The sequence below is a fragment of the Syngnathus typhle genome, linkage group LG1, assembly GCF_033458585.1.
Source record: "Syngnathus typhle isolate RoL2023-S1 ecotype Sweden linkage group LG1, RoL_Styp_1.0, whole genome shotgun sequence".
Lineage (NCBI taxonomy): Eukaryota > Metazoa > Chordata > Actinopteri > Syngnathiformes > Syngnathidae > Syngnathus > Syngnathus typhle.
Window position 1 is genome coordinate 29,292,024 of NC_083738.1, and position 72,089 is coordinate 29,364,112.

The 72,089-nt window shown below is 38.2% G+C and overlaps 3 protein-coding genes across 5 annotated transcripts in view; 2 read left to right on the forward strand and 1 right to left on the reverse strand.

The window, feature by feature from the left end:
- Window positions 1-15,710: 15,710 nt before the first annotated feature.
- On the reverse strand, window positions 15,711-44,013 carry LOC133159775 (platelet-derived growth factor C-like). 2 transcript variants are annotated; one of them, XM_061287130.1, is made up of 7 exons: window positions 43,457-44,013; window positions 33,095-33,202; window positions 26,112-26,304; window positions 23,721-23,901; window positions 18,340-18,523; window positions 17,963-18,183; window positions 15,711-17,060 (listed from the first exon to the last, which is right to left on the reverse strand). In XM_061287130.1, the coding sequence occupies exons 1-7, from the start codon at window positions 43,569-43,571 to the stop codon at window positions 16,917-16,919; spliced, it is 1,146 nt and encodes a 381-aa protein (XP_061143114.1). In that variant the 5' UTR covers window positions 43,572-44,013; the 3' UTR covers window positions 15,711-16,916. The 2 variants fall into 2 exon arrangements, with proteins under 2 accessions (XP_061143114.1, XP_061143122.1); XM_061287138.1 differs by lacking the exon at window positions 33,095-33,202.
- Window positions 44,014-46,615: 2,602 nt separating this feature from the next.
- On the forward strand, window positions 46,616-62,335 carry LOC133156575 (glycine receptor subunit beta-like). The gene is made up of 10 exons (XM_061282393.1): window positions 46,616-47,283; window positions 50,215-50,358; window positions 52,118-52,224; window positions 53,288-53,355; window positions 55,790-56,016; window positions 56,553-56,635; window positions 56,711-56,851; window positions 57,537-57,689; window positions 59,779-60,080; window positions 61,154-62,335. The coding sequence occupies exons 2-10, from the start codon at window positions 50,234-50,236 to the stop codon at window positions 61,445-61,447; spliced, it is 1,500 nt and encodes a 499-aa protein (XP_061138377.1). The 5' UTR covers window positions 46,616-47,283; window positions 50,215-50,233; the 3' UTR covers window positions 61,448-62,335.
- Window positions 62,336-65,136: 2,801 nt separating this feature from the next.
- Window positions 65,137-72,089, forward strand: part of LOC133160972 (glutamate receptor 2) — a 27,557-nt gene continuing 20,604 nt past the window's right edge. For both annotated transcript variants that reach the window (XM_061289116.1, XM_061289108.1), the window contains exons 1-2: window positions 65,137-65,268; window positions 65,368-65,508. In XM_061289116.1, the coding sequence (XP_061145100.1) occupies window positions 65,166-65,268; window positions 65,368-65,508 (244 nt within the window). In that variant the 5' untranslated portion in view covers window positions 65,137-65,165. The remainder of the gene's footprint in view (window positions 65,269-65,367; window positions 65,509-72,089) is intronic.

Sequence of the window (72,089 nt, forward strand, 5' to 3'; positions counted from 1 at the left end):
GGTTGATTTATAGACCAGAAATAGACGTCTAAAATAGGTTGAATTTTAGATCTAAAATAGGTTATATATACCTAAAATAGACGCCTAAATTAGGTTCATTTATAGACCCTTAGGTTGATTTATAGACCTAAAGTAGACGTTTTAAATAGGTTTAATTATAGATCTCAAATAGACCAGAAATAGACGTCTAAAATAGGTTGATTTTTAGATCTAAAATAGGTTGATATATAGACCTAAAATAGACGTTTTATAGACCAGAAATAGACGTCTAAAATAGGTTGATTTTTAGATCTAAAATAGGTTGATATATAGACCTAAAATAGACTCCTAAATTAGGTTGATTTATAGACCCTTAGGTTCATTTATAGACCTAAAGTAGACGTTTAAAATAGGTTTATTTTTAGATCTAAAATAGGTTGATATATAGACCTAAAATAGACGATTTATAGACCAGAAATAGACGTCTAAAATAGGTTGATTTTTAGATCTAAAATAGGTTGATATATAGACCTAAAATAGACGCCTAAATTAGGTTGATTTATAGACCCTTAGGTTGATTTATAGACCTAAAGTAGACTTTTAAAATAGGTTTATTTATAGATCTAAAATAGACCAGAAATAGACATCTAAAATAGGTTGATTTTTAGATCTAAAATAGGTTGATATATAGACCTAAAATAGACACCTAAATTAGGTTGATTTATAGACCCTTAGGTTGATTTATAGACCTAAAGTAGACGTTTAAAATAGATCTAAAATAGGTTGATTTATAGACCAGAAATAGACGTCTAAAATAGGTTGATTTTTAGATCTAAAATAGGTTGATATATAGACCTAAAATAGACATCTAAATTAGGTTGATTTATAGACCCTTAGGTTGATTTATAGACCTAAAGTAGACGTTTAAAATAGGTTTATTTATAGATCTAAAATAGACCAGAAATAGACGTCTAAAATAGGTTGATTTTTAGATCTAAAATAGGTTCATATATAGACCTAAAATAGACGCCTAAATTAGGTTGATTTATAGACCCTTAGGTTGATTTATAGACCTAAAGTAGACGTTTAAAATAGGTTTATTTATAAATCTAAAATAGACCAGAAATAGACGTCTAAAATAGGTTGATTTTTAGATCTAAAATAGGTTGATATATAGACATAAAATAGACGCCTAAATTAGGTTGATTTATAGACCCTTAGGTTGATTTATAGACCTAAAGTAGACGTTTAAAATAGATCTAAAATAGGTTGATATATAGACCAGAAATAGACGTCTACAATAGGTTGATTTTTAGATCTAAAATAGGTTGATATATAGACCTAAAATAGACGCCTAAATTAGGTTGATTTATAGACCCTTAGGTTGATTTATAGACCTAAAGTAGACGTCTAAAATAGGTTGATTTTTAGATCTAAAATAGGTTGATATATAGACCTAAAGTAGACGATTTATAGACCAGAAATAGACGTCTAAAATAGGTTGATTTTTAGATCTAAAATAGGTTGATATATAGACCTAAAATAGACACCTAAATTAGGTTGATTTATAGACCCTTAGGTTGATTTATAGACCTAAAGTAGACGTTTAAAATAGGTTCATTTATAGATCTAAAATAGGTTGATTTATAGACCAGAAATAGACGTCTAAAATAGGTTGATTTTTTAGATCTAAAAGAGGTTGATATATAGACCTAAAATAGACGCCTAGATTAGGTTGATGTATAGACCCTTAGGTTGATTTATAGACCTAACGTAGACGTTTAAAATAGGTTTATTTATAGATCTAAAATAGGTTGATTTATAGACCAGAAATAGACGTCTAAAATAGGTTGATTTTTAGATCTAAAATAGGTTGATATATAGACCTAAAATAGACGTCTAAATTAGGTTGATTTATAGACCCTTAGGTTGATTTATAGACCTAAAGTAGACGTTTAAAATAGGTTTATTTATAAATCTAAAATAGACCAGAAATAGACGTCTAAAATAGGTTGATTTTTCGATCTAAAATAGGTTGATATATAGACCTCAAATAATAGCCTAAATTAGGTTGATTTATAGACCTAAAGTAGACGTTTAAAATAGATCTAAAATAGGTTGATATATAGACCAGAAATAGACGTCTAAAATAGGTTGATTTTTAGATCTAAAATAGGTTGATATATAGACCTAAAGTAGACGATTTATAGACCAGAAATAGAGGTCTAAAATAGGTTGATTTTTAGATCTAAAATAGGTTGATATATAGACCTAAAATAGACACCTAAATTAGGTTGATTTATAGACCCTTAGGTTGATTTATAGACCTAAAGTAGACGTTTAAAATAGGTTTATTTATAGATCTAAAATAGGTTGATTTATAGACCAGAAATAGACGTCTAAAATAGGTTGGTTTTTTAGATCTAAAAGAGGTTGATATATAGACCTAAAATAGACGCCTAGATTAGGTTGATGTATAGACCCTTAGGTTGATTTATAGACCTAACGTAGACGTTTAAAATAGGTTTATTTATAGATCTAAAATAGGTTGATATATAGACCTAAAATAGACGATTTATAGACCAGAAATAGACGTCTAAAATAGGTTGATTTTTAGATCTAAAATAGGTTGATATATAGACCTAAAATAGACGCCTAAATTAGGTTGATTTATAGACCCTTAGGTTGATTTATAGACCTAAAGTAGACTTTTAAAATAGGTTTATTTATAGATCTAAAATAGACCAGAAATAGACGTCTAAAATAGGTTGATTTTTAGATCTAAAATAGGTTGATATATAGACCTAAAATAGACACCTAAATTAGGTTGATTTATAGACCCTTAGGTTGATTTATAGACCTAAAGTAGACGTTTAAAATAGATCTAAAATAGGTTGATTTATAGACCAGAAATAGACGTCTAAAATAGGTTGATTTTTAGATCTAAAATAGGTTGATATATAGACCTAAAATAGACATCTAAATTAGGTTGATTTATAGACCCTTAGGTTGATTTATAGACCTAAAGTAGACGTTTAAAATAGGTTTATTTATAGATCTAAAATAGGTGGATTTATAGACCTAAAATAGGTTGATTTATAGACCTAAAATAGTCAAAACTAAACTGTCGAGGTAGGGTCATTCAACAAAGTTTCCCAACCCTTTTTAACTTGCAAAATCTTGATCTTGGCTCAATTTACTAGACGTCTAAATTAAAAACATTAAATATGATCATATTTTGGAATTTTGAAGTCTGAACAAGCCGTAAGTTGTATAAATAATGCACAGAAGTTGTTTGGGTTTAACAAGCATATTGAGCCGTACATGTGAATTGGTTATTCCTGTACCACTGATAAAGATAAAATTAAGTTGATTTTCAGACCAAAAATAAACGTTTAAAAAAGGTTGATTTTTAAACCAAAAATTGACTAAACAAGGTTGATTTTTAAACCAAACATAGATGTATTAAATAGGTTGAATTTTAAACCAAAAATAGACGTCTAAAATAGGTTGATTTTTAAACCAAAAATAGACGTCTAAAAAAGGTTGATTTTTAAACCAAAAATAGACGTCTAAAATAGGTTGATTTTTAGATCTAAAATAGGTTGATATATAGACCTAAAATAGACACCTAAATTAGGTTGATTTATAGACCCTTAGGTTGATTTATAGACCTAAAGTAGACGTTTAAAATAGGTTTATTTATAGATCTAAAATAGGTTGATTTATAGACCAGAAATAGACGTCTAAAATAGGTTGATTTTTTAGATCTAAAATAGGTTGATATATAGACCTAAAATAGACGCCTAAATTAGGTTGATTTATAGACCCTTAGGTTGATTTATAGACCTAACGTAGATGTTTAAAATAGGTTTATTTATAGATCTAAAATAGGTTGATTTATAGACCACAAATAGACGTCTAAAATAGGTTGATTTTTAGATCTAAAATAGGTTGATATATAGACCTAAAAAAGACGCCTAAATTAGGTTGATTTATAGACCCTTAGTTTGATTTATAGACCTAAAGTAGACGTTTAAAATAGGTTTATTTATAGATCTAAAATAGACCAGAAATAGACGTCTAAAATAGGTTGATCTTTAGATCTAAAATAGGTTGATATATAGACCTAAAATAGACGCCTAAATTAGGTTGATTTATAGACCCTTAGGTTGATTTATAGACCTAAAGTAGACGTTTAAAATAGATCTAAAATAGGTTGATATATAGACCAGAAATAGACGTCTAAAATAGGTTGATTTTTAGATCTAAAATAGGTTGATATATAGACCTAAAATAGACGATTTATAGACCAGAAATAGACGTCTAAAATAGGTTGATTTTTAGATCTAAAATAGGTTGATATATAGACTTAAAATAGACGCCTAAATTAGGTTGATTTATAGACCCTTAGGTTGATTTATAGACCTAAAGTAGACGTTTAAAATAGGTTTATTTATAGATCTAAAATAGACCAGAAATAGACGTCTAAAATAGGTTAATTTTTAGATCTAAAATAGGTTGATATATACACCTATAATAGACACCTAAATTAGGTTGATTTATAGACCCTTAGGTTGATTTATAGACCTAAAGTAGACGTTTAAAATAGATCTAAAATAGGTTGATTTATAGACCAGAAATAGACGTCTAAAATAGGTTGATTTTTAGATCTAAAATAGGTTGATATATAGACCTAAAATAGACACCTAAATTAGGTTGATTTATAGACCCTTAGGTTGATTTATAGACCTAAAGTAGACGTTTAAAATAGATCTAAAATAGGTTGATTTATAGACCAGAAATAGACGTCTAAAATAGGTTGATTTTTAGATCTAAAATAGGTTGATATATAGACCTAAAATAGACATCTAAATTAGGTTGATTTATAGACCCTTAGGTTGATTTATAGACCTAAAGTAGACGTTTAAAATAGGTTTATTTATAGATCTAAAATAGACCAGAAATAGACGTCTAAAATAGGTTGATTTTTAGATCTAAAATAGGTTGATATATAGACCTAAAATAGACGCCTAAATTAGGTTGATTTATAGACCCTTAGGTTGATTTATAGACCTAAAGTAGACGTTTAAAATAGGTTTATTTATAAATCTAAAATAGACCAGAAATAGACGTCTAAAATAGGTTGATTTTTAGATCTAAAATAGGTTGATATATAGACATAAAATAGACGCCTAAATTAGGTTGATTTATAGACCCTTAGGTTGATTTATAGACCTAAAGTAGACGTTTAAAATAGATCTAAAATAGGTTGATATATAGACCAGAAATAGACGTCTACAATAGGTTGATTTTTAGATCTAAAATAGGTTGATATATAGACCTAAAATAGACGCCTAAATTAGGTTGATTTATAGACCCTTAGGTTGATTTATAGACCTAAAGTAGACGTCTAAAATAGGTTGATTTTTAGATCTAAAATAGGTTGATATATAGACCTAAAGTAGACGATTTATAGACCAGAAATAGACGTCTAAAATAGGTTGATTTTTAGATCTAAAATAGGTTGATATATAGACCTAAAATAGACACCTAAATTAGGTTGATTTATAGACCCTTAGGTTGATTTATAGACCTAAAGTAGACGTTTAAAATAGGTTCATTTATAGATCTAAAATAGGTTGATTTATAGACCAGAAATAGACGTCTAAAATAGGTTGATTTTTTAGATCTAAAAGAGGTTGATATATAGACCTAAAATAGACGCCTAGATTAGGTTGATGTATAGACCCTTAGGTTGATTTATAGACCTAACGTAGACGTTTAAAATAGGTTTATTTATAGATCTAAAATAGGTTGATTTATAGACCAGAAATAGACGTCTAAAATAGGTTTATTTTTAGATCTAAAATAGGTTGATATATAGACCTAAAATAGACGTCTAAATTAGGTTGATTTATAGACCCTTAGGTTGATTTATAGACCTAAAGTAGACGTTTAAAATAGGTTTATTTATAAATCTAAAATAGACCAGAAATAGACGTCTAAAATAGGTTGATTTTTCGATCTAAAATAGGTTGATATATAGACCTCAAATAATAGCCTAAATTAGGTTGATTTATAGACCCTTAGGTTGATTTATAGACCTAAAGTAGACGTTTAAAATAGATCTAAAATAGGTTGATATATAGACCAGAAATAGACGTCTAAAATAGGTTGATTTTTAGATCTAAAATAGGTTGATATATAGACCTAAAGTAGACGATTTATAGACCAGAAATAGAGGTCTAAAATAGGTTGATTTTTAGATCTAAAATAGGTTGATATATAGACCTAAAATAGACACCTAAATTAGGTTGATTTATAGACCCTTAGGTTGATTTATAGACCTAAAGTAGACGTTTAAAATAGGTTTATTTATAGATCTAAAATAGGTTGATTTATAGACCAGAAATAGACGTCTAAAATAGGTTGGTTTTTTAGATCTAAAAGAGGTTGATATATAGACCTAAAATAGACGCCTAGATTAGGTTGATGTATAGACCCTTAGGTTGATTTATAGACCTAACGTAGACGTTTAAAATAGGTTTATTTATAGATCTAAAATAGGTTGATATATAGACCTAAAATAGACGATTTATAGACCAGAAATAGACGTCTAAAATAGGTTGATTTTTAGATCTAAAATAGGTTGATATATAGACCTAAAATAGACGCCTAAATTAGGTTGATTTATAGACCCTTAGGTTGATTTATAGACCTAAAGTAGACTTTTAAAATAGGTTTATTTATAGATCTAAAATAGACCAGAAATAGACGTCTAAAATAGGTTGATTTTTAGATCTAAAATAGGTTGATATATAGACCTAAAATAGACACCTAAATTAGGTTAGTTTATAGACCCTTAGGTTGATTTATAGACCTAAAGTAGACGTTTAAAATAGATCTAAAATAGGTTGATTTATAGACCAGAAATAGACGTCTAAAATAGGTTGATTTTTAGATCTAAAATAGGTTGATATATAGACCTAAAATAGACATCTAAATTAGGTTGATTTATAGACCCTTAGGTTGATTTATAGACCTAAAGTAGACGTTTAAAATAGGTTTATTTATAGATCTAAAATAGGTGGATTTATAGACCTAAAATAGGTTGATTTATAGACCTAAAATAGTCAAAACTAAACTTTCGAGGTAGGGTCATTCAACAAAGTTTCCCAACCCTTTTTAACTTGCAAAATCCTAATCTTGGCTCAATTTACTAGACGTCTAAATTAAAAACATTAAATATGATCATATTTTGGAATTTTGAAGTCTGAACAAGCCGTAAGTTGTATAAATAATGCACAGAAGTTGTTTGGGTTTAACAAGCATATTGAGCCGTACATGTGAATTGGTTATTCCTGTACCACTGATAAAGATAAAATTAAGTTGATTTTCAGACCAAAAATAAACGTTTAAAAAAGGTTGATTTTTAAACCAAAAATTGACTAAACAAGGTTGATTTTTAAACCAAACATAGATGTATTAAATAGGTTGAATTTTAAACCAAAAATAGACGTCTAAAATAGGTTGATTTTTAAACCAAAAATAGACGTCTAAAAAAGGTTGATTTTTAAACCAAAAATAGACGTCTAAAATAGGTTGATTTTTAGATCTAAAATAGGTTGATATATAGACCTAAAATAGACACCTAAATTAGGTTGATTTATAGACCCTTAGGTTGATTTATAGACCTAAAGTAGACGTTTAAAATAGGTTTATTTATAGATCTAAAATAGGTTGATTTATAGACCAGAAATAGACGTCTAAAATAGGTTGATTTTTTAGATCTAAAATAGGTTGATATATAGACCTAAAATAGACGCCTAAATTAGGTTGATTTATAGACCCTTAGGTTGATTTATAGACCTAACGTAGATGTTTAAAATAGGTTTATTTATAGATCTAAAATAGGTTGATTTATAGACCACAAATAGACGTCTAAAATAGGTTGATTTTTAGATCTAAAATAGGTTGATATATAGACCTAAAAAAGACGCCTAAATTAGGTTGATTTATAGACCCTTAGTTTGATTTATAGACCTAAAGTAGACGTTTAAAATAGGTTTATTTATAGATCTAAAATAGACCAGAAATAGACGTCTAAAATAGGTTGATCTTTAGATCTAAAATAGGTTGATATATAGACCTAAAATAGACGCCTAAATTAGGTTGATTTATAGACCCTTAGGTTGATTTATAGACCTAAAGTAGACGTTTAAAATAGATCTAAAATAGGTTGATATATAGACCAGAAATAGACGTCTAAAATAGGTTGATTTTTAGATCTAAAATAGGTTGATATATAGACCTAAAATAGACGATTTATAGACCAGAAATAGACGTCTAAAATAGGTTGATTTTTAGATCTAAAATAGGTTGATATATAGACTTAAAATAGACGCCTAAATTAGGTTGATTTATAGACCCTTAGGTTGATTTATAGACCTAAAGTAGACGTTTAAAATAGGTTTATTTATAGATCTAAAATAGACCAGAAATAGACGTCTAAAATAGGTTAATTTTTAGATCTAAAATAGGTTGATATATACACCTATAATAGACACCTAAATTAGGTTGATTTATAGACCCTTAGGTTGATTTATAGACCTAAAGTAGACGTTTAAAATAGATCTAAAATAGGTTGATTTATAGACCAGAAATAGACGTCTAAAATAGGTTGATTTTTAGATCTAAAATAGGTTGATATATAGACCTAAAATAGACACCTAAATTAGGTTGATTTATAGACCCTTAGGTTGATTTATAGACCTAAAGTAGACGTTTAAAATAGATCTAAAATAGGTTGATTTATAGACCAGAAATAGACGTCTAAAATAGGTTGATTTTTAGATCTAAAATAGGTTGATATATAGACCTAAAATAGACATCTAAATTAGGTTGATTTATAGACCCTTAGGTTGATTTATAGACCTAAAGTAGACGTTTAAAATAGGTTTATTTATAGATCTAAAATAGACCAGAAATAGACGTCTAAAATAGGTTGATTTTTAGATCTAAAATAGGTTGATATATAGACCTAAAATAGACGCCTAAATTAGGTTGATTTATAGACCCTTAGGTTGATTTATAGACCTAAAGTAGACGTTTAAAATAGGTTTATTTATAAATCTAAAATAGACCAGAAATAGACGTCTAAAATAGGTTGATTTTTAGATCTAAAATAGGTTGATATATAGACATAAAATAGACGCCTAAATTAGGTTGATTTATAGACCCTTAGGTTGATTTATAGACCTAAAGTAGACGTTTAAAATAGATCTAAAATAGGTTGATATATAGACCAGAAATAGACGTCTACAATAGGTTGATTTTTAGATCTAAAATAGGTTGATATATAGACCTAAAATAGACGCCTAAATTAGGTTGATTTATAGACCCTTAGGTTGATTTATAGACCTAAAGTAGACGTCTAAAATAGGTTGATTTTTAGATCTAAAATAGGTTGATATATAGACCTAAAGTAGACGATTTATAGACCAGAAATAGACGTCTAAAATAGGTTGATTTTTAGATCTAAAATAGGTTGATATATAGACCTAAAATAATAGCCTAAATTAGGTTGATTTATAGACCCTTAGGTTGATTTATAGACCTAAAGTAGACGTTTAAAATAGATCTAAAATAGGTTGATATATAGACCAGAAATAGACGTCTAAAATAGGTTGATTTTTAGATCTAAAATAGGTTGATATATAGACCTAAAATAGACGCCTAAATTAGGTTGATTTATAGACCCTTAGGTTGATTTATAGACCTAAAGTAGACGTTTAAAATAGGTTTATTTTTAGATCTAAAATAGGTTGATATATAGACCTAAAAAAGACGCCTAAATTAGGTTGATTTATAGACCCTTAGTTTGATTTATAGACCTAAAGTAGACGTTTAAAATAGGTTTATTTATAGATCTAAAATAGACCAGAAATAGACGTCTAAAATAGGTTGATCTTTAGATCTAAAATAGGTTGATATATAGACCTAAAATAGACGCCTAAATTAGGTTGATTTATAGACACTTAGGTTGATTTATAGACCTAAAGTAGACGTTTAAAATAGGTTTATTTGTAGATCTAAAATAGACCAGAAATAGACGTCTAAAATAGGTTGATATATAGACCTAAAGTAGACGATTTATAGACCAGAAATAGAGGTCTAAAATAGGTTGATTTTTAGATCTAAAATAGGTTGATATATAGACCTAAAAAAGACGCCTAAATTAGGTTGATTTATAGACCCTTAGTTTGATTTATAGACCTAAAGTAGACGTTTAAAATAGGTTTATTTATAGATCTAAAATAGGTTGATTTATAGACCAGAAATAGACGTCTAAAATAGGTTGGTTTTTTAGATCTAAAAGAGGTTGATATATAGACCTAAAATAGACGCCTAGATTAGGTTGATGTATAGACCCTTAGGTTGATTTATAGACCTAACGTAGACGTTTAAAATAGGTTTATTTATAGATCTAAAATAGGTTGATTTATAGACCAGAAATAGACGTCTAAAATAGGTTGATTTTTAGATCTAAAATAGGTTGATATATAGACCTAAAATAGACGCCTAAATTAGGTTGATTTATAGACCCTTAGGTTGATTTATAGACCTAAAGTAGACGTTTAAAATAGGTTTATTTATAAATCTAAAATAGACCAGAAATAGACGTCTAAAATAGGTTGATTTTTAGATCTAGAATAGGTTGATATATAGACATAAAATAGACGCCTAAATTAGGTTGATTTATAGACCCTTAGGTTGATTTATAGACCTAAAGTAGACGTTTAAAATAGATCTAAAATAGGTTGATATATAGACCAGAAATAGACGTCTACAATAGGTTGATTTTTAGATCTAAAATAGGTTGATATATAGACCTAAAATAGACGCCTAAATTAGGTTGATTTATAGACCCTTAGGTTGATTTATAGACCTAAAGTAGACGTCTAAAATAGGTTGATTTTTAGATCTAAAATAGGTTGATATATAGACCTAAAGTAGACGATTTATAGACCAGAAATAGACGTCTAAAATAGGTTGATTTTTAGATCTAAAATAGGTTGATATATAGACCTAAAATAGACACCTAAATTAGGTTGATTTATAGACCCTTAGGTTGATTTATAGACCTAAAGTAGACGTTTAAAATAGGTTCATTTATAGATCTAAAATAGGTTGATTTATAGACCAGAAATAGACGTCTAAAATAGGTTGATTTTTAGATCTAAAATAGGTTGATATATAGACCTAAAATAGACGCCTAAATTAGGTTGATCTATAGACCCTTAGGTTGATTTATAGACCTAAAGTAGACGTTTAAAATAGGTTTATTTATAGATCTAAAATAGGTTGATTTATAGACCTAAAATAGGTTGATTTATAGACCTAAAATACTCAAAACTAAACTGTCGAGGTAGGGTCATTCAACAAAGTTTCCCAACCCTTATTAACTTGCAAAATCTTGATCTTGGCTCAATTTACTAGACATCTAAATTAAAAACATTAAATATGATCATATTTTGGAATTTTGAAGTCTGAACAAGCCGTAAGTTGTATAAATAATGCACAGAAGTTGTTTGGGTTTAACAAGCATATTGATCCGTACATGTGAATTGGTTATTCCTGTACCACTGATAAAGATAAAATTAAGTGTATTTTCAGACCAAAAATAAAAGTTTAAAAAAGGTTGATTTTTAAACCAAAAATTGACTAAACAAGGTTGATTTTTAAACCAAACATAGATGTATTAAATAGGTTGAATTTTAAACCAAAAATAGACGTCTAAAAAAGGTTGATTTTTAAACCAGAAATAGACGTCTAAAATAGGTTGATTTTTAGATCTAAAATAGGTTGATATATAGACCTAAATTAGGTTGATTTATAGACCCTTAGGTTGATTTATAGACCTAAAGTAGACGTTTAAAATAGGTTTATTTTTAGATCTAAAATAGGTTGATATATAGACCTAAAAAAGACGCCTAAATTAGGTTGATTTATAGACCCTTAGTTTGATTTATAGACCTAAAGTAGACGTTTAAAATAGGTTTATTTATAGATCTAAAATAGACCAGAAATAGACGTCTAAAATAGGTTGATCTTTAGATCTAAAATAGGTTGATATATAGACCTAAAATAGACGCCTAAATTAGGTTGATTTATAGACACTTAGGTTGATTTATAGACCTAAAGTAGACGTTTAAAATAGGTTTATTTGTAGATCTAAAATAGACCAGAAATAGACGTCTAAAATAAGTTGATTTTTAGATCTAAAATAGGTTGATATATAGACCTAAAGTAGACGATTTATAGACCAGAAATAGAGGTCTAAAATAGGTTGATTTTTAGATCTAAAATAGGTTGATATATAGACCTAAAATAGACACCTAAATTAGGTTGATTTATAGACCCTTAGGTTGATTTATAGACCTAAAGTAGACGTTTAAAATAGGTTTATTTATAGATCTAAAATAGGTTGATTTATAGACCAGAAATAGACGTCTAAAATAGGTTGTTTTTTTAGATCTAAAAGAGGTTGATATATAGACCTAAAATAGACGCCTAGATTAGGTTGATGTATAGACCCTTAGGTTGATTTATAGACCTAACGTAGACGTTTAAAATAGGTTTATTTATAGATCTAAAATAGGTTGATTTATAGACCAGAAATAGACGTCTAAAATAGGTTGATTTTTAGATCTAAAATAGGTTGATATATAGACCTAAAATAGACGTCTAAATTAGGTTGATTTATAGACCCTTAGGTTGATTTATAGACCTAAAGTAGACGTTTAAAATAGGTTAATTTATAAATCTAAAATAGACCAGAAATAGACGTCTAAAATAGGTTGATTTTTAGATCTAAAATAGGTTGATATATAGACCTCAAATAATAGCCTAAATTAGGTTGATTTATAGACCCTTAGGTTGATTTATAGACCTAAAGTAGACGTTTAAAATAGATCTAAAATAGGTTGATATATAGACCAGAAATAGACGTCTAAAATAGGTTGATTTTTAGATCTAAAATAGGTTGATATATAGACCTAAAATAGACGCCTAAATTAGGTTGATTTATAGACCCTTAGGTTGATTTATAGACCTAAAGTAGACGTTTAAAATAGGTTTATTTATAAATCTAAAATAGACCAGAAATAGACGTCTAAAATAGGTTGATTTTTAGATCTAAAATAGGTTGATATATAGACCTAAAATAGACGCCTAAATTAGGTTGATTTATAGACCCTTAGGTTGATTTATAGACCTAAAGTAGACGTTTAAAATAGATCTAAAATAGGTTGATATATAGACCAGAAATACACGTCTAAAATAGGTTGATTTTTAGATCTAAAATAGGTTGATATATAGACCTAAAATAGACGCCTAAATTAGGTTGATTTATAGACCCTTAGGTTGATTTATAGACCTAAAGTAGACGTTTAAAATAGGTTTATTTTTAGATCTAAAATAGGTTGATATATAGACCTAAAATAGACGATTTATAGACCAGAAATAGACGTCTAAAATAGGTTGATATATAGACCTAAAATAGACGCCTAAATTAGGTTGATTTATAGACCCTTAGGTTGATTTATAGACAGACATGGGAGTGAGCTTTTCACTTTCCTCAAATTGTAGCAGTTTACCGGATTGGCTTTGGATTCATAATATACAAGCATACATAAACAACAACGGATATGTTGATGTACGACAAGTCGGGCTCGAGGTCTTTGTGTACGCGCGTAACTCTGCCTCCAGTCTCCTCCCTTGGGTGCATGGAGATGTCTGTTGCCATGGCAACAGCATCACAGGCAAATTGAAATAGTCTGGGGGAAAATGGGCTTTTCTTGAATGAAGGAAAACACATTTAAGATGAATAATAGTCACACTAACTCTCAAAGGATGAATATTGTTGATCGGTATTTTAAAAAGTGTTGTTAGTTGGGCAATGTTATGAGAAAATATGTTTTATTATTCAAAATTAGTCATATTGCAAAATGTCATAATTGAGAAGTCAGTTACTAATATTTGAATGTATTTTGATTTTTTAAAATTCTATATTTATTCTTGCAAAATTACAAATTTTTTCAGTGTCACATTTAAGTGTAATTTAAAATAAATTGTTATAACTTTGTTGATTTAAATCACTAATTCAATTATGCATTTTAGACTCACAGTTTTTTTTCCAAGCTTCAGACTCTATTTGTATAATCTAAAATAAACTTGTAGTTTTAGAATTTATTTTACACATTTTAGTGCCCTAACCTTTTGTAGCGAAATGAATCTTACGATATAATTCATTAATAAAAACATGCCTTGGCATAAGTTTACATCAATCAGTGGCATGCTCTGGGTTCCTTAACACAGTGAGGGAGACAGGAAGTGCTGTCTCATTAAAAGAAAACACCTCTTCAGGCCCTGATGTTTTTATTGGCCGCACCACTCTTATTTTGCATGATTACGAGCTGGAAGTAGAAGTGTGTGTGTATGTGTGTATGTTCACCTTTGATTGCAAACTGAGTCCATGTGTGGGTTTGAAGAGCGTAAGTAGGAGTTTGTTGTGCATGTGTGTTTGCGTCTGTGCACGTCCACTCTAGTGTGACTCACACAGAGGCAATTGGACAAGTCCAGACATGTCGAGAGGAAAATACATCTCGAGTCTGCTAGGTAAAAAAAAAACCCGTTTTCTCTCTTTTTAAAGTTTCTGGGAACGATAAGCTGAAATGGTCCTGCTTACGTAGTTTTAATTAAATATTAACATTTTTTATATTAATGCAATATAAGTAAAACAAGATAAAAGTTGTAAGAAAATCTAAGAATATAATTCAATGGGATTACTGTGAGATGAAGGACAGCCATGTCCTTGAAGCAGCTATAAATTGTGCAGGCTTGCAATCAATGGGAAGCAGACATTTTTAACATTTGCTGCTTGGTGGGATGAATCTTGCCACCCCACAGACATGGTCTAGATGCCATCCCCTGAAAGTCAAATTACCTTTAGACAGTGCCAGACATTTTGAGAAATAATGCACATATGCATAGTAAAGAATTGTCTTTAACATTCAGATATTTTGCCATTCCCACTGTCTCTGCCATACCCATTGTCTCTCTCTCTCTATTTTTTGTTGGATAACTTCCTGGTTTAATTGTTGCTGAGCACTTGACAAAGTTACTTGTCCTTGAAACCTTGCATGCCTTTGTGTGATGGTGAAAATGGTTAAGGGGAAAGGTGTAGATTAATTGAGGTCAATTGGGCTCATTTATAGACTTTGGATGATGAAATGTTGGGGAGGAGTTGAGTGGCTTTTATATTAATCGCCCATTGTGTGTGCAAGGGGAAAAGGCTTCTAGTGGAATGGCATCACGCCACAATAGCAGAGACTCTTTCATTCTGCAGCATCTGTGGCCTACCCAAACGCCTGCCAGGGAACACATTAGACGACAAGATAAGAATTTTAGCGGGGACAAAAAAGTATTGTTCCACAAATTGAGAGCATTCTACCTTTTTTTTATTTTAAATTATTAAAAAAAAAAATCTAAAATAAATGTTAGACTAATTAGCTAGTAAAATTGTTTTTAAACATTAAAATACTGTTGAACATATACATTTTATGTTGTTATTGTATGTTGTCTGTATATTGTTTGTTGTTAGAAAATGACTTGTTCATTTCTATATCTCTCCCCAACTTTACCATTTCCATGCATGGCATCCACAATAAGAAATGAAAGACTTTATTTCAGAATTTCAGTACAATAAAATAACAGTTGTAGAGGGAGAGGAGACAGTAGATAAATAACTGAACATGAGTGAATGAAAAACACGTTAAAATAATTATACAGGCAGAAAATGGAGGCAAATCTATCTGTACAATGACATTAAATGTTAAATGTCTTTTTTGCCAAGGAAATAAATACTTGAAATGTGTAAGTGACTCAGATGAAGCAACCACAGTCTCTTTGGTAGGAAAAAAGGCACCTCAGCAAGGAAAAGAATTGCAAATGGAATATTTACACACGAAGGAGGCTTTTGGATTATCAAAACCCACCAAAAGTATTGGAACCATCGGGCTGTGTTCTTTATCCAATTCTATTTTACAATTTTTAAAAAAAATATTTACATAATAAAAGACAAATATCCAAATTGTGTTAATTTAAAATTAAAAACCTATAATACTCGACTGAGGGGAAAAAAATGTCTGCACACGTGTCCACACTCATAACAGTTGCTCCACTCAGAATTAGCTGATCACATTCAAACTCACGTTAAATGGGAGTCACTGCCACTTAAAGAACTGCTCATTGATCTCATTTAAAGTTCAGTTGTTCTAGTAGGCTTTTCCTTCACTCCATTATCAGAACGCGCCTTCTAGAACATCCAAACTTCATTCGCATTTATCAGAGGCAACAATTGTCCAATTCCAAACACAACCACATCTCCAGTTATAAGAGGTTGTGCACACATGTGCAACCACATTTTTTGTACTTCACTGCTTTTCTGGAGTCACATTATTGGTAGAAAAGGTTTTAAAATTATTTGTCTAGTTTTTAAATTTGTGTGAACAGGGGTGTGTCACCTTTTTATATCCACTCCAGTCGTGGCGTTTTCATTTATTTACTTTTTATCTAATATAAAAAAATGCTGATGTCAAATCCAATTGTCAAGGCAGTGTACGCAATAATAAAGGGGTTTCAATACTTTTGGAGGGGCAAGTGTAGCAAAAGCACTTGAACAAAAGAAGCTCCCATTTTCCATGACACTATCAGCCCCCAAAAAGGTGAAGAATAGGCAAGTCCTTATCTCAAATTGTCTTCGAACACTCCAGATAGTCGGGTGGAATTTGTAGTCTCAGTATTTATTCCACGACGTTCCGGAGATTGAACCCGTCCCCATCTTGGTTTTACTTTCCTTGTCCAATTTGGCGTTAATCGTGTCCGACGGGTGTGCTATTGTTGGCGTTATCGGCGTCCTTGCACACGCACGTGCACTCCTCATGGTGCTCCAAGGCCACGTCGGTCATGGACTTCTGCAGGCCTCGGCCTCCGCTGCGGTGCTTCAGCAGCAGAACCTGATGGAGGGGGGGGGGGGGGGGGGGTTTCACATATTTAGACATATATACATATACACAAACATTGCTGCTTGTATCCCACAGTGGGTGCTGCTGATTTGGTTAGCAATTGATTTCAAATGCTGTCGAAGTTTCGATAATTGTCATTTTGTTATATTTAGATTTCACATTTTAATTGATTGACTTACTAATTTGCAGTTGAATTTAGGATCTTTCTTATTTTCCAAATTATTTAAAGTATTTCAAATAGCCCCTTTATTTATCACATAATGATTTAGGTTGAATTTAGTGATATTTTTTTGTTTAGAAGCACTGTATTAAATTATATTTTAATTATCACAAATTATTTGTTGAACAGTCATTTTAGTAGTAGGATTTAGTAGTAGTTTGTAGAGAAACGCATCTTATTTTCTTATTTTGAAAGTACAATCATTATAAATTATTTTGACAATGATTTAATCAGTTAGATGAATACTGTAATTTTCGGACTATAAATCGCGTTTTGTTTTCATAGTTTGGGTGGGGGGGGGCGACTTATACTCAGGAGCGACTTATATACATATGTATATGTTTCTTTTTTCACTTTTTTGGGCATTTTATGGCTGGTGCGATTTATAATCCGGTGCGATTGATAGTCCGAAAATTACGGTATTTAGAAGCAAAAGTCACATCTATATAATTTGCATTATGTTACAAGTGAAACTGACAACTCAACATGGTTAACAAAAGTTGTAATTTAACCTCATGAAGAGGTAAGTGAATAATGAAAGTTGTTAGCGGGGGTCAAATTGAGCCGTAAAACTGATGGCTGGTTGTGATAAACAAATGCAACAAGTAATAAGAGTTTTAAAAAGACATTTGGCCAGGACAAGACTGGCTATGATCCATTTCTTTGCGGCTACCTCGTGGTACTTCTTGGTGACGCGGGCGGGCTGGCACTGGCAGTCGTAGCAACGGTTTGCACAGCAGGCGCAGTTCCCGCCGCAACGCCTCACCAGAAGGCAGCTGGGCCAGAAAATGGCGTCGGTCCGCTTGAGCTCCTCACGCAGTGACACGGAAAGGTTGCGCGGCGTGCAGCTGTACAGCTGAGCTTCCTCCCAAAGCAGGTTGAGGTCCGCTCCTCCTTGGGGGAACAAAAACAAGAAGATTCATATCGTTGACAGTACACTGATCCTCCACCAAATCAGAGATTGAGCAAAAATGTTTTTAAATGAGTTTTTACAGTACAATAATCTTATTTGATCTCAATGTTCCTTAACCAAGTTATCTATAAACTTACCCCTGACTTTCTTGTTATGGATGAAGGATTTGCCAAGAACGTGCCACGTAGGTTTATATAAATCGTCAATGTCCAGCCGCCAGCGCTCGGGCTCCAAGTATTTCATCACCTCTTCCACCGTCCGCAGGCCTGACACAGCCGCAGACAGCTCCTGCAGGTCCGGAGATTCGGCTTCTGCTGGAATCTGAAAGGAAATGAAGGTCAATAAGAATGTCAGACAACCAAAAAGATCAGAGTAAATAGTATATAATTATTGGCAATTCTGTTCTTTCATTTTTTTATAAATGCATTTACAAGATCAAATTTCTTACGTGACCTTTTCTGTATTATTTGGTATTTTAACCAAAAACTGAATCAGATGTTACATTTCATACATATACAAGATTTGTCCGCTGTGTCGGCTTTTTGCTAGGCACTAATCTGGCAGGAGTGAGCCACATTAGTATGCAACGACAACATGGCTGCCTTAGGTGAAGAAGAAGAAATGCTTGGGGCGGGGTTCGTGTTTTATGGCGCATCATCAAATTCTACCACCATGCTGTGGAGGACCAAATCTTAAATGCTTAACAAGTTTGTATTGCCTATTTACCCATATGTGGTTCAAATTTGTTTGCAAATGGACATTTGCCTTCATAATTGCAAAGTCCAAATTAGCCAAAAGTGGCTACTTCAAACCAAACAAGCAGAGCTCCTGTTTATTTTCTGGCATGACATCTTGGGACTTTTTTTGTGGGTCTACTCATGATAGCCAAGCCAACCAAAATGGATCTTGCAAAATCCAACAGGGCATGTGTTTTCAAACCCAATTCACAAAACTATCCTGTTTCACAGCAGGTCATCAAAATCATAGACACGCTCACCAAATTGCACTTTGCAAAGTGACACTAGCGTTGGAGGCTGAATTTCAGATTAGCTTTCTGTTATTGCCATTGAGCGAATGTGAAAACCACCTTCCATCAAGTCACATATTTACGTTCAAGAATATAAATACCAAAACCACAAATGAATTCCTCAGCTGTCTGAGGTTAGGAGGGATTTCAGAGTTATTTTATACATTTATTTTGAGCTGTGAATCAAAAGCGTTATTTTCAACCCCTTTTAATACAGATGAGGTGAAGGAGTCCTGTAGCATACACAGGGTGGGGTGGCCAATGGCCATCTGCCTTAACGATTAGTTCAACGTTGTACAATAAAGCAATCGGGTCAACGAGAATGCCAGAAGTGATTCAATTGTAAAAATAGCGCATATAAATGAAATCGTAGTTAATATTTGCAGTTGCCCCATTTTCTTTGTGCTTCTCCATTTGACTTTATGTTCAGTGCCACTGATTTCTTTGGGGGCAAATTCGGCCTGGCAACAAGAGGTTGCATGTAGATGAATATGTTAATTTTACTGGATAAAAAGAAATAAAAGAAATGCATGTTAAATTTGCTCATCGGGAAAGCAAAAATAAAATTGAAGAAAAGATATTGTCCAAATAAAAAGCAATATACAACTATAGATAAAAACAAAGTTGTATTTTAGATACTTCAAAATAAGAATTAAAAAAAATCAAATAGCAAACATGTAAGATCAATTAAAATTGATATATTTGAATACATGTAAAACCCAAGAACTAACGTATTTTCTGCACTATGAGGCGCACTTAAAAACCTCCAATTTTCTGAAAAGCTGACAGTGTGCCTTATAATCAGGTGCGCCTTATATATGGGCTAATATTGAGCTACTACAGCAGGCGTGTCCAAAGTCTGGCCCACGGGCCAAATGCATATATCTTATATATGGACAAAGTTTTAAAATGGGCCATTCATTGAAGATGCGATTTATAATCCGGTGCACTTTATATATGGACAAAGTTTTAAAATGGGCCATTCATTGAAGGTGCGCCTTAAAATCTGGTGCAGTTTATAGTTTGGAAAATACGGTAAAGCAAAAAAGAAATATACAGAATGAAACAAATCTTAGTTTTTAACAATACACATGCCATCACACAGCCTTCATCAAATCACATTTCATTTTGTTTTTAGAATGACCTATCCTTCCCTTCAGTTTCCGCTCTTTCCCACATGGATTAATGCATGTGCACTAAACTCCTATATATTCTCCTGGGATTGCTCCTTCATAGGGGTGCCCCCCCCCCCTCCCCAAATAAAAACACAACAACATCTGAGGCCCATCTGTGCAGTGGCTCTAACGAAAGCAGCTCGTTAAGAAAGCTTACAGTGTAGCATTTGGTTTCGCCGGAGCCTCGCTGAGATAAATCGACACAAGCGTGGAACACCGACAGATCTTGGCAGCGAGTAGCGGCAGTAGCGCGAGCGGCAAATTGGCCCAGCCTTGGCAGAGTCCAGCGACTGGAAGTCATTAACAGCCTATGAATTTTGACGGCGCAATCCTCCCCCAATTAGCGGCGGCGTGCTCCCTCGGCCAGCGAGGCCCGCTGTGACTTCTAACGGCTGCCAATTTAAGATACAAACGCACACGCTAAAGACCTCTGTTGATTTGGAAGGATATCCCCTTTCAAAGACGATCGAAAAGATGCGGGAAATGGACGAAAAAAGCCCGACGTGGCCTCTTCAAACCAACATGGAAGACTTCCTGTCCATTTAGGACATGGATTTCTGTTTTTGTCACATGGTAAATTTCCCTGCCAAAATGGCTCCTTTCCAAATCAATTCCACATTACAATCTCTCGGAAAATGTCAACAATAAGACTAAAATTGCTTTTGTTTGTTGACTCATCACAGCGCATTTTGCGATGGCCGTTCACGTTTATTTTGTGCCGACTGAAATGATGACGACTCGTCAGGAAAGGGTCTATTAAGACACACGTGGGCAACTTTCTCTGCCGTTCTCATGCTTTGGCTAACCACTTCTCTGCAATCCGCTTGGCTTCCATTAAGCCACAAAGTCTATTGTGCGTGAAATCATGTGGCTTGTGTTGTTGTTTTTTTTCTCCTGCCTTGTTCACAGTCTGCAATTGAGGTTGGTGTAAAAACAGACTCTGCAGTTATATCCTGCTAACTTCTGCCTGCACGGAAGGGGAAATGGCTGACATGGATGTGACTTGCACGGAGTAATGAAGCGTAAATACCGAGACTTAAAAAAAAACGATGAATCAGTTTTCCCAGTCTTCCATCACCCTATAAAAAGGTCCCATATATTCGTGGTCCAAATTCACATATTTAGGGATTTTATTTAACCTACCCTCACTAAGTATTATTTTGTTGCCATCATCCGGCATGGATATGAGGCGCTTCATTTAAACAAAAGTGGTGCTTTAAGCTTTGTTAAAGTGAGTTGAAGTGCTTCACTTTGACAAATTAGTTTTCCGCTGCATCTCGATGCCAAGGAACTATGTTGAAATGAATTAAGGAACTCCGTTTAGCCAAATGTAACAGTCCGTTTTTTTTAAGAGTTGAATTAGTACCAGAATATCATCTTATACACAGCATCTGACCTTCTGCTTAAATATTGAATGACTATTTTATTCGGTCTGAACTTTTACCTAAATTAAGGAGTTAAGTCAGTACATGTACAAGAGTATTATTTTACACAAGTACCAATGTGTGACTACTTTTGCGCTAGCTTCAAATGTTTCTTCCTCCTCCTTCTCTGTGTTTTAACAAGCCCACTGCCAAAAATGGCTTCCTGTCAATGACAGAGCGGCTCTTGATGGGGCCCCCGTGTGGCTTCCTGCGGGTTCCGGTAGCTGGGAACAGAGCGCCGCTGTTCCACCGCGTAAGGTTCAAAGAGCAGACAGAAGGGGGAACATTTTCACAAGGGCTTTGCCCTTGAATGTGACTCGGAAGTTGGGGACGTTTGGTTGGTGGGGTGCCTAAGATCGCTGGTAGGGGTGGCTGGTAACTGCCATCAAGTATAGATAATAAGTAGAAATAATAATGGAGCAATTAAAACATCAAACAAATAAAAAATATGACTTGGAACGTCATTTTGCTCCAGTTTTTATGATTGTAAAACAAACACGCTGTTATGAAGTCATCACGCACAAAAACAAAGATTGTAAGAAGCAACAGAAAAAAGAAATAAAAAAATTCACACCATGGTTGTTTGGCATAATTGAGTGTCACTTTTCACCGTTTCATTGAACGCAACACATTAGCGACCGGTTATTATTAGAGCCTTTTTATAGCGGTTTTCACCCCTGATTATAAACGACAGACGAACCATTGTGACGTTGTTCCATGTTGCTTTATGACTTGAAGAAAGGTGAACGGAAAGGTCGCTCGACACTATTAATCTCGCAATATTAAGGTGTGAAAAGAAACAGTGGCTGGATATATATACTATATAGTGTATATCAGAGCTAAAGATAGAGAGACATTAGGATGGGATATTACTTCGAAACCATGAACAATTTAAAAAGTACTCCAGTTCCTCTTTATCCCCCTTTCATTTCAGGAGTCCCAATGAAAGCCGTGCAGGGGTCAAGGACCCTCGACGAGACGCTTTATTCCCTTCACAAGGTCTCCGCTTTCATAGGGAACAATAACCTTTGGATCATCTGGATGGAGAGTCGATAAGGGCGCAGGTGGAAGACATTAAAGGTAGAGCATGTTGGAAAAGTCCATTTCTTGCTTATTTGTCCAAAGAAAAGCAAATAGAAATATGAAATCAAACTGTTTAGCTGATAAAAATGCTTAAATAAAAGATCAAAATATAAGTAAAAGTACAAATCTAAAAATGTAACACACATATACATTTTAACATAAAGACGAAACAGAACCTACAAATAAAAAAGTGGAGCTAACAGATCAAATGCAAATACAAATAAACACGCTAATGACAAAACTCGAATGATAAAAAAAGAATATAATGAAATAAAAACAAACAATTAAGAAGATTGAAAGTAATCATACATGGGAAAAATCCACCTTGTAAAAAATGCAAATAAAACTATTTAAGAAATAAAAAATAAAATAACTAAAAACACACATCTAAACAATTACAATGATGGGAGTAAAATAAAAATATCCTAAATGCAAATGGGAAAAAGTGCTGATAAAAACCGATAAAATACAAAAAGAATACAACGTAAAAATAGAAATGATAAAAATAAATTTGATTCAAATGGTTCCCTAGCAATGTTGACATTTTGGTTTTATCTGCGTGATAAAAATAAATGAGCTGTCCCCGTTCTTGTGCAAGTTGATGAACAAAATAAACATGCGTTCCATTTTAATTAATCATCCAAATGCTTGGAACCAGAATCAGACAAACGTAATTGCCAATTTACCAAATATATTGCTGTTGTTGTTGTTGTTTCCACCTCAGTGAAATTAAATCAAAAGACTATTTCCAACTGCCGTGTGGTTTAAAATGACAATTGGCGCTTCAGCTGACATGACGTAATTCTTACCGCCGGCTGGATGGCGTAGCGGATGAGAAAGCCCGGCTCGGATGGGAAGTACTCGTCCGAAACGAAGCGTACGCGGACCCGATTGCCTTTGGAGAGGTGGGCCGCGGGGGCCGCTTGCGACCCGCACCAGCGGCCCAGGATGCTCCCGTCGCTCGGATCCTCCAGCTCCACAAAGTCGTATCTTCAACAAGACAAAACAATAAAACGTTTGAACCAAAATCGTTAGCTCGTTACCAGAAAAGACACAAATTGTTGCATTATTCACTGCATTTCAATTCAGAGAAATGAAAACTAATTTTTATAAACACCCAAGTCCCTAAAACTCGATAGCCGAACAGATGACTAGAAATATGGTCACCGGAAGATGGTGGTTAGCTGGATGGATGGAAATGTATCTCTTTGGAGGTTAAGGTAGCTAAATGAGAGGTTGGATAGATAAATAGACAGACATAGCTAGAAAGCCTCCTTACAACCATTAAAAACAATCACGCCCGAGTTATATAACAGGCAACCCTGCCTTGTAAGCCAAAGGCCAGACGTTTGATCCCTGCCTCTTCCACAAGACAGACAATGCGGCCTTGAGCAAGGCATTGACCTCCGACCTTTCCCGCCGCCATAATAATAAAAAAACAATACATAATATCAGTGACGCTAGTATTGTGATCGAGCAGCAAACACAGCAGAGTGGAAGTCTTCCAACACGTTTTGTAGCAACAGATGGCTCATCAATAATGCAGTAAGTTGGCATCATTACGTGCTGTTGAACAGCAATGGAGGAAAATAGGCTGATACACTACATTAAGTAGCAACTTGAAGACATTGCAAGGACAACGATGACTGGAAATGATCCACAGAGTATAAAAAAAAAAATCCTTTGAAGAAAAGCGCAAGAAAAATGAGTTATTCATGACAACCGCCACAAAACAGAAGCGACTACAAACAAATTCTGGATTCTAAACCATTCTAATAACGCTCCTCAGTGCATGTCAAAATGCATAGTCGAGAGCCCTGTGAGTGGAATGTAAATGCATGTGCATGCGTGGGTATGCAGATGATTGGACGCCCCATTCTCATGCAGCATTCTGGGATGCAATCAACTGCCTCGGGCCTTCATTTGGACCTGGATAACCCCGGAAAACAAGGGTTGCTCTTATTTGCCCCACAGTTTCCAACATGTTGATTGCATCAGGCTATGTTGTCCACATATGCTCACGTATGTTCTTGGGAGATGTTTTTATTTTTTTGGTCTGTGCAACTGGATGTCTGCATTTCATGAGCATGAGTGTTCCAATTGAGGAAAACAAATAGACATTTATTGCAGCTTTTATTTTAAATGGCTTCGACCTTTATTAACTTTAAGTATTCAAAATTGTAATTTGAGGGAATGATTACTTAAATGACTCTTTTGAACATTGAAAAAAATTGTTGGAATGCAAGTTAATTTTAATATGCATTTAGGTACTGAAAAAATGAATCTAGGAAAATGGGAAACATTTGCGAGATTTGATTAGAAAAATAGCCAGTTTACAATTCAAAATACGTTTTTAACTGCTGAATATACTGATATATCTTTTTAAATTATAGGATTAAAATATTATGTATTTTCTGTGCTATTTTATAAACATTTAAAAACATTACATTAACACTGTAATAATAAATGTGCATTAAAAATAATAACTATACATATCATTTTTCTACATACCTTTTAATATTTGTCTTTTTTTTGTCAGCTTTGAAAGTATTGGTTGGGCGTTATCACATTCTCCTTAATTCTCTTCTCTCAAAATGATGTTAGCGAGGAAAAAAAAACAACAAAAAGACGTCAAATCTCATCATCATTACATCCCTCACTGTCTCATTAGATTAGCTGGTCGTTTTCATATGTAGGACAACACAAATAGACAATTGATTCCATTGAAATTATATCTGAGCATAGGTTTGCCAATTGCACAGGCGAGAAAAATCGAGTCTGCAGTACTCCTCGTCATCCCTTAGGGGACTCTCCAGGCATGAGTAGCTCAGCATTAAGCACCCCTAACTCCTCCTGCTTCCTCCTGCTCTTCTTCATTCACTCATCCACCTTGCCCTGATTTGTCTCCTGCATGACGTCCAGTCAGTGGTGATGTATCAGCGTAAACGCATACACGGCCGCCATCGACCGGCTCCTCCTTGAAATGAATTGGCAACGGAGGCAAACACGAGCCGTGATTGAAAGTGACCCCGCCGACAAACTAGATATAGCGCTAGCGTGTATAAGTTTACGTTATCGTTAGCCGCCGCATGTATCGACGACGTTAAATTTGCTACTTCCTGATTTTCAATATTCACGAGGGTCCGAAGCAGCAGGAAACCAATTTCGCAAATGAACGCATCCGGAGGGTGCGGCCTTACTTGCATATTCCGTCCTCGGGGTCTTCCAAGCCGAACCGCTCGTCAAAGAAAAGCTGAATCCTCATGTTGCTCGCCGCCACCAGTCTCCACACCATCACAATGTTCCTGGGATAAATGTGAGGGAAATCCGGGCTATGGATCGTCCCTTCTCCAGACACTGCGATCACCTTCTCCTGATGGGACTCCTGCACTCCTAAAAGAAAAGAAAAACAAATGAAAGGATGCGTTGCACCTTAAAATGGGAAATTCACAAAAAACCTCATTCAACGCTTTACACTACCAAGAAATTTTATCTGAGCGTAAACAGAAGACAGTAAAGTATAGACTTTGGAGTTTCAAGACATCGCGAGAGGATATATATTAACTTAGCATGTGTGTTTATTTTGTCATTAGCCGTGTATCATCAAATGCCACCTTCATGCGTGACGTGACCGTGATTTACCCGCCGCAATTGGTCTTAGGCGTCACAATCTCAAATGTTGCAATCCATAACTAGCCAATTACAGTCAACTAAACTGTTAGATATTCTACTAGAAAGAAGGAACTGATATCAGTGTAAAGCTTCGTAGAAGTCTGGAGTTATTTTAAAGAAGTATCGCATCATTTAGATGTCTTGCATAAGTTATGAGTTATTTGAGGAAGTTCACATGAAGTCCCCTATGGTCTCAATAGGTTTGGTGAAGTCTCATAATTGAGAAATTCTTATGAGGACTTTAACAGAATTCTCATGAGATTTTCACATGAATTTACCAACATCTCACAAGATGTAATAGTCTCGTGTGATTTAATGGAATTCTCAAGAATACTCAGATATTTGATTTACTACAGTATCATTATTTCTTGAAGAATTGTATTCCAACACCAGATAACATTATATCAGTGTTGTGTATGAATCAATCTTTAATGTACTCTTTTGTAGGCTCAATCTTTTTTTGTGAGTGAGAAATTAGTGTCAAACTTGTAATCACTTGCATATAGTAAACAGCACTAAAGGCGCTCATGTCACTAGCAACTCCTCAATCTGTGCACTCTGTATGGCCACTGCTTATATTATATTCGTCCAAACAAGCAGATACATCCTGCTGATGGAAATGGTTGTTTGTCTAAGCTCTTTGCCCCCATGGTGCATGCTTTTCCAGACACATTCATAACTGAGAAACAAGAAGCCGTGCTTGCTTGCATCAATTCAAGTGTACCTACGCAGGTCCCACAATGAGGTCTTAACGAGAAATGGGAGAAATATTTGCTCAATCCATATCTGGTGTTCCCATTTTTAGGTCTAGTCTTGCCAAAATAATCCCCGTCCCTATCGTTGGATACGCAGCGCCATGTTGGAATGGATGACGTGATGTCATTGACAGGGCCCTTTCCTCCACCCACCTGCTATTGAGTGAAACGTCAGATCGCTTGCCTGCGGATGGAAATTGTTTTTCATTCATTCATCTTCCAAACCGCTTCTCTTCACGAGGGTGGCGGAAATGCTGGAGCTTATCCCAGCAGTTCTGGGGGGCTGAACCCTGAACTGGTCACCAGCCGATCGAAGGGCACGTATAGACGAACAACCGTTCAAACTCACAATCAGACCTTTGGTCGATTGATTTACCATGCACGTTTTTGGAAAGAAGGAGGAAACCGTGACCGGAGGAAACCCACGCAGGCACAGGGAGAACATGCAAACTCTACCCAGGAATCCGGAATCAAATCGTCACAAAAGTCCTCCCAGGTCAAATCAATCTTGAATATACTTTGGATATAATGGAATTTTATTTAGTTTATGTTACTTGTAGCAACTAGACAAGCTGTAGCATATTTTAGAGCACAGCTATCATTTAACCTCTTTCAATACTTAAATAGAAAATAGTATGTAAACTTGGATAGAAAAAAAGACAAACCCACATTGGATTGCCTTTGATCCTTTCATGTGGGCTTGGTCACCAGCCATTAACTTACTCTGCGCCAACAAATACAAAAGAAGGACTTTAGCATGAAAAGACTCTTTCATGAAGACACCAAACCAACTTTTGGCGCAGCTATACCTCCTGCAGGGCAAACACGCATGCTTGGAAGCACTACATAATCCCTCCTTTTCTTGTGCTGAATCAAATTAAAGCGCTATCGCATCTATTGAGCACACACTTGTTCCGGCACGCCGTACTCAGCCGAGGTCTTATCTCCGTTCTCGTAGCAAGTGACGAAAGGGGCCGCGTTTAATTAACTATTGCAGGCTCAGGAGGTTATAAGTTGACGGGTTCGTCTTGGCCTCAGGTAGCCGTGTTTTAATTAATCAAATTTAATTAATAAAACCCTCCTTTTTTTCCAACACCAGAAAGGACGTTATCACGATGAGGAAAATGGAATTTGTTAGATGGTCAGTGAGGGAAATAAGGCATCATAACGGCTGAATTTTCTCCGAAACAAGTCTGTATTAGGATCATTAAAGGCATTAGAGAAGATTTTATTTTTAATTGCTTGTAGGCTGGGTGAAGGTCCAGGTCCATTTTCAAGAGACGGTCAGACTACACTGTCTGAAACGCTATCATGGTGGAACACCTGCTATGAGATCAAAGTCAAAAGGTAAGCAGAGCTGCAGTGAATTTTGTTGGATGCGCCGATTAGGATTAGCTAATAGCTTCCAAACTCTGCAGCAAATACTTTAAGTTTGTGGGCACCCAAAAGATTCATAATTGCCTATAGATGCCACAAGATGGCAGCAAAGCCCTACTATGGTCTAAAACAACCTTCTCAATTCACGGTGGCACAAAATGACACCAAACGGTAAAAGAAAAATCACCACAAGTCTCCTTAAAATAGGAACTTTTTTTTTTTCTCTATCTACCCCATACCAGATGAAGTTTGAATGGACTTTGCTTCGCATTCCCATCAACAGAGGGTCTTTTCATCAAAGCCCCGCATCATGGGCGTGTACCATGCGACTTGCAAATGACCTCACCTCTGGGGTCTTCTCAAGATCAGAGGCGCAGCCGTTCCCCCACCCCTGGGAGGTGAATTACCTCAAACATGACTTTTCTTTGACCTACTTACCGACCAACCCCTCACGGTGAGGAAAGTGGAGGCGGCTATTAGGGCAGGAAGTGAATGCGGATGAATTGGCTGGCGTACAGTGCGGCCATTGTGCTTTGTTCGCACCTTCCATTCGCGCTGTTGAACATTAACCTTTCCACTGGAGCGCACATACATACGTGCAGGGGGAATTCGAGGGACCCCCGCCCACCGTAACATGGACATGAATGAACTCGGAGGGTAGGCCACTAACAGCGTTGCTATTGAAAAATTCCCTCAAACGGATGCTGTCCCTCCAATAGAAGCCGGGAAATCATCCAAAGGCTACCTTTTCCTGTCAACAAAAATGGGTAGTAATTATCTCAATTCAATCTTTTCAAACTCTCTTGCTAACCAAAACAGCAGCATGCGTTAAAGCACAATTAAAGTGCTGGGTCAACGCCATGATTAATGCCTTTTTTAAAGTGTTTCGTAAACTTTAGTTTCACTTGATGGGAATAATTAATGACTTTAAAATAAATGTTTTGTCTCGGACTTCAGAGTAAATAGTTATCATTGGTCGAAATAGCGGTAATGTGATTTGGGCTTTATCAAGGCTAAAAAGAGTACAAATTAGGGTATAAAAGTTGAATATTAAGGGTGACAAATCCTCACTAGTCTACATCAAAGTTATTGCGGTCCTTTTCTATTTTCTATAAAAAGGTGAAAACTGTCCTTTGTCATTCTCACAATCAGTAGGAATAAAATGCAAAGGATACATAAGTTGAAATATGACTGTGGCATTCCCAGTGAAGAAATAATGTGCCCTTAAATTTCCTCAATAGCACTGAGCGGAGTTCCTCAAGGAAGTGTTTAAGGTCCATAAAGTTTGGTTGAAACCCTCTTTTGTGTAAATTGTAAAAACAAAACATTAACTTCATTTAATATACATTTTGGGGCATCGGGACATGTTGGGAGCCACACCTACAAAGAATGAATTCACTTTTTTTTCATGATTACTTTGTATTTCAAAGTTTAATGCCAACATCTGTTGCCTGTTAGGAGTCTTGCAGGTGTAGTCGATTCCCAGGCTCTGCTTAGCTACTATTTATTGCTTTAAAGCTTGAAGACAGTTGCCCGTACATGGCTGCAAACACGCGGCTGGAAACTTTGGTAGCATCAAATATTAATAATTGGGCATCTGCAGGCCAGTTGTGCAGTGAGGTCATCTCCCAGGCATGTTGCAGGGACGCTGCCGGAATCTAACCAAGTACTGCAAATATTTGAGGAAACGTTGAGGAAAATGTAATCCACTTTAAGAATTCAAGTTTTAGCCAGTGAGCACATGCAGCAAGACAGACTGACAAAAAAAAATGCTGGTATACTGTTTCTGGAGTGGTCACTTGATAGGAAAGAGTTTTGGAGATGTTGACAAAAATGATCTTTTACATTCGCTTCACTGAGCAACTTGAAATGTTCATGAAATGTCTATCAGATTCATGACAGGATGCATGACAAAGTCTCAAGGACCAATTGAACAGAAAGTCAGACATTTTGCATGAACGTGTACATTTTTAGCCAACATGGATTTTCCACCTAGAGTAGATCCTCTAAGAAATCACCCCCCCCCCAAAAAAAAAAATCCCAGAAAAGACACAGGAAGGTTTCAATTTTGATCTTAAGTGCTCGTTTCAAAGGTATTTTGTGCAAATTGAAAAGGAATACAGCACTCAAAGTCGGTTTCACACACAAACATGAAATTTGGTAGGCAGGTCAATCATGAGTAGACCTCCAAAAAGTCTCTGAAATCCATTCTGAGAAAGATGTAGAAAGGTGGCCATTTTGGTTTGAAGCTGGCATTTTGGCCATTTGTGCTAATCAAACAAACAAAGCTATTTCCACTTGCAACAGAAATATTTTTTCAGCATATCTATTATAGTTAGACCCACAAAAAAGTCTATAATGCATACCTGAAAAGTCACAGGAAGTTTACCACTTTGGTTTCAATCAATATCTATTCAACACCAATGCTGCTGCACATGTATGATCTTTTTACAGCCTTTCTATAGTGTGCAGTTGCAATGTTGTTGGAAGACATGAATTTTATTTAAGGCTCTAATGAACACACGTCCAATAAATGCTTGCATAAGTGCCCCAGCTGCACCATGTTAATGACGACAACTGTACACACACACACAGAGCAATATGGGCCTTCCCCATCCCCCACCGGGCTCCGACCGGTCCCCGGCGGCCTGAAAGTCCCCACCGCAGGCCTTCTCCCTCCTTCTGCTGCTCAAGTTGCAAAAGCACCGCACCCCTAAGTGATTTGTGCGAGGCTCTCATTAGTGCCAACACTTGTTACGTGGCATCCGGCCACGGGGAGATTGAATGTCAGCTGGAATTCTGTGTGTGACTGGATGAAGACATGGAATTAACTTTTGATTTCTGTCAGAAGATTGCACTGTTAAAAGACCACTTTTTAATAGCTCATTAGGTTCACGGTAAAATGAGATAAAATATTCAATTTATAGCAGGACGAAATATAGCGTCAGTACGTTGTCTATGAATGAGGCAACATGACTTCTATGTGAAAAATCTAGGCATCACAACACTAAGATTAAAAAAAGTCTTGTCTTGGATTCAGCCATGTAATCCGAACATGATTTCTTTTTGAGAGAAGCTAAAGCCTTGGAGGTGGCCTTGGAGTACAACATTGTGCTTTTAGCTGGACACAGCTGCCAATCGGGCCGCCTTGAAGTCTGCGTGACAGGAGAAATTTTTAGCCGGCGGATTTGTGGCTTGGCCGGACTGGAAACGGCCACAACCAGAGACAGCCATTAGGACACTGAACAGAGACGAAGGCCAGGTTGTGCTGAAAGCATGAGTGCAGGCCACTTTACACAAGCACAGAAACATGCCTGGTGGGCAACTTTAGGCCTGGGAGGCAGGAAGGAATTTCCAAACAGTGACACATCCCATAATCATTCCGTGTCTGTATGAAATATTTGCCAGACAACGACAACTGCCCTTCACGCAACAGGACGGGGGAGTGCGTGACTTGTAGTCTCTTCATTTCCTGTTGGTGCAACATCTAAGCGTCCTGGTATCCAGCAAATATTTCATTTCTTATTGTTCTGCCGTGTATAGATGCCGTGAAAAGTGCTGCCTAACGGGCTAGCAAATGAGCGTGGAGAAGGTGTTAAGGCCCCGTCGTCCTGATCATGCAACTCTTCTTCCTCCTCCACCTCCCCCTTGCAGCTACCTCTAATGAAGACATTTGGCGGGAGCCGCGCCAGCTAACGAAACGGCGTTGACGAGGTTTGCCAAAGTCCATCTTTCACTTTGTGCCTCTCTTAGCCAAAACACACACCTGTTGACGGCAACTTTTCTTTAGCCGCTATTCAAATTCTTTGATTTTTTTTTTTTTTTTTTTTCTTTCAACATGGTTGGAGGCGTCGTGTCTTGTTGCTGACGGATTTTGTCAGGAGGACGCTTAACGTGTTCCCACTCGCGATCGCCGTGGCCGCCGCCAACATTTATTGTACGTTAGTGCTGAGCAAATGTAATAGTCATAAAGACACCATGAGACACTTTAATGCGTACTTTCAGTTTCAGTAACTTTGTAAAAGGAAACACATTAAAAGCAAAGTGTCTTTACAGTGCTTTAGATCACCACCACCGAGAAAGCATTCACACCATAAAAATGCTTTAATGCAAACCATTTCAATTTTAGTGAACTCTGAGAAAGCAGCTCACCGATACCTTGTGGCTAGGAAACTCGATTTGCAATGCTTGATCAACGTAGGCTATGTTAGGAAGCATCGAAGTACTATCATGCGGAAGCTTTCAAATTCAGTAGCCTCTGAAAATTTGTACTTGACGTGATTAGCTTTTGGGCCAGGAAGATGAAGGGATAGTGCTTAACAAGTACGTTAGACCACCACCATCAATAGAGCATCCAGCACCTTTAGAAAAAGGCTCACCTGTTTTCTGGTTTAGGTCACGTGACATTCGCAATGCGAGCCTGAGGGCAGTTGTGACGTCAATGTCAGTCAACAGCAGAGGACGGTATTGGCCAAAATGGCGGTCCCCTGAATATGGATGAAAATGGATAGATTAAGGTAACTGTTGATGTGCTTCTTAATCCGCGAAATTGTATATATTGTATTGTATATATTCTATTGTTTTATATATACATATGTATAATATTGTGTTTGTGGACTAAGTATTTAGAAGATCAAGGCTGTCAAAGTGCAGCGATCAACAAATGTATTAGATTATGCAGTATTATAAAGCGCACTTTCAACTTTGTGCAATATTCGGAGTCAGCTTTATTGTCAATTCTTGCAGTGTTTCATGAGTGTTTAAGGCCTCCCTGTTTCAATAGAGGCCCGAAGCAATAGACTGTGATTAACCTCACTTGTACACTAAAAGCTTCTGTGAGATTTGAATCTATTTGAATCTGATATCTTTATTCATAAATGAATGTAAACGCTTGTGATTAACTGCTGAGGGACATTTGCATCTGATATGAATTACATTATTACCTTTATCATAATGAGCCACTTGATATTATTATTATTATTATTATTATTATTATTAGCCTTTTGATAACTACTGCAGGAGCCTTTGGAAGGTTCTAGGCTTTTAAAGCCAAGCATCCTTTGTGAATGTAATGAACGTGCTAAGATTGCTAGTTACAGGGCAGTGATATTGTGTTAGCATATAGCAGTGCTTCTCAAATAGTGGGGCGCGCCCCCCTTGGGGGGCGCGGTGCTATTCCTGGGGGGGCGCGTGTGACCCTGGGGAACAGGCTTTTTTTTTGGCAGTACTAGAATAAAGTGTAATTGCGCGTTTACTACAGCAGGGGGCAGTGGCGCTCTCATTGTTACTTCTGTCACGTTTGCGACAGTGCAACATTTTACGACTTACAAGACAAGTTAGGATAGTCACGGTGGGGAGGGGGGGCGCGAATAGTTTTCTTCTTGCTAGGGGGGGCGTAACAGAAAATAATTGCGAAGCACTGGCATATAGGTTAATGAGCAATTGATTCATTTTTTATTTTTCATATATAAAATACAATCGCATAGCTTTTATCTTGCTTGATTGGTATGGTTACATACAGTACCTCACTGAGTAAAAAAAATAAATAGAAGCACCTTCAACTTGCCCCTAGCTGAGCTCATTTGCATACATATGAAGCAGCACTTGTTTTGTGATGCATTTAGTAGTGATCAATCAATTCCCGGTGGAGACGAGGCAAAGATGTTCCTTGTTAGCCTGAAGCTAATTGAGTTTTGCTCCATAAATCCTACATATTCCTCATTATAATGTAGTATTATAAATCTGGAGACATTATTTATTGGCCAATCTGATTGCCAGATTGTCTTGTTCACATCTAATTTATACTTCAGAGTTGGTTCATTACTTCCAGTCAAAAGCATGTCCGGTATCCTAGAATCACATATTTGCAATATCCAATCACTTTTGAACTTGTTCGTATGTTTGACACATGACTGACTTTGTCGAATGTGACACACCTTAATCATATTTCCTCTGCATCGTTGAGAAACACGCTTGAGTGATGTGTCCTGAAGAAATCCTTCCAGTAAGTAAATGTCAGTCATTGATAACGTGGGAAATCAGTGAAAAAGTGAGGAGACGCGTTCTTTTTTATATTTACGGCAGTTTTGCCACACAAGGAAACAAGGAGAATTGATTTGAGAGGAGATTGCAGGTTGGTCAAGTGGAGGCAATGGCTAACCCTCACTAAGAAGTTGTCTGCTAAGCTAACTAAAACACACCACCAAACAAATGAAGCCACTTATGTGGGAACCTACTAAAACTTCATGCAATCACTTCCCACTAGCGTCTGCCCTTTTTCAAACCATTTCCACGACCTCTTTCCCACACGGATTTGTCAAACAACCTCTTTAGTACAAAACCATCTGCTACATTTGCAGGGGTCTCACTTTCATACAAAACTGATGTTAGATTTGATTAAAAGCAGACTTCCGCACCTCCAGATGAGACGACACGCACACACCAGCTAATGTGGGTTGTGGTAATCGATACCCCTGTCCACGGGGTTGGGGGGGTTGGAGGGTTCCCAAGTCATGAAGCATATCTATCCTTCCGTGAAAACAACTTGGGGAAAGCCTTACATTCTTTAAATAGCGAGTATGATCGGGTTACTGCGCCGTGGTGGCGTGTATCGCTACTCGCCATGTGTCGGGTGACATCATCCACTACTGGGACAGGTGCATTGTTTGATTTTGTATCTAAAAAGCTTGTGATCCCTTTTTAAATGGTCTTTTTGAGACAGCACAGTCTAATTAATCCCGATGTTGACCGTGGGCATGCTGCAGCAAAGTGGAGTATGAAGTCTAAGGTCATAGTTACAGGGTAAGCTAACATTGGAATGGAACATGTAAAAATAATCAACAATGGAGGAGAAAGAAGACCGATATTTATTTTTGAGAGGAGACTGTTCTTGCAACAGCAAGGAGGCTGTTTAGTCGAATTGGTACAGCAACAGTAAAGGATAATTAGACCCTAATTACATCTTGCCTCTTTCTAGTCTGGTTTTAGTCTGGTGCTCATTTGGTCTTACTTTGTCTCTGCCAGTCTAGTTCCTAAACTTGTACTTGGTTAGATCTATTCTTATAATATCGTAGTTCTAATCTACTTCGAATTCGGTACTGGTCTTAAATAATAGTGCTCGCCTTGCGCTAGTTTGCAGTAGTCTTAAAGTAGACGTGTAGAGTTTGATTCTACTCTGGTTTTAGACTGGTACTGGTCTCAAACTTGCTTCTTCTGACTTGTACAAATACTATCTTGGGTCATGCCTGGCTCTGGCCCAGCCCGAGTCTGGTACAAACCTCACACCTGTCCAGTACAAACCTGTCGCTAGCCTGGCACAGGTCTCAAACTAGTAAGGTCCAGCCTGGCACGAGCCGGATGCTTGCCTGGGTACAGTGTGGTACAAGTATGAGCTGAACTTATTTTGGGTCTGGTAACTACCCTGGGTCTAGTCTAGTAATAACCTGGATCTATCCTGGTCCTATTCGTTCACTAGTGTAGTCTGCGTCTGCTTTTACCCTCGTCCATTCCTGAGTAGTAGTCTGGTACTAGTTTCGTTGTTGTCGGCTGGTACAAGTCTTAAACTAGCCTGGTTGCAGTCTTCCTCAAGCCTTGTTCGGCTCTCTTTCAAGTCTGGTCCTAGTTGGCTTAATCCATTAATATCTGAATGAGGATAGAAATGCTCTTCCACCTCAAAACCAGAAATGATATGGTTTTGTCATTTATCATGTCAGGCTTGTTGATAATTGATGTTGTTTTTGTTATTACAGTATGGTATGTTCAAAACAGAATCTTACAACAAAGCTTCAATTGAATGGACAAGTTCTATAGAAACCTGATATTTTTTCAAAGTGAGTCTTTAGTCCAACATGTCTCGATTGTGATGTTGTTGAAATATGAAGATTCTTCTCACATCTGCCCCGAGGTGTCAAACGTATGCAGCTGTTCACGCGTGGCAGCGCATGCTAAAATTAGCCAGTGTAAAGACAGCGCTCCCGTAAGCGTGGAATGTTCCTCAACCGTTTAATCTCGTCGCACACATTAAGGAGCTTTTGCACAACGAAGCTGAGGAATCTACTTTCAGCTTCATAATTGCTTAATTGTCACCCATGAGACTGCTCTTTGGCTTTTTTTTGTGTTGGTTATAAGGTCGAAATCAAGTATCAGTATGTGAGACTGAGCGTAAATCCAGTATTCAAAGGAAGTGTTCCAATACTTTCTTCTGAAAATCAATTCCCATAATTACTGGATTATCACAAAATGTCATGAATTATATAGAAAACATACATGTAACATGAATCAAAACTATTTTAAAAAATCCACACATTTAAAAAATGAATAAATACAAAATACGAAATCAAATTGCATATCATAAAATTAATAATTAAATAGTTCATGATCACAAATATTCTCCAATACAATGGAATAATATTCATATAAAGAAATGTAAATATGGAAACACAAAAAAAAAATCCACACATTTAAAAAATGAATAAATACAAAATACGAAATCAAATAGCATATCATAAAATTAATAATTAAATAGTTAATGATCACAAATATTCTCCAATACAATGGAATAATATTCATATAAAGAAATGTAAATATGGAAACACAAAAAATCAACAAAATTGCAAATAAAAATAAATACAAAGTATTGAAATATCAATACAATTAAAATGTGATCTATATATTTATGTTATTAAAAAAATCAATGAAACAATTTCTGAGTTAGAATCTAAATACATTTAAGTTAGTGTGTTCAATACTATTGTAAATATTGTAAATAAAAGGAAAATAAAAATAAGCACAATGAAAAATAAATATAATTAGAGAAAAATACATGAACACTGCATACAGTATGAAATGAAAACGTGAAGAGGTTTTACAAAAATATATACATTTAGTATATCAAATATTTATATTTAACCTTGGAGGGTAGTCTTATGTACGTATACATTGTATGTATCATTGTTAGATTGGCAATTAGGACATTTTGTTTGTGAGTCATTAATATAGGAATATTAAGATTTGGCTTCAGGAATGCAACAACCAGGCCAAAAGTTTTACTACAACTGCAACTTCATCTCTATACTTGTTCATAGAACCCTTGAGAATCTTTGTGATGGGAATTGCATGAATTCAAGGATTTCCCCTGGCATTGGTATGTTTCAATAGCTGGACTGCAGCTATCTGTTTAGTCTAGTTCGTGCCTCAGGGCAACAGAGGACACAACTGCGGGATTCTTCAGGGTTCCCACCGAGGCGACGAGATGCCCTCCGGAGACGCCGGCCAAGGTCAACTCCCGGACGAGGAAGTGCGGGTGGAATTCCGAGGAGCGAGGTCTCGGTCTCGGTGAAAGCTCTGGCGACCCGTCAAAACCACCCGCGTGATGCAACAAAGGAGGCTTTGTAACTCAAAACGTGACGTGACATGCTCACGGGAAAAAAATTAACTCAATCATTTACTCATAAATTACCTTTGAAGCAACTTAAATCAGGCTATAGAACCAGAACCAAAATTCATGGAGACCTGTTCCAGGTGTCCGACCAGGCATGAACCACTAATAACACACTACTACCAGGCTCATACAGGACTAGAAACAAACTTGGTCCAATTTGCTACCATACAAATTCAAGACTCAAAACATAAGCAACACTAGTTTGAAGCACTTACCAAGTGAGGCTACTGCAAAACTAAAACAAGACTGGTTTGAAACTAGTTCCAAACAAGTAACAGACTACTATCAGATTAGAACCAGACTACTTTTCAAATTAGGCCTACTTTAGTTTGAAACAGACTACTACCTTTTTAGAAACAGACAAAGTAGTACCAGGTTAGAGCCTGACTACCATGCTAGAGCCTTGCCAGGACCAAATTAATCCCAGACGAGATTTGGACCCAGCAAATTGAAAACAAATGCCAGGCTAGAACCATTCTATTAAAATAAGATCTTTAGCATATTGCGCACATCGTCATTAATATGATTGAATGTACAAACATTCCTGTCAAGTGTTTATTTATCATGATATCTCATCATTTGAGGTTAACTAGTCTTCGTGTCTCTTGCAACCACCACCGTTTCCTGCTAATGTACCCTTAAAATGGTCAACGGAAGCTTTTTACATGTGAGGCGATATGTTATGCAAGACGCTATAAAAACAGCCGCGCTTTAGAGAGTGAAATTAGTGGATAAAAGCGGCAAATTACCGCTCGGGAACAGGTCAGGACGACGAGCAAAAACAAAGATGAAGAAACGAGGAAGCCACGCAAGCATGTGGTGATTGACAGCTATGTGCTCTGACAAGCAGGCCTGACTGACTGCTGGAAGGCTCACATGTCTATGCTCAATTTTAGATTTAGGTTTTGACAGTGAAGAACTCATTTGTATTCAAGTGTGTTTTAACCCTTCAAGAGACCGATGTGTAAACAGTGTGGCAACACATGTCGACAGACAGTTTTGCAAAACCCACAGGTATGATTTCTTAATCCGCTCCAAAAACGGATACGCAGTAGTTTGTTTTTACATGACAGTTTAATACTACTCCCGGATGGCCAAGTTGCGCACAAGATTAGGAGCCACAATAAATACTTTATGATGTCCTAAATGTTTAATTTTTTTTACATTCTGTTAAATTGTTCAACTGGTATTTTTATATAAAATACAACATTATGGAACACATTCTGTTGGTTTGGGGGACAGATTAACGGCAATTGTATGGATTTCAATAGGGAACGATGATCAAATGGATTCGATTTGCCCCTACCACCAACCACTGACTGTGACCGTCAGTCTCTCTCATAGAGAGAACCCACAAACAGAAGCTCCAGTATTTCTCGGGGGCAGGATATTGCCGCCATGTCTTTGCCAAGTACAGTGTGTTTATCTGTAGTGCGATGTTATTGTTCTCAGTCAAGGGCGGCGGAAATGAGGCAGCACAACTACGTCAGTGCCCGGGCTCGAGCGATAAGTGGCATCGAAAAGGAGGTGTCGCATACTGTATTATTTCATGACATCATTTATCCTGCTTATTGTTTTGGCCCAAGTGGCACTTTCCTCACCGACAGCCGCCCTGCCTGCAGGCTATTTATATAAATGCTCTGCTGAGTCAACGCATTCTGCATTCTCTTTAGTCTGGTAGGTAGGGCAGGATGGCTCTAATAGATATTCAGGTAGTTTCTCCCAGCAGTGTTGCCGTCGTCGATATGATCCATTTTGTTGAAAGTGTTAGGGTTTGAGTTTGGGTTTATAATTTCAAACAAGGGTTAGAGTTAGGGTTAAGGTTTTAAACAATATAGGGTTTCAATTTACCTTTTCAATAAGCGTTGGGGTGTCAGAGTTATTTCAAACCTGGTTTAGGGATTTTAAATGTGGGTATCCAGGCAGGGTTATGTTTCAGGGAAGGGTTTCAAGATCTATCAAGATACGGCTTCAAGATGGCATTAGGACTTTAGGATTGGGGTTTCCAGCTAAGGTTGAGGTTTCTAAGTCAGGTATCAAGCCTGGGTCCGGGTTACGAATTTAGGCACAGAGTTCAAATTAGGTTAATTTTTAGATTATGTATCAAAGGCACGTTCATGGTTTCAGATGAGGTATTCAAGGGTTAGGGTTTCAAGACCAAGTTATGATTTCTGAGTAAGGTTTCAAGACAATGTGAAGGTTTTAAACAGGAGAAAGAATTTACATTTTAAAAGTTTATGTAAGTTTTTAGCCCAGGGTAAGGTTATCCAGACTGTTCTAGTCACACATCTGCTCTGTAAACAATCACAGTGTGGCTCGGCCTCTGATTACCACGTCCTATTTTAGCAGTACCCTTTTGTGCAATCAAAATTTCATTTGAAAGTGAATCGGTAAGTGTTGCTCTTGAAAAGCGTGGTGCCAAAATGACAAGCAACAGGCCCCCCAGGCAAACTCTGGCCAAATAAAACTCCCCTGTGCCGTCACGCCTGGGGGACGCCAGACAGAGAACACACTCAGACCTGTGTCCATCTGAGCCTTTTGAGATTGGAGGATATTGTTTCTATTGATAAATCAGAATCCTTTCAATCAGAATCCTGCTGGAGAATTACTAACTTACTACTATACCTAACTGCACTTACTGCATCCTACGAGACTTAGGCTAAATGATGAGCCTTGGAGCGTGTATTTAGAGCGTGGCATTTACTCAACTGGTACCAGATATTCCCTGAAACAGGTCCTCTTTGGCTCTGATGTCTCAATGCCACTTTTCCCGGCCACCCAGGACTTGGACGCGCGCCAATATCCAATCACGGCATTTACATCTGGAAATCCCGGAACCCCTGATGTGTGCCCACACGGCCCCCCTTCACAAAATGTCACTATATACCCATGTCTCAAAGCGTGCTCCCGACCAACACATTTCACATTCTACTATAAGCATGTATTTGTCCCCATGGTACGCTAATGAATGCACAATATGGCTCTTTATCTTTAACCCCACCCTTCTATATGAAGACCCCCCCCACCCCACCACCTCGCCGTAAGGCTTGTGGGTGACCCCGTTCACCCGCTGCCTGTCGCTCTCCCATTTTAATCTGATAATCTGGAGCGGAACAGCGGCCTCTGTGATCACTGGCGGGTCAGGTTCAGCGCACGCATACCTTCCTTCCAGCAGTGCTCAAGGGGGGGAAACGGCGGAGTATTTATGGAGGTAATCCACATCTCCGCCAGGGGTTTGTTGCTAATAAGATCAGGACCAGGGGGGACGGTGTTTATGGGTGGGCTCGGGCACGGAGAAACTTGGCCTTGTACGGGAACGTTAACTGGGAACACTTAACTCCCATGTGGGATCTGAAGACTCCCCTAATCTATGAATAATCTACCAATAGAAGAAGTAGTCCGTGGGTATTGTTTGTGAATGTTTTGCTTTTACATACCACGGAAGAGTAAATCAGAGTATTACAAAAGGGATTCAAGGTACCAAGGGCAAGATTATTGGCCAACCTACTTTGAAAGTAAACACTAGAAACCTATTGGAAGCTATTTTACTTGCCGACAGTATCTACCAAATGACATCAAATATCGACATAGTTTTGTTGTTCTCCCGATTTAGGGTTAGGGCGGTTAAGGTTAGCATCATCTATAAACGAATCCTTTCTCCATTGTTGTAGTTCAACATTTCATTCCAAATCTCATAATATCTTTTTCTATGAGGGTTATTGGGTTTATGTTACAATTAAGGGTAGGGTTAGAATTGGAGGATTGGGATTTGATCTATGGTTAAATTAGAGGTTCAGTGGTAAGAGTTGGGGATTGGGTATGGGTTAGGTGTTTGGGTAATTATGGTAAGGTTTTAGGGTTAGAGTTAATGGTAAGGGTTGTCACGCTTGTCATCTACAAACAAATCCTCCAGTGTCGAAAATTTCAACACTAAATATAATCCAGAGACATCCTATCCTTTAATGTCTACATTTCCATGTGGGGATGCCTCTGTCCTATCTCAAAGATCACAGTCCAGCCATCGTTTTAACTCATGGCTATCATTAAACCGAGCCAGGCAGCTGGACTGCTGTTTGGATGGCCAAGTTTTAAATCAAATTAAAATACGACGTTGGACGCGGCTCTTATGGTGTGTGGCGAGTAAAATGGAAAACTGTTACATCAGAATTGCAACTAGACTGCAATCAGACCACAGACGAGTTCACTTAGGGTCGCTGTTAGCTCTGGTGTTTGAGGCCGAAGCTGTTTTTTTTTTAAGTTCCAGCTGTTGACATCCTTTCAAGTTGTATCATTTTATTAAGTGTGAAACATTATAGCCACACCATGCTGCGCTCAGACCAACACACCATGTGCAGTGCTTGTTATAGTAATATAATCATCAGACACTGAGACGAAGGAAGTTTACCACTGCTGTGCGTAAAATTTCCCTTTTCAGTGTGTGATCTTAAAAAAAGACTCCCATCATTCCTCAATAGAAAGTGCTATTGTGTAAGCAACTGCTTAGCAACACTGTCCCTCCATCAACGCTGGCTAAACATAACAGAGTAGCCACTTGGCCTTCTGGTGAATAAGATGTTTGGACAAGGCATGGAGGGAGTTCAGTCCAACCTGACCCAAAACACCCAATATTACAGATTCTGTTTCGCCCGACTCCTATGAGTGGCATTAATGTGCATTACAGATTGGGTGCAAACAAGAGGCCTGCAAATACAACCACCAACAAACCATCAAACCAAACACACAGCCAGCCACAAACCAACCAAACCATCAAACATACCATCAACCCCACAAAACCCCAAACTTACCGGCCAACTATAGCTTGTCAATCAGTCAGACAGCTATCCCCCAGTCACCTCCCAGCCAGCAATCTGACTAATCAACCAATCAACCCAAAAGCCAGTCAGCAAATTACCAACCTTACAGAAAGAACAATTTGGTTACCTTGATAATCTGTGAAACCCAATTGTCCCACTTGGATGACACGGTTAAATGCACTCTATGGACAAAAAAGACCCAGACTCACTTCCTAATCAGAGGTTGTACATCGACGGTTTAGTAATTGTATGCTTCCAGGGGAGCGTGGGGGGGGGTTGACATGGAATTTTCAGGGTAAACTTTAAAAGGTAATTTCCATATCCTGCCTTGTTTGAAGTGAATGAAACGCACCCATTCATTGCACGCAAACTCAAACAAGATGTGCATTTGAAAAAAAAAAAAAAAAAAAAACGAAACTGGCCATATGCCCAGAAAGAATGAACATTTGTATGTGCAGAGAAGAGGAAGCAAAGAGATGCAAACTGACCGTTCTGCTCCTTGCCGCCTGGAGGGTGAAATTTGCTGACATGACTTGACTGAGCCTCTGAGCCACTTGGTTGCAGAAGCCACGCGAGAAGGATGAGGAATGATGGAGGGATCATTTGGATGAGTTGGAGTGGTGGTGTGGCAGAGGCTTCCGGGGGACTGGGGGGACTCGGGGATCAGCAGGGGCACCGGTGCTGCTTCGGCGCTCGGACGCGCGCTAGTATCCGCATAATCTTCACCATCAATTCGCTTGGAGGAATGTGAAAAACTTTGCCCAAAATGTCAATATATATAGTAATAAAAAATTGTTTAAAAAGATGTGATTAAAAAACCAGACAGAACGCAAAGTGATCAAAAAAGGGTAAACATGTTTTAAAAACTAACTACAATGATTAATAAAATAATCCAGGGATCAAAGAGGTGCTCTGGCTCAAAAGTGTGCGTGAAAAGACGTCATCTTCCACTCGGGTTGGAGTTGTGCTGTATTCCATAAAAGTGGCTCTTCTGCGCTTTCTCGCTTTGTGTGAGAGACTGGCCGCTCAACAGGTGCCGGACAGAAAAAAAGTTTGAGCCGGGAAGGAGGAGGAGGAAGGAGAAAGGAGGGAGGGAGGGAACTCCCCAGACATGTTAACCATTGCAGCGCTGCGTGCAAGCATGGAAGAAATAGGAGGGAGAACCCACGTGCATATTTTCAGCATAGTGAAAATGACAAAGCCAGATAAATATGAAAGTTGAGTTCAAATTAAAACATTTTAAGTTAAATAGTAGATTTAGATTCCTGGTTATTTCTTAGTTGCAATTGAAAAATATATATCCTTATTGACATGAGTTGATTCTCTACCCCATAAATATCTGCCTGTTAATGACTTCATGTTGATCTTTCATAGTCCAAGTATATCGTCAATCATCCTATCAACAAGAGCCACTGGTGGAGGTTCCGATTTCAGACTTCTTGTTTAGGCACATGATTGGAGATGAAATGTAAATGATTGCACAGAAAGACTTTTTATTTTTTTTATTTAAGGTATCTTGGGCAACACGGTGGTTGACTGGTACTGCCTCACAGTGTAGCACTCTTGGATGGATTCCAGGCTCCGACCTTCCTGTGTGGAGTTTGGATGTTTGCCTCGTGCCTGCGTGGGTTTTATCTAGGTACTCCGGTTTCCTCGCGCATTCCAAATACATGAATGGGAGGTGAATTAACCATCTTAAATTGTCCTTATGTGTGATTCTTCTTCTTCTGCTTCTTCTTCTACTAGCGGCTTCTGAGTCCTTTGTCTACAGCACAGGATTACATTCCAGCCGTGCAAAGGCCCACGACCCATGTCAGCACTTCAACATTGTGGAATCCCCCATCGCTCTCGCACACTCTCCCCGCGCACACACGCATGCACACACACATGCATTCGTGCAGCGATTCAGGTTTGGTCTGCTGGACTATTTTGTCTCGTTTGATTGGCGCTTTCACGGTGGTCCGGCCGAGACACATTTGGGCTTTGATGCAAAGACGTATAATAAACACAGCAAATTAGAAACAAGGCCCAACTTTTCTTTTGTTGAAGGGTCATGTACGGTCAGAGGGGGAAGACTTTGATGGGAATGTATACAAGAGGGAGACACGTCCCGTCTAACTAAACATACACATGGCAGCGTTGTCCTCAGAGTAGTGAAATGGTAACCAAGGGGTAGCTGTGTTGTTTATTTTTTATTAAAAAAAAACTATTAAGATGAGAGAATGTTTAAAAAAAAAAAAGTCCTAATTTTGCAATTACTGAATTTGTTATTAGAAAAAAAACTGATAATGTTGTTGTGCTGCAACATCAGAAAAAAAACAAAGAAAAAGCTCAACATCTTTGTAAAGTTAAAAAGTGTCTGGTAGTGAGAGTGAGATTGTTGTGTACTGTTGGCATCTTCAGTGTCCTTTTCGTTCAATATTGTAAATTAAACCATCAATCATATAACCCTGGATTGCAGTGAAGGTGAACTGCTGATGCTTACACCTTCACATAGGAGTTTCTTAATATCACTAGTGAAAAGAATAACTAAGATTCCAACCTGGTGTGCGCAGTACAAGTCAAGTGAGCAGAATGCAAGAGTGAACAATCAATACTGAAAGGAAGAGATCAGCACATGCAGGTCGATGTCAATTGCCACTGAAACAGTCTGTTGCTCCTGTGAGCATGTGGAGGCACAAAAGACTCAAGTCAGCATCTTGAGTTGTTCTGTACTTGGGTTGAGGGACGCAGGGGGCAGTAAAGTGAAAATCTATTGTGGTTGCACAGTATTCCTTCAAATGTGTTGTCTGTTTCTAAAAAACATTGCAATTTATTATTATTATCATTATTATTTTTTTTTAATTATCGACCGAGATAATCGTTTATGGTTTGTGTCATGTTGTGTTCAAACTTTCAGGGATTCAGAGTTTCTGACTTTCTTCTTCTTTGGTTACAGCAGGAACTCAATTGATTGATGGCGTAATCCTGCTGAGGCCAAGGAGCAAATCAATAGTCATTGCGGCCCTTCTGGCAGCCACTAATTTAAACCATTGGTCTGTCAACATTCAGGGATTAGCATGCTTCTCCGAGAGCATCCTATTCATTTTTAAAGAACATCTTGAAGGTGACGTGATGAAAAATGAACATTTCGTTGCATATAAAGTTGTGAAACAAATGCTCTTTTAAGAGATTGCCAATTCTCTTTCGAGAAAATTGTCTTCAATTTGACACGAGAAATCTGATAAAAGCAAAATGGCTAAAGTCATACAGCCAACTAATGTAATTGATGGACTATGTGTCCAAGAAATATTGAATGATTATTTTCAAATAGGAGTTAAATAAATATATTATCTAGTTATATCAGTGGGTGTGCAAAATATGGCGAGAGGGTTAAATATGACCCTCTCTATTCTTTAATGAGACCGACTGATCATTACATGATCAAAAGTCTTGTAATAATTGAAATATTTTTCCTAGAATGTGTAATTTGAAATAGAACCTTTTTTTCATGAAGCCCTTTAGAAATCTCAAGTGAATTGATTTATTTTAAATGCAATTTGCGCAATATCTCTATTTGCATATATAATTCCAATAATTCCATATTTTCCATGTTAATCATTATTATTATTATTATTATGTATTGTCGACATGCGTCACCTTCAGGGACAATTCGAAACTACAAGTTTTCCTCACAAAATACCCGAGTGACTCTTCCAAACGTGTTTATATGTCCAAGTCCAATGTATATATCAAATCCACATGAACACACCAATGAATACATTATGTATGATCCAATGAATCTGTTTTCAGCACGGAATCCATGACTAGCTTCAGTGATGCGCCTGAAGCGACCGTGGAGTGCGTCCGTGTCTCGCTAAGTGATTCGTCCTCAGCGAGTCCCGTGATCACCTCGCAGCAGCGGGAACGCATGAGGGGGCGGGGCCAGAGGCGCGTTCTCTCTCCGTGGTGCTGATGAGACGCGGTCTTCTGCGCAGCCGGGACTGCGCATGATGCATGACAGATGCGCGCGCGCGAACCATCCGGTGAGCCTCCATCTTGGTCTTCCTTGACCTGCCCAAATTGATCCACCCCTCTAAAAAAACCCAACAAGAAGCAAAACAACACTGCAGTAACGCAGCCAAGATGCCGTTTAGGCGCGATGATGTGACTCTCCTTTAAAGACAAGCTTGCTGGAAGAAGGACGCTTTAAAGCCCCCTCGGGGGAAGGAGGATGGAAAGGAGCGGCAGCGGCTGGTCGGGAAGGCGCCGTTAACAACAATTAGCCCCATCAAGCTTTGGTCCGGAGGGGAGTTTTTCGTCAAACGTCTGACAGGTGACGAATCCGACGAAATGTCTTGACGTAATGCTCGTAATGTTTACGTTGGTGACGCTTGCTGGCCGCCATTTTAGAGAGGGAGGGGGCGATCCTTGTGTACGTCTTTGCGTGTGTTGGCATCCCACCCCTCTCCACTCTCATCCCTCCCCAACATGGTGGTCGCTGTTTGGTCTCCAATGCAGCAGCCCCTGTTGCACGTGTGCACTTGTAATGGTGGTTTTTCCTTTGTTTAGTTCTACCCAAGCTGGTCATGACATTAAGTACACTTGCTCAAGCTATATGTAAGAGCCGTTTTGCTTGACTGGAAAGGCACTTGAGAGTTGACCTCCGTCAAGGTCCAAAATGTACACATTATGCTCCTCCAATACATGGCAGAGTTTTGTCACTGAGGTGTGCCTGATATTTTTGTATCAACTTGCATATTAACTGTATTAAATGTATGCTTTATTTGGCAGCACTAGCACATGCACCCAAATTATTATTTTTTAAAATAATTTTCTTTATAAGAAATATAGACTATAAATAAGCAATATAAACTCCTCTTATTATGGTACTGTGCTTCTTGTATGTCAAGTGGCAATGTGAATGGATCTCTTCTTGTATATTTTCATTATATCTTTTTTTTTTTTTTTCGAACTGATACCAGTACGAGTACTCACTGACACCGATAGCAAGCACTGACAAATAGTAATTTTGATACAGAAAAATTCCCTCAATAAAAAATGCCAAATCATTTTAAAGTAAGCCCTATATATGTATACCCCAATATAGCACATTTTCTTAGAATTGCACAAAGTTAGAGGCAATTTGTACTCTACTAATATCTATATAGTTCCTGATCCTAAAACATTCACTAAAAGGGCGGGCGATGCAGATATCTTGAGTACGATACCTTGAAATAAGGCTAGTATGGGCACTGATAAAGGTATCGTTACTCGCCTATCGCTAATTTATCGCTAATCGTTTATTTATATTGATTTTAATGAGGCAATATTTTTGATTACCGTAATTTTGGGACTATAAGTCGCAGCGGAGTATAAGTCGCACCAGCCATAAAATGGCCAAAAAAGTGAAAAAAAACATATATATGTATATAAGTCGCTCCTGAGTATAAGTCGCCCCCCCACCCAAACTATGAAAAAAACGCGACATATAGTCAGAAAATTACGGTACTTTAAAAAAAACTATCACGTTTGATCATGTTCAATCTTACGTATGGCACTAAAAAAGTGACATTGCGCATCCTTAATTGAACATTTTGGTCTGACGGTCGACACAGATGTGGAATACTGAATTGGAAAGGTTTTTTTTTTTTTTTTTGCCAATGGTGTATAATGTAGTCACTGCATTGCATCAAAATTTGATGATCATTTTAAGGATTTGTCATAAAAATAGGGTGCAAGGGCCCATTTGCTGGCAGCTTTAATATTATTTGGTTTTGGTGAACAGTCTTGGAGTCATAGTAGGATTTCCAAAAAAATTAAACAGGAAGTCTCCCTTTTGGTTGAATTCAAGGCCTCGTATTTTGGAAAATTCCTACAAACGAACTCATCCAAATAATCCCCAGTAAATGGCAGCTATACTGAACAGATGGGAGTGCAAGTGTCCATTAACTATTAATGTTTGCAGTAGCTCTTTTTCCCATGTGGTATCAATGTGGTGATATGTTATTGACCTTGAAATCTTTATACCGCTCATGCCTATCTGTCTGTCACTCTGTGTGACCCAGTCAGCTCACGAAACACTGACGGGATCAAACAGAACCAGGGCGATCTTGTTCATTGGTCGCAGAGAGACGACTTTAGCCAGAGGCAAAGTCACTTGTGAAAGATTTCTGCTTGGCTCGCAGGCTTGAAGGCATGTCCAGCGACATTTTAATGATTTGTCAAGTGTTTTTCTTTCTATGAAGTGCACTCTATTACCGGCATTGGCTGATGTTGACAACAAAGCAATAATTGTTTCCTAATTGAAAGCCTGAATGGAACACTTCCCTTCATTGAGTTTATCTAGGAAATGATCAATTCGTCAACATTTGGGCTGCTACATTTTTATTAATAATACTGTGTCTCCTTTAATTCTATGAATTTATGAGAGCTTACCTTAAACATAGCACACTCAAATATTTTTTTTTTTTCAGAGTAAAACATCAGGTCAGCATTGAGGTGGAATAACAAACGCAACTTGTCATTACTTACATTTTAACGGTCACCTGCAACTTTTCTATCAGTCTTGCCTCACATTTCACTTGAATGTAGCTCATAACACGAGAACTTTCAGTCATTAGGGAAACTTGTGAAAGGAATGCATATATGAAAGATGAAGAAGAATCATGTTACCTTTCTGTGGTACCTGCAACATAAGTAAAAAGGAACAGATGCTAATAAGCTAATAAGGAAAACTACCTAACGAGCCGAGGAAACCATTCTGCCCCAGATTTACCACGTTTGACCTCAATGGAGGTCAGTACGAGAAAGACACATCCAACTCCTGTCCTAATTAATGAAACGGCATTGACCTAGCTGAGGAGCGGGAGAATTAAAAGGTGTTGAGCTGGGCAATGGCCACGACGTCCACTTATGAATATGATGATGAACGAGCAGCAAGGAGGTTGTGAAAAAGGTCCAGGCCAAGAGAGTCCGTCTGGAGTCTAGACAGTAAACTGTGATGCTTAATGCAAGTTTGGCTGCGACATCACGATACTGTATGGCGAATACATCACACGGTTGATTTATGACTCCCATTACTGCATACATCAACTGCCCCTTAATAGATATGCTGTGTTTGTCATCTCTAGCTTGGGGCATAAGGTTGGCTGTGTGGATGTGAAGATCATATCACTGTTTGATTTGTCCTCCATCTTCACGACTCAACCGGGCAGTCTCAAGATGGTTTTAAAAGGTCCTAATTTGTATTTTTGTACCCGGTCAGGCTCCACTCGACACGCAAGATGGGTGTCCAGAGGAAGCTGATGGTCTTCCTTCTGGTGTTGTGCGTTTGCCTCCAAGGAGTGTCTACCAAAGAGAAGGGAACCAAGAAGGGAAAGAAGAAAGGGAAGCAGGTTTACTGCCCGTCGTAAGTACAGCAAGCAAACACACGAGCAACACAACATTTGGAACTTGCTGCATCTATTACTATGAGTTGGATTTACTCTACAAATTCCAACAAGGGGTCTTATTGACTTAACTGCAGATGGTGGGAGGGGATGATCTAGTTTTACCAGTACATTACAGTGTGTGACCAGTAAATGTAGAAAAAATAAATAAAATGACCACAGTAATAATTGCCGTTTACGATGATCAAATTCACCCATTTAAGATTTTTTCCTTTGGCACGCATCCACAGTTATTCGCTAAATAAAAATACTCGCCTTGTTGCAGTTTTCCGCTCTTTCTGAACCATCCCAAGATGCCACAAGATGGCGTCTCATAGGAATCCTGCACATTGGTGACATTTCAACTGAGAGACAAGCTTTGTATGCCAGGGAGGACCTTAGTTGGAAGCATAAAAAAAATTGAGAAAGTCTTACAGTCCATTTCAAAGAAAAACAATCCAATAATTTGTCATGCATTTATTTTCAAGTGTAAAATGAGTTTGAAATGATAAAAAAAAAAAAAAAAAGTTGACGCAGCTTGACGTGACTTGCTCTTTTCCATGAAGTGAAAGTTGGCTCCCAAAAAGCCTGGCAATGACGTGTGGGAAAAATAAATGGAAGAATCTGACATCTTTTGTTTGAGCAACTAAAGCAGCCAATGGCTCATCAATTTTCCAACAGGCCCTGTGGGTTATATAGATGTGTCTGCCGTAAGTATACTGTGTATACGGTATATCAAAAAGCTGCCTTAAATGGTAACAAATGTAGTGTAAGCTGTATGACATTCTTCACGTCTTTTGTGGAGCCACTTGGTTCCACTTTAGCTGCAGTGCTTGTTATATGAGTGAGGCTGGGGGGGGGGGGGGGGGTTATCGAAGGGGAATTATGTGTTTTACTTTGATCATGGCAACAACACACACACACACACACACAGTGCGCAACATTCCTGCAGAGCGCTCACACCGATTTTGTATGCGGGATAACGTTTATATAATGACATGTAAAGTGCTCGGAGAAGGGGGGGTGCGAGGATTCTTGGCAGGAGCTTTCATTGCCACCCACGGGGGGGGAAGCTTTCTCTTCTCTGCTCTCCTGCCAGACCTGCTTCTGCTGCCTCTCCGCCTCCGCCATCCAAACATCCCAAACATCCGCACCCTCTTTATATGTTGCTGCAGCGGCTAGCTTCAAAAGAAAAAGAGGATTATTTTGGGGGGACGTGTAGATTCTTGATAAGCACGGATCAGACCATCAATCAGACCAAATGACTCAGAAAGTGGTTATTCGATTCCACATACTAATTTGTCATCTGCTTTCACATCAGATACACGTGACCAAATCTCTTGAAGAAGATGTATTGAATTATATCTTTTCAAATACTAATGTTGCAAAAAGGCGAGTGGCCATTGAGACAGAAGAAGCCTGGATTTTATTTTTATATTATACTATTATATTTTTTATTTTATTTTTCTACTTGTACTGTATATTGGACATTCTAAATATATAGACGTAGTTTAATTTAGACATGGTTTGTCAGATTTTATTTATGTTATCCAGATATTCTCTAGTGGAGGACAGATCATGTTAGTTGATGTCCGTTCCCATTGTTTGGGTGGTCGCCTTTCAGCCAGACGCTAATGGAATCCACCACTGGTACTCCCTCCTGAAGGTCTAATTGAATCAGAGTGGAGAGTTGGAATGTGACGGCCCTACTCTCTCTTGGGTTTTTTTTTTTTTTTGCAGGCAACTGTCATCCGAGGATCTGGCCCGCGTGCCTGCCAATTCCACCAGTAACATCTTGAACAGGTTACTGATCAGCTACGATCCCAGAATACGGCCCAACTTCAAAGGTAAGTCCGAATGCCTCTTCATCTCCGCCATCTGTCTGTCTGGCTTTTACGAAGGCCGCCGGATTGCCGGTGTCATGCTAATTTCACAACAGCTCCTCGGAACGTCTTCGTCTGGATTCATTTTCACTCCAAGCGCATGTTCACGAGAGCCCGAGTGTTCAGAGATGTCTTCAGCTCGAACGTGATGGAGTGAAAATGAATTGTTCAAGACGGTCAGCGTCACATTTTCAGATCAGATTCTCCTTGTTATAGCTCATTACTTCTTTATTTTGCAAATCTTTCTCTAATTGCTTTTTGTAACATTATTATGTTATTATTTTTATCAACATCAATGTCTTTCTTGTACTGCCCTCGGGTGGCCAGGGCGTGCACACCATAAGGAGTGTCCCAATAGCCATTCAGTCAAAGCAAATGTGGCAAAAACACTTTAATTTCTTCGCTGTATGCATTTACAGTATTACAAAGTGCAGTTTTTTATATTTAAAAAAGATGTAGCTCTAAAATTCACCAGTTTAATGTCCCATGGTGATTTTGATTTCACAATGGGTACATAAATTACCTTCTTTCCTTGTCACCTTTGGATCTATCATTATTGTAAAGCCAACTCGTTGGCAAAATTGGTGGTGCAAGGTCTCTATTGAGGGGTGAAGCCGATTAATTTTCAAAATAATTTGTCATAAAAACAATTTTTCACAGTGTGCGGTCCGATGAACTTTTAGCCTCCAGCCACGAACGTCCCAGAAAAACTAGCAAGTGTTTAGACTGATGTCCTCAACGGTCGTCTTCGGGTCAATCCGCTGATACTCTCTGTCCTTGACAAGACTTGTCGGCGGGCCCATGCTTCCGCCAGCCTAATCCGCGAGCAAAACATCTGCTCTCCATTCCACTGACCCCCCCTCCAAAGTCATCCATTAGCAGCGTGTCATGATCCCTCCAAAAACTGTGCATTCCTTTGACCGATGCTTATAAAACATCTTGCTTTGATCAGGATTTCAAGCTACTAGAACATATCTAAAAGCAAACCACATGACCTCACTGATGCCATCTTTTGTTTCAAACGCAGGAATACCCGTGGAAGACCGAGTGAACATTTTCATCAACAGCTTCGGCTCCATCCAAGAGACGACCATGGTGAGCATTCATCTTGTCGAGCCATATTTCACTCGGTCGGGCCTGAAAAAGTGCTTTATTGCATTTGTGTGAGGGCAAATTCCTACGCCCTTGCTCAATGGATGGCTTCATTTCTGATAAAGGAAGCACATTTTGAATGCTAATGAAGATATGGGACTCAAGGACAGTGCGTCACGGGAAACAATAGCTGCAGAAAGCTCTTACAGTAGACATACATACATATGTTTGCCTACTCACAAAAGAATCAATTGTATTGGACTTTTGGGGTGAACCTGAAATGCACTAAAAGTGAACCTTTCAAGGAAAAGTCATTTGACCTCAAACTGGACCATTTGCAGATCCCAACACCTGCTGTGAATTTTGCTCTTCAGCAGCAAGTTCTGAATCTGAAAGACCAACAAATATCCGGCAATTTAAGAAGGTTTCGTTACCATGATGACAGGGGTGAAGGGACAACTGCAACTGCGTACGCTTTGACACCGTGACGTTGCAGAAATTCCTTACACATAGACAGCATCCGACCTCTACCTTCAAAAGATAGGAAAGTAGATATAGACCCAAAAGAGTCCGAAACCCTCAAAATATGAGATTTCCATCCTCTGTTGGGTGTGCAATGTCACGACAACCCTCTTCCCATTCTTCAACCCCCCCCCCCCCCCCCCCCCCCCATGCTGCCGTTAGCACATCTATTTTTTGCTCCGAGGATGACTAATTCCACGCTGTGGCAGTTGTTTTTCTTTTACACCGCCTCAATTTAGCGATTTGCTGGCTGTGTTAAATCCCTCCAGAAGGGAAGCTTGACTCCGAGCCAAAGAAAAGATTGAGTTCCATGGCTTGCTCCTTTGTACAAAGGCGAAAGGTGTGTCAGAGCAGCCCCTGAGTGGACCTGAAGAAATGACAGCATGTCTTTGAAATCTCTCGAAAAGAGAAACATACTTACAGTTTTGGCACGCCGACTCAATTCTTTGAAGCGGTTTCGTGTAACAGCCTCACATGAAACAAAGTATTCTTTATTCCTCTGCTTTATCTTTAAAAAAAAAAACAACTGAAATGACACTACTTACAACAAGCACACAACAAAGACCTGACAAGCCAAAAAAGAAAACGGACAAATTGTGGCGATGAGAGATAGCTGGGCAGGGGATGCAAGATGTGGCTGACAGAGCTAAAAATCCCTGGCCAGGTGAAATTGAAATGTGAAAGAAAATCGCTAAACACACATCAAAGACAAACAGGACTCCCTGCTCCAAAATACTTGTAAATGTGCATCCAGCCTGTCAAGCTCATCACAAAGCAACAGGTGGCGCAATAGTCACAATATTCCACTTTGGGTTGCGGAAGGTCAAAACAACCTAGTGAGGTCCAAAAAGGCCATGTGTGTTTCGAGCTCTCGTCACTTTCAATCAATTCACAATAACAGGCCAAACATGAATAGAAGAACACATCATCACCCTCTTTTTCTGTATGCATGCGTGTGTGTGTGTGTGTGTGTGTGTGTGTGTGTGTGTGTGTTCCCCTGGTAGTAGCATTGGCCCGCAGCAGGAAGGACAGAACCGAGGTCCAGCTTGTTAGGGGTTATGTGTGTGCATGTGAAGAGGCCGTCTGGTGTGCAGCTGCGGGGCTTCTATGAAGTCAGCAGTGTGTGTGTGTGTGTGTGTTTGTGCAGGGTTGACTTCACAAGACAAATAATCTATGTACGTACGTATGCACATTTTGGCAATCTTTGCCACGGTGGCCACGTGATGCGATCAAAGCTCAAGAGCAGGTGAACATAGTTTGAAACGCATGCGTCCGCGAGGCCTTTGACTAAGGGCGTTTTTTGCAACGTGAGCGTTACTTGCCCGTTATTCATAGGAACCGCCACTTTACAAAGTCGAAATAAACATAGTGACTAGAAATTAGGGATGCAACTAACGATTACACTGGTCGACAGTAATTTTTTTCAGAGACGGATTATGTACTATGGCTTAAAACTATTTTGATGCGGAATTTCAAAAATGTCTTTGCTTTTTCTTTTTACCGCACATTAGGTTTTATAGATAACATAGTTTGTAAATTTTGATTATGAATTAGGTTAACATTTTTGGGGTAAATTTCAAGTCAGAATTAGATGCAAAATAGTGCATAGAAAAATAATATTGCTGATGTTTTACATGGAATGGCTTTGAGTTTAGTTTTATTTCATTCATTTAAATTTCTGTGCCAGTGGATTAATTAGCCTTTACCGATTCAACTGAAATACTCTGTCAACTCATACGATGTCTCTCCTTGACAGTTTTTTAGTCATTCCGCCACTTTGCGCAATCGAACCAAATGCAACAGCTAACAGTCACTCGCAATTAATAAACTCCAATATCAATGTTGTGTAATGATTGCAATTGCTCCTCATCTTGCCCTGTAGAGATAACCAGAAGATGCATGCAATTATCCGCAGGACTACCGAATCAACATCTTCCTACGGCAGCGCTGGAACGATCCGCGGCTCAAACTGCCGCAGGACTTCAAGTCCGACTCGCTGACCGTGGATCCCAAGATGTTCAAATGCCTCTGGAAGCCAGACCTGTTCTTTGCCAACGAGAAGAGCGCCAACTTCCACGATGTCACGCAGGAGAACATCCTCCTCTTCATCTTCCGCAACGGTGACGTGCTCATCAGTATGAGGTATTTCAAGTTGAATAGTTATAGGAATGGAATCTCATGTTTTACTGATCGGTGTGAACTTGGCAAAGTGCTTCTTTCATAACAGGACATGAAAAAGTCTGAAATTGCACATGAATTTGGCCTTTTTGGTTTGATGAAGCAATTATTGGTATCCTAAAAGGGTAAAATTATGAAGCTTTTTTTTTTGCCTATGCCTAAAATTGGTGAAGCACCGCCTCAAATGATCATTTGGAGGATTCATCATAATATTTCTCACTGCTTGCAAATTTTATGACGATTTTTCTAATGAATCTGTTTGTCCAGTGAGTCGACTTGACTGTGCGGTAGTGCACAATTATCCTTGCAACATCTAAAAGTAAAGTAATAAGGTAGTTGGATAATTTCCCCCAGGCGTCTGTAGACAGGTTGTAATCATGTGCGGCTGTAATTTCATAGTTTGTTGATCTAGAAGATGCTCGCTCTTAATCTCTCACAAACGAGTCCCCTGCTTAGGCGCAAATGAGATGGCATTAAAAATGTCTCCCTCCAACCCGCAGGTTGTCCGTCACGCTGTCTTGTCCGCTAGACCTGACGTTATTCCCCATGGACACTCAAAGGTGTAAAATGCAACTGGAAAGCTGTGAGTCCCATAAATATAAAAAAAGAAGCTAGGAACATTTAAAGCCACACACACCTACATTTCGTGTCATTTCAGTCGGCTACACCACGGACGACCTGCAGTTCATGTGGCAGACGGGGGACCCCGTGCAGATGGACGCCATCGCCCTACCCCAGTTTGACATCCGACAGGAAGACATAGACTACGGCAACTGCACCAAGTTTTACTCGGGGACAGGTACCGCTGTTGTGCTGTCATTGCAGTGGAGGCAGGTTACCACGGCAACAAGGCCAGACACAGAGATTGCCTCTGTGTGTTTGAGACAGGCGGGAGGGAGCACAAGGCTGATTTGAGATTCATGTTACATCACACATCCCTTTGAACACTTCAGACAACATGATAAAGGCCAGACGTGGAGGCCCCTTAGTATGTAGGTACACTGAATTCATAGTCCAAAGAATGGAGAGTGTACACACGTACATGCGTTATTCCAAGGTCTCTAGTTCACTCTATTTCTAGCAAAGAATGAGTCAAAAATGTTCTATTTGAGTCAAGTATTAGGATTGAGCCTTCCTCATTTATCAGATACATAATTAATGGTGGTAGTTTTCGTATAGCTAAGTGAGATTAAATGTCTAATTTTTTAAATGAACTAATTAAATTAACTTGTTAATGTCTTGGCAATAATGATAACGTTTCAAAGGAATGAGCCAAGAGTGAGGCAGCACTGGATATAAAATAAAAATTGACACATGTTGAAGAGAAAAGTGCAATTTATTTTTCACTGTAATTGATCAAAATGGAAAAAAAAAAAAAGTTAAACTCCTGACTCCAATGGTAATGATACTATTGATAGTAAATCAAGGAGCGTTCTCAATTTTTTTACAGTAATACCTAAAAATGCTGGTTTGTGATCCGGCAGGCTACTACACGTGCGTGGAGGTCATCTTCACCCTGCGACGACAGGTGGGCTTCTACATGATGGGTGTCTACGCACCCACGCTACTCATCGTGGTGCTCTCCTGGCTGTCCTTCTGGATCAACCCCGACGCCAGCGCTGCCAGAGTTCCGTTGGGTAAGGAGGCTCTTTTCCCAGGTCGCCGACAAAATATGAATAAGTATCCCAGCGGGAACATTCAAAGGTTATAAAGGTAAATAAGGTGTGAAAGCCCACAATGTACTAAATAGAAAGAAGTCTTGTGGGGTGGAGAGGGGTGTTTTGGCGGATCACTGAGTTCTCTTATACCTGATGTCGCACCATCAATCATCCAGACACCATGAAGGACTTTATCTCACAGGCATGCATGCACGCGCCTCCGAATGCCATTGATCAATACGTAACAGATGTGCTTGACATATGGGATTGAAGTCCTTCACAAAGCAAAGCAGGCCAAGGACTACATACACACTTTCAGGGGCAGGTGAATTCTTGAAAAGATAACAGCAACCGAAGCACAACATTGTCTTGTTGACGATAAGACGGCTTCCAAAAGCAACAGTAAAACTAAAGCAAAACGAAACACAAGTAACAACTATGGGGAAATGCAGTGTACTGAGGCACATCAGGTGTCAGACTACCGCAATACACCACCAATTACCGCCAAGGAGGACTTACTTGATTTTGCCTTAAGTATCGGTGGCTGGTATTGACAGCGTCCACGAGTAACTGATACCTAAGGTATTTAGACTGGTATCGGCCCGATACCTCTACCTTGTAGCATTCCTAGTTTCAAACAGAGGTTGTGAGGAAAGATTAGGTTGTCAAGCTTGGGTTAAGGTTTCAAGCCAGTGTAAGGGTTTCAAATCTAGTTTCCAAGTCAGGGTTAGGATTTCAAAGAACAAGTTCAAGCCTGAGGTAAGATTTTAAACAAGGGTTTCTCCGCAGAGGTACGGTTTGAAATGTTGGTTTCAAGCCGTGATTAATATTTCAAAGTAAGGTTGTCATCAAACGTGCGGGTTTTTGTTTCAAATCAAGGTTCCACAGGTAAAGGTTCAAAGTATGGTTTTGAGCCCGAGTTCAAACCACATTTGAACCCAGGGATTGGGGTTGAAATGACATTTTCAACCTATTTCAAAGTACGGCTTTCATCACAGGCGCGTATGTAGTAGTGCATGACTTGCATTGTCATGATGTCCTCCATCCTACCTCCAGTCGTCCATCATCACCTCCCTCATGTCATCATCACCTCCACTCCGCATGGACGCGTCCTCTTCGCTCCTCTCTAAATGGGATCACTGCAGGTCACTCAACACTCAGGTGTGTGCTGCCACTCTCATTTTGTTCCGCGTGCTGTGTGTGTCTGTGTGTGGAAGGGGTTGTGTATGTGTGTCCAAAATTGTACTTGGGCACTAAGGGAATGTAGCCACCTGCTTTAAGCTCATGGAAAAGAAGCTGCCGTGTGATTAAAACAAGCCTCTATAATGGGTGGGGAGGCTCACTGTATGTATTTATTAGAGTCCCAGCAGAAACATTCTGTTAATAGAAGGGGAGTGACTCTGGTTAATGGGGGTTAGAATGCAAACCTATGCTGCAATCTGGTTGGCTACACCCAACAAAGACATTAGCAGGTTATTTGAGGCCGTCCAAGTAGAGGAACAATCACGAGTGTATGCTCACACAAACCATGAATGCTGCTCACACAAGTTTGGCCGCATTACGTTCACAATGCATAAAAATCTGATTTGTATCACATTGCTGGGATGTTTGATACAACTGTATGATAGGATTGCAAACTAGGCTAAGGATTCAAATTATTGGTTGACACAAGGGTTTGGATTTCAATTCAGGGTTTGAAGCTGGTGTTTGGGATTCACATTAGGGCTTCAAGCCAATTTATAGTTTTTCCAAGTTACTTAAACGAGGGTTCCAAACCAGGTTTAGGGTTTATATTGATGGATTCAAGTTAGGGCTTCAAATTATGAGTTCAAGTCTGAAGGTTTCATGCATATGGTTTCAAAATAGGCTTTGCGTTTCAAATGAGGGTTTAAAGACAAGGTTACGATTTCAAACCAGGGTACTGGTAAATATTTCAGATTAGTGTTTAAATCTAGATTGGGGTTTTAAATTCGTGTTTCAACTGGTCTAGTTAGGTTTAAGTAACTATCGTTTTCAAGTTAAGTTTATAAAGCAAAAGTTACCATCCATGTTGTTTTCTCACCTGTAGGCATCCTGTCAGTGCTGTCACTGTCTTCCGAGTGCACGTCTCTGGCATCGGAGCTCCCCAAGGTGTCATACGTGAAGGCCATCGACGTCTGGCTCATCGCCTGCCTGCTCTTTGGCTTCGCCTCATTGGTGGAGTACGCCGTGGTGCAGGTCATGCTCAACAGCCCGAAGCGCATTGAGGCCGAAAAGGCCAGGATCGCGTCCAAGGAGAAGGCGGCGGGAAAGGGCGCTGCCAACGCCGCCGCCAGTAACAACACCGTCAATGGAACCGGGGGGACGCCGCTCCATGTCAGCACCTTGCATGTCAGTACATCAAGCTATCACCCACTCGAATGAGTTGTTATACTTCACGTTCACGCAACTAAAATCTAAAACAGGCGAGAGCCCAACAGCTATATATCTGCCAAGCCAAACAGTCAAGAATTAGATTCAGGTCATTCTGCTATCCAAATAAATGTAATTTTAATTTTAATTTGTCACTGTTTCAAAAGAGGTTTTAGGAGTAACAAGTTTTTGTGTTTTAAGCCGAAACTTTCTAGCCAGGTTTAGGGTCACAAGCTAGGGTTCCAAATTTGATTCGTACAGGTATGGGCTTCAAGTTTAGGGTTTCAAATTAGGATTTGTAATGACAATTGCAAACCAGGTTAGGAGCTTCACAAAGTAGTGGCATTAAGGCTTCAAAGCTGCATTTAAAGCCAGGGTTGGGGTTCCAAGCAAAGCTGCTACGTTAGAATGAGGATTCGTTACAAGAGGCTCAGATGTAATCTAAATGCAAAACAGTCAAATGTAATGGATTAGAAAATTTGTGCAGTCTGTGTGACTGAAGTGTGACGCGTGCTTGTCATTTATCCATCCAATTGTGCGCTAATGGAAACCAATACTCCTCAGGAGTCCACCTCAGTCTTCTTCGAGGAGAATTACACCATTTTCATTGTGCTTTAATGAGCGATGCTTGTCGGAAGCAAATCAACATAATGAAGCTCAAATGAGTTTTATGTCTTCCACTGATTACGTGCTGTTCACCAGGCAGGCCTTGAGAGATGTCCTCATCCTGATGGTGGTGAAATTACCAAGAACAATGGCCGATTCCATTGGCAACAATGTCACTGGCATTAGTGTACATAGATGGAGTTCCCCAAAGGTCTACCCTCTGCCCAGTGTCAATTACTCCATTTAGACATTTTTCACAAATCCAATAGATAATATCAGATTTTTTGTTTTTTACCACCCAAATACTACCTATGCGATTTAAAAATTGTGATCCACTCTACTGCAATTGTCGATTTGGATTTGATGAATTGTTCAGCCCTAATTTATAAGAGTAGTTTTGAGTAGCTCATATGTTAACAGACATTGACATCAGTGCATGGTTGCAGGTGGCGGAGACACGCTGCAAGAAAGTGTGCACCTCCAAGTCGGACCTGCGCACCAACGACTTCAGCATCGTGGGCTCGCTCCCGCGGGACTTTGAGCTGTCGAACTTTGACTGCTACGGCAAGCCCATCGACACGGCCGCCGGTGGCAAATCACAGGCCAAGAACAACAAGAAACCCCCTCCCCCCAAGCCTGTCATTCCGTCGGCCGCCAAGAGGGTGGACCTGTACGCCCGGGCCCTCTTCCCCTTCACGTTCCTCTTCTTCAACGTCATCTACTGGTCCTGTTACTTGTGATCGCCGACACCTCCGCCCTGACCTCCCACCCATGCCCCCCTCCCCCAAAAAACAAAACAAAAAAAAACGGTGCTTCCTTCCATCAAAAGCGTGTTAATCCCACTCGTACAAAACTAAAACTATATAATCTATTTATCTTATCTAAATGTTATTTATCATCACTACTGATGATTTAGTCAACAGCTTTGCCAAATGCACACTTCTATAAAAAAAGAGTTTTTATCAGGGGTGGGCTAAGTGTGGCTAGTAATCTCGGCCGTGCATCTGGAAAATATTCACAGCACTTCATAGCACTTTTAGTCACGACCAAACTCCGTAAAATATATTTTTCACGCCCAAAATGTTACTCTCAATTCATATTGTCATATCTAACATCTAAGTTATTAGATTCACTTTTTTTAAATTGGTGCATTGAGTTGTTGAAAAGTGTATTTAAATTACATTTATTTATTAATTATAATTGAGTTTCAATTTTATGTATTTTCCCTACATATATGAAATTGTTCTTTTCATCTCATCTGGGACAGTGTCTGTTATGAAAATGAAATGTGCAAATTGGGGAAAAAGGTTTGCCCACCCCTGGCTTACAGTATATATAAATATATGTTTATATATATTTATATACATATGTAATATATATAACATGTACATAGCTTCTATTTATCATGAGCTTATTTTTTTTCTCAAGCAGAACGTTCCGTTGTTACGTTGCATGCTTTTTAAAGCCGGGAAACGCATGCATGTGTGACCATAGTATAAGTAGAATATCAAAGTAGGCATTTTAAATGACTTTTCTCGGGTGGGGGATTTCCCTAATATTTTTGCTCTTGAGTGACAGGCCCCACTGCCACCCCTCCACTGTGATGTTTTCCACCTGTGTATGCGGGTTGCAAGCAAAAGCTTAATAAAAAGACAACTTTTCACGGAACGTGATGCGCACCGAAAGCTGTCGGGATGCTTATCATTGATATCACCCCGAAAATGAGACAAGATTTAAATTCTTGGTCACTGGACTGATGTTCCTTTCCATTACCAAAAAAAAAAAAAAAAAAGAGGAAGAATCAGGTGGTTACTTTTTGTAAATGTGATCTTTAATTAGTTGAAACAGTCTGGGAATGTACTAAACTTCTATTTCAGTACCAGTGTTCTTTCAAGTTGAATTTTCCTTTAGATAAAATGTGGATGATGCTCGAATACAGCGGATCTTCATCCTAAAAGGTGATTTCACAATACGGCTAGTTTCAATTTTGGAAATTTTGACCCGAGTATTGTCCCCTTTCTCTCCTGGCAAACGCTTTTCCTCCTCTGTCATTCACACTAACATTTATTAGTTGTCAGTATTTAATGAAAAAAGGTGGAGGCCAACCTGGAAGCTGGAACTGTGGTGAAGATGCTGGCATTTTCAGTGATGGGTTGTCATGTCATTGGCTGATCCACCAATGACGTCATTGATAGGATGCACAAAGTAAGACATTGAAACAAACAAAATCTCGTTCACCCCAATGATGTTCTTTGCTGCCATGGTTAATAATCCAAGGTTTCTCAGCATGTACAGTCTGTTTTTTTTTTTGAGGGGGTGTTTTTGTTTATTGATATTCATCAAAGTTTTGGGAGAATTTTCATCATTTATTTTGCCAACACATTTGATTGGGTGTCAGTTTTATTTGGGGCGGGGCCAGTCCCAATCCCCTGCAAATAGCAGGTGTCGACTATACAGCAAATAAGTTCTTAAAATAGAATGAATGAACAGGCCTATTTTCTGATAAGCGATCGGTTGTCTTTTTTTTTTTTTTAATTCGAGCGTTCATCGGCTCCTGGATCGTTTGAAGCCTAATTATAATTCTGACAACAGCATCTTGTTAATGGTCATCAAAGATCATTAAACAATATGAGAGGTCACATAACATAGATTGTTGTACCAGCGTGTGTGTGTATGCGTGTGTGTTTTTAGCATCCTAGCGCGCTAACCTAGTATATCACACGGGGTGAGCACTAATCCAACACGACCTCTCACCAGGATGCTGCCCTGCAGGAGGCCAGGATGCAAGCCATGGTGGGCAGAACCGACTGTCTTCATCTGAAGTATCAATGGCCGCTGTACAGTACTAAAAGCAATAAGCATGCGGTGTTGCGTTGAGAACAAAGTAGGTGCTTTTTATTTGTTCCCTTCACCCTCATTTTCTACTTTGTTCTTGTTGATTTTTGTTTTCACCCTATCATTCCGGTCTGTCTTTTTTTTTTTTTTTATTATTCCCGTCTGTCATTTTCTCCCACATGGTGTTTACTTTTGCTCCACTTATATTCCTTTTTATTTATTTTGTTCCTTCTAGTTTTCTTAATTTCTTGCATGTTTTCCCCTTGACCTAGTTGTAAACATTTTCTTTCGATCTTTTCAAATTTCATCTTTTTTGTCTTCCCTTTTATAACAGCTTTCTTTTTGCAACTTTTGTTTTTTTACAGTTTTTCATTGTTTTTTGGTACCGCTCCCTCAATATTTCCTTTTTTTTTATCTGATCCTTTTTCTTATGATTTGTGCTGTTTAATTGATTTTGTTCTTTTGTATTTTTCCCCTTTCATTACTTTCCCCCTTTCTTCCTTTCCTTTTCCTAGCGACTCATTTTCCCCTTTATCTGCTAAGATTAGTACTTCATTAACAAAAGTTATTTTTTCTGTTTTCGTCAACTATACTAACCCAGCTTCTAACAACATCAATATTCCACATTTGTCTGTAATCTTTGCAATGTGTCTACTCTCAAATAATATTTTCCGATATTGGATTCTTCTGCCTCTTCCTTTGGCAATCAAAATCAGATTTTTTTTTTAAGATTACTCTATAGATTTCAATAAACTGGTCTCATTTTTATTGAATGTTTAATGGACATGAGCCTATGCAATGTTTGGTCTCAGCATTCTTGCTGACCCCGGGACACATCCCTGCTTGCTTGAAGTGTCAAAAGATGCTTGACATTGCAACTCGACTGTTATGTATTCATAACACCAACACCACCCACTTCAAGCTGCAAAAGTCTTCTTACTCATCCATTCCCAATTCATCTTTTTTTGTGGGTCTTTTTCTATCAAATTTCCTGTTAAGTTCTTCCTTAGTAAATTGTCTTTGCTGGATTCATGCAGTGAAATGGTTCCACTGTCCGTGGTGCTGAAACATGTCGTCTGTGTTAGGATAGATATTGATAGAGAGACAAAAAGATGAAAGGAAATAATCATTATGCATTTTTTCCTCTTTACTGCCTTACACTCAAGGAAAACTGCTGTCAAGCTGACACAAGCCCAAGAAAGTAGAAACTTCCCAATCTGTACAGATCTCTCATGAAAGCGCACGGTAGATCGCTGACGTCACTCAAGCAGTCGGCTCTCCTTTCGGCAATCTTCGTCCGCCATCTCATTAGCATTCGGTTCCCGGCTTGAGGAGGAGGGTGGAGGGAAGAGTAGAGAGAGTGGGGGGGTGCTTGATGCTGAGAGAAGAGCGTCGCACTCGGAGCAGGAATCAGCCGCGCTCGCCGCTCCGTCGCTGAGAGTCTTTTATTCCTCGACTGCTGGGGTCACTCCCCTTTTATTTTCCACCTTCCACCTTAGTCATCGTTAATTGCATGCCTGGCTGCACACACACAAAAAAGATGCTTGGGATTTAACGCCTTAATCGTCCGTCTCTCTCTCCTGGAATATTCCTGCCTCCCCTCCCTGAGTGTGTGTACGGTAGATGCAGACCGCCGCGGCCATGCAGCAGATTGTGCATTTCTCTGTGTCCTTCCTCATCGTCTTGTGGGGGTGCGCGCACGGAGGCTCGCCCAGCGTCCAAATCGGTGAGTGCAGCCAAATACTCTGAAAAAAAATGTGCGCCGAAAATGAAGCGCATTGCGTTTTAGGAAGACTGACTGGTGGATTTCTTTCCACCCACACAGGGGGGCTCTTTCCGAGGGGCGCGGACCAAGAGTACAGCGCCTTCCGGATAGGCATGGTCCAGTTTGGTACGGCTGAGTTCCGGCTCACGCCTCACATTGACAACCTGGAGGTGGCCAATAGCTTCGCTGTCACCAATTGCTGTGAGTGCCTTGGAAAAAAATTGCATTGCGCCATATGGTTTGGAATGTGAATGGATGGATGCAAGGGGAGAAGGGAGATGAGGGGGGGGAGGGGTGGTACACTTGGTTGCCACGGCAACGGCAACATCCATCATTTCATTCCTTTACACCCACAACACCATACATAGCTCGCAGTGATCATTGTCAGTGAGGCAAACAAATACTCCCTCATCATCATCTTCACATCTTCATCTCATTGAGTTGAGTGAGAAGCTTTTTTGGAGAGCATCTTTGTGCGCCTGTTAAATGAAGAGTTTTTTTTTTCAATTAGTTTGTTTAATGAAGGTATGGATGGAATTTGCCCACAGCCAGCAATTTTCAGCCTTTCTAAAAAAAAATATTTAATATTTTATCCAGCTATTTGCATTTCCATTAAAATTAAGATGAACATTTTCATCTTTTTCATTTATTCTTTGTTGCATAATAAATATTTTACCATCTTTTTTTTATTTATATTAGTCTTATATATATTTTCGTTTTATTTTTGTGATTAATCTTTTATACATTTTATAAAAGTATTTTATTCATAATAACTACTTTTATTTAGTCTGGTTTGTTTGTAGTTTTTCTTCTCCTTTGACTTTACTTAAATATCGATTGTATTGTATCTATATTTATTCAGTTATACTTTCTAATGCGTGATAGAGTTACATACATGATACATGATTCAGGTATACATGATAATGATGTTTTGTCGTCAGACATGACATGCATTTGGATTGTTTTTATGTAACGTTTTCCCCTCAAATAGCTCATGTTGAAGTGCTTGGTTGCTATGCGACTGCTCCGTTCAATATAAATCAAAGGCTTGTGATTGGTGCTTGCCGGCGTCCAATCCATATCATTTGCATAAAAAAAAAAAAAGCTTAGTCTCCGGCATGCGCGCTCATGCTGGGCAGCCTGATGCGAGTGGGCGACAATCATCAAGGTGCTCAGCATACAAACACTGCAGCACAACAAGAATTTGCAATCACGCTTTGCATAACAGTACATAAGAAATTCTTCCGGGTATGGTGTGTAGTGGAACGTCTGTATTTCTTTAGTTTCTGAACTGACAAATTGTTGTTGAAAATTGTGTGTGTGTGGAGGGGAGCAAAGATCAAAACAAGCAATAAGAATTAAGCAGAACTACTTTGCTTTCTGCTGTCAATATTGTGTCCAGTGGAACTTGTTTGTATAGTTGACAAAATGCTAAAAATTATACAGATCACAGTAGATGATAAGAATTAAAGAGAAAAATACATTTGCTTACATATTGGAGACTGTTCTGCAATTTATGTTTACATAGTTTGGTTAAAATAACAAATATTGTCTAAAGGTTGTCGCGCAAAAGTCTATGAAATCAAGCTTAGAATTAAAGCTAACTAAATTGTTTTGAATAAGCATAGAAATCGATGAATCATATTTAAAAAATAATGTGAAATGAACTGCATTTATTTAGTTCATAAAATACTTTGACAAAATTCATCAAATCAACGTAAACAGTAAAAGTTAAAGAACCATTTTTTGCTTTAGCTTATTAGAAACTGATATGCAATATTTGTGTTTCTTTAGTTTGCCTAACGTGCTAAAAAATGTCAAAATCAACCAGGTTAAAGCCAATTGCTTTTCTTGGTACGACTGAGCAACTTGTTTGGTTGAGATGAAAATGTATAAAAATGTCAAACAAAATTAAAACACAATCCCTTTGGTAAAGAGTTTTGCATTTTGCGCAAAGTGAAAAAAATTGGCCCCACGTGGCCTTTAAACTCATTCGGGTTCTTGTGGCTACTCGACGAATAACTCATCTTGGGTTTGTTAGCAATGCGAGTATAACCTTAACGCTAAAGGTTTCATTAGCATGCGCGTTAGTCATTAGCGTTGATGTGCTTGCCTGACTTTTACACTTGCGCTATGTTCCTATGAAACTAAGCGTGTGTGTGTGCGTGTTCTCGGAAAATGTAAGTGCTCGTCTTCAGGCCTTGTCCTTTGAAAGGGCAACATGACTCAGGCTAGCTAGCTACAGAGCTAGCGGATACGTCCATTGGGGGGTTTGCTTTTGTCTCCTTACCTGATGCCATATCTCCGCATTTAATAGACTGACTCATAAAAGAGAGTCCAGTGGGCATCATGAAGTACTTGAATGCCAGCACTTTCATTTTCACTAAGTTTTTGCCATTTTAAAGATGTTTATACAGAGAAAAAAATGTCCCCACTGAGACGGACATTTTGTTGATCAATACGCTGCGCGGTTGTGCCGGCTATAAAAAAATGAATGACAACTTTTTCTGAACTGATAATCTCAAAACTTCAGAAACAATTCACATTTAGACTGAGAAATATAATAGAACGTCCAGAAAAGAAAATACATTTGGTTCGTAAGTATTGAGTCTCCGATGTGATATAAGAATTGCTACTCATAATTCGGTATGGAGAAAGATAATAGTTTGCCTTTCCGGAAACAAACTAACAATTTTGAATGTGTTGCATGATAACGCCAATCTGCAAATAGAGAAAACCAAAACCGTCATTTTGTCCGTTGACCACTGTCGAATCCGATGGCACTGCCATTAAGCGTAATAAAATCATCAACATTTCAGAATTAATTGCCTTTTTGCAAATCTTTTTACAATGTAACATGGCTTCATTGACCATTCCAGGATTGCGAGAATAAAAGATGCAACTTTAAATTGATTAACACTTTTTTGAGATGATCCACTTATTGATTTTGTCACTCATTTCTGGAAACGTTTGGCCAAACGGCTCAATTAAATGAGCGTCCACTTGCTGTCTACCTTAACACGGAAGGCTAATTGAGGGCTCAATCATTTTATTTGCGTTATTTTTTGAAATGATGGGCCATATTAATAAATGCTCTGAACTCCTGTTCAAGGAGCAGTTAAAGTACAATTTAAAACACACTTATTGTTTGTAGCCAATCACTTAAGGTAGTTTCGGTTGGCTGTTTTATCTTCTTTGCCCCTCCCTCTCTGCCTCAGCTGTCAATCAAACCAACACCTTGAACCCCTGCTGCCCTGACTCCGAGGCCACCGACATAACTCTAAAATATGCGCGCATAAATCATGAATTCTGCCTCTCGGACGAGGTCAAACGGTGACCAATTGCCAGCAGTGAATGTCACACAATCAAGCAGATGAGAAATAAAAAACAGCAGCGAGGACAGAGTGAGGGAAGGCGTAAAAAAGACAAGTCCTTTTGGGAACGATGCGGAAACGATTGTCCCAGCTTTTGTCACCAACAGATGTTTCACGAGCTCCCCTGATGGTATAAAAACAGCGGGAGATGAGCTAGTAAAAAGGTTGCCGAAATGAGACATTTTCTAAATTCCTCTTTAAATTCAGAGTGAATTTCCTATATTATATATATTCCTATATTTTGGGGATACCAACACCTCGAATGTTAGCGCTCCATTCATTCTTATTGAAAATTGTCCCTGACTTTGTGCCAAAAAGTGTTCCGCAGCATTTGGGAGAGTATTAGTGAGTTCCGAAATAGCTTTGTCCCCCAGGCCATCAGACTGATAAATTGCAAATAAGGACAATTTGACTCCCACTAAATTGCTGTTTTATTTTGCACATAATGCTCTACGTGACTGCAGTTCTCAAAATTCGACTGTTTGTGTATTTTTAAATTACTGCTGCACAACGATATAGACTACAAGTGCCATTATTTACTAAATTTTCTCATTTCTATCATAAGATATTTTTGTGCTGTATTACACATTAAATCTTTGCCAACCATTTCATGTATTATTTAGTAGAACCGCCAATATGATCAATGTTTTACAGTTCAAAGAATTTGAAAACAATCCGTGAATATCTTTTTGTATTTTAATAACATCCAATACTTTTGACTATACATTGCTTTACATTCCAGCCAACGTGTCATTTATTTTCACAATAACTTGCGTATTTATGTCCTGCATTACATGCAATGACGTGTCACAGTGAGTTGTAGGCCATGGACAAATGGAGCGTATAAAAGCTTGGGCTCAGGGGTCAAATTTATTAGATGAGACTGAGGTATAGTGTATGTGTGACTTGGCAGGACATTGTCAAACCTTTCTTTTTTTTTTTTTTAAATCACTGGTGGATGCAACACCATACGTTAGCTTTAACAAGGAAGTAAGAAGAGAAGTTCTGTGTGGGTGTAGCCCCACTTTTTGTTATAGTGGGGGGGAAGTGCAAAATGACTCCCCAATGTAAGACTCTTTGAAATAATTGGCCAAAATAAATCCTCTTCACACTGTTACTGTTTTGAAGCTGATAGTGCTGAATATTGGAATTAGACACTCTCGGGCTATTAGACCAAGTAGCGTATCTAAAAAGAGCAGTAACAATTAAACAGTGAAAAGCAGCAGAGTCAATTCACTCGTGTTGCCTTGGCAACCTTCTCCTTCACATGCGGAGTGGCGCTTGTACGTTTGTTGCGAGATCATTAGAACACACCAAACCTGCTTTGGTATTTCCGTAAAAGGTCACAGAGCATACGTTGTGTTTTTATGACAGGAAGTAGCCGCAATTCACGCATGCCGCTCAATAGTTCAGTGTGGTGCATCGTTGTGTAAGCACTCACAACACTCAATGCAAGACGTTTTTGTTTTGGGGTGCCTATAATAAGTAATAAGATGTACATTTTATATATGTAAATATTGTTGTATTAATATGATAAAGAAATTCCAAGGTTAAGTGAATTGTGTTGAAATAGTACAAGGTTTTAATTTTTAAGAAAAACTTCTAATTTCACATAAATACATAATATAATATTACCAAAATCCCCAATTGTGTGAGAAAACTCACAATTTTATGACCAAAATAAAGAATAATGAAAAGTCAAATTTTTTAAAAATAAAAATGTCGAGATTTCACGTAACAAAAACATAAATTTTACAAGAATAATGTTATCACACTATGAAAAAATAAGTAACTTTAATACAAATAAAAACAAAAATCCCTTATGAAAAGATTCATGATAACAAATTCGATTTTGTGGGAATGTCGTATTATTTATTACTTGAAAAAAGTTCAAATTTTGCGAGAAAAACAATTGACTTTAGAAGAATATTGTCACACCTATACTGCTGTATATACTGCTGTAACTTAAAAAAGTTTTTTTTACAAAAGTATTTAGGACTGTCGTAAAATCTGAAAACAATTACACTAATTGCTATTAGTTGCTAATTGCTATTACGATACAAAGCAATTATTTGGCAAAAAAATACGTAAAATCTATTGTGCTGTTCCTAGAAAAGCAATCTTATGTAAAAAAGTCGTTTCAACAAAATAAGCCACTTATATGAGAAAAAACATCACAAACTAATATTTTTGTGAAGGATGCTCTTAGCCTCGCTTCAGCAAGACAAAGTGGTTCAAACTGTTGCCATGGTGTCACATCTCCTCCTCCTCTCCCACCGCCGCCTACTTGCAAACTAAAGGAGGCCACAGGAAGCATAAAAAAGTGGCGTTGCACTAGAGGGCGCTATGTAGCGCTGCCCATGAAGTCGCTTGTGAAGGTTTCATCGTAGGCCATCAGAACGCCTCCAGGAAACAGGTCAGTGCACAAAAGGAGAGCGACGAGAGAGATGGCGAGGAAGAGGAGGAGGAAGAGGAGCAAGGGGGTTGGCAATAGAAGTTGACAAGAACTGAGCTGCAGTGTTCTTGTCGAGAGCAGCTGCCGGAAGGATGTCTCACAGGAGAAAAAAAAAAAAATCCAGCCAGTGTGACCGCCAGTCACATCTCCCACAAGTCCTTCTTCTTTTTAATATAGCCGACAGTCGCCACGGCAACATCCCTTGACGTCCCAGAAATGCACTGCCTCATTATAAGATGAGCTACCTAGATCGGAATAAAGCATTACAAGAGCGTTAAAAAAACATTTCGCGCACAAAAGAAACCCAACAAATTTGATTACACCTTTTTTTGCATTTTTTTTTTTTCAATCCAGAACATGACTGTGTTGGCAGCTTTGTGGCTTATGCGCAAGTAAGACGATTGATCGGTCAGCCTCTCAGGATGTTTAACCGCAAATGAAATCTAAGAGAGCAGCAAAATGCTCCTTTGGGCTTGTTAGGATACCGCAGACAAGGTCGATGTCAGAAAAAGAAAAACAGGATTGCAGCCGCTCTATCAAGTGACACAACAGTCCATGTGTTAGCTTGTCCTCGATCAGTTCTATATACATTTAAATGAAAAGTCCCAGGGCCTTGTTGCCGTGGCGACGCGGCACTTGAGTGGAACACCAGTCAAATCTGTTCACACTGTTGACGAGTCCTGTGTCACTGACGTGCGCGCTGATTCATCATTTTAGCACTGCTCAGGGTCAGTTTATCTTCAATCCATCCACACAACCTAAGTGAGGTGGATTCATGCAAGTGTCCTTTGGTAGAAAGTGTGTGTGGGATGCAAGGGGGGGGGGAGGAGAGGAATGTCACCATGGCAACAAGACCTGCTCTAATCCATACGGAGAAGGGTTTTACAGCAGGGGACACATTTTAGTGACTTGTCATGGAATTCCAGAGTGATGCAAAGCACATGACGGTGGCT

Coding starts and splice junctions, on each gene's coding strand:
- LOC133159775 (XM_061287130.1), bottom strand. CDS start 43,571: ATGATCCCTCCATCATTCCTCATCCTTCTCGCGTGGCTTCTGCAACCA. Junction 33,203..43,456: donor AGGCGGCAAGGAGCAGAACG/GTCAGTTTGCAT, acceptor ATCCATATTCAG/GGGACCGCCATTTTGGCCAA. Junction 17,061..17,962: donor TCACCAAGAAGTACCACGAG/GTAGCCGCAAAG, acceptor CCCCTCCATCAG/GTTCTGCTGCTGAAGCACCG.
- LOC133156575 (XM_061282393.1), top strand. CDS start 50,234: ATGGGTGTCCAGAGGAAGCTGATGGTCTTCCTTCTGGTGTTGTGCGTT. Junction 50,359..52,117: donor AAGCAGGTTTACTGCCCGTC/GTAAGTACAGCA, acceptor TTTTTTTTGCAG/GCAACTGTCATCCGAGGATC. Junction 56,017..56,552: donor GACGTGCTCATCAGTATGAG/GTATTTCAAGTT, acceptor TCCAACCCGCAG/GTTGTCCGTCACGCTGTCTT.